This window comes from Vulpes vulpes, chromosome 1, assembly GCF_048418805.1.
Source record: "Vulpes vulpes isolate BD-2025 chromosome 1, VulVul3, whole genome shotgun sequence".
NCBI classification, from domain to species: Eukaryota; Metazoa; Chordata; class Mammalia; order Carnivora; family Canidae; genus Vulpes; species Vulpes vulpes.
This window is the reverse complement of record NC_132780.1, coordinates 192062999-192134782: the sequence shown is the minus strand read 5'-3', so window position 1 is coordinate 192134782 and position 71784 is coordinate 192062999. Positions and strand designations below refer to the sequence as shown.

The 71784-nt window shown below is 45.5% G+C and overlaps 1 protein-coding gene across 2 annotated transcripts; it reads right to left on the bottom strand.

The window, feature by feature from the left end:
• Positions 1-23690: 23690 nt before the first annotated feature.
• On the bottom strand, positions 23691-45878 carry PRDM1 (PR/SET domain 1). 2 transcript variants are annotated; one of them, XM_072738151.1, is made up of 7 exons: positions 45632-45878; positions 43158-43397; positions 36429-36548; positions 32825-33077; positions 26546-27678; positions 25038-25166; positions 23691-24661 (listed from the first exon to the last, which is right to left on the bottom strand). In XM_072738151.1, the coding sequence occupies exons 2-7, from the start codon at positions 43338-43340 to the stop codon at positions 24092-24094; spliced, it is 2388 nt and encodes a 795-aa protein (XP_072594252.1). In that variant the 5' UTR covers positions 43341-43397; positions 45632-45878; the 3' UTR covers positions 23691-24091. The 2 variants fall into 2 exon arrangements, with proteins under 2 accessions (XP_072594252.1, XP_072594247.1); XM_072738146.1 differs by lacking the exon at positions 45632-45878 and adding an exon at positions 43739-43867.
• Positions 45879-71784: the final 25906 nt, after the last annotated feature.

Below are 71784 nucleotides of genomic sequence, written 5' to 3'. Positions count from 1 at the left end.
ACCTCTATAAATGCGTCTATGCAACCCATTTCTCTCTCTCTCTCTTTTTTTTTTAAGATTTTATTTATTTATTCATGAGAAAGAGAGAGAGGCAGAGACACAGGCAGAGGGAGAAGCAGGCCCCATTCAGGGAGCCCGACGTGGGACTCGATCCCGGGTCTCCAGGGTCACGCCCTGGGCCGAAAGCAGCACTAAACCACTGAGCCACCAGGCTGCCCACAACCCATTTAGAAGTAGCTCCAGGAGCGACATCTCTTCCAACGCAGAGGTGACTGAGGACCTGCCTCTGCGGCTCACGACTCTGCCACAGTCCCTGGGAGGTCAGGAGGGGGTTCCTGCTGGGGCTTTGCTCCCGGGGGAGCCCCTCACCGTCGCTGTCCTTCATCCCTCGGCCACACCTGAAGGTCACCGCCTTGAACCTCGGAGGCCTCCACGTGGCCCCCTGGCTCAGATACTTGCAGTGAGTTTCTACCGGCCGAAGGATAAATCCCAGACTCCATAGGGCTCCAGGCCCTCATCACTCCGATCCCCGGTTCCTTCCCTCCCTCTCTTGTTTCTCCCCCAACCTCTCCACTTGATGGCTCATTCATTCATCCCGCAGACGTAGATGGAAGGATCTATGAGGATGTGTCTTGCACTTGACCAGGCTTTGGAGACATAAACAGATGCCATTCCTCCCCGCCCTGGAGTCTACGGTCTGGTGAGGAAATAATTATACAAATAATGGTTTTCTCGGAAACAGCTATCAAGAAGGGGGCTAGAGAAGCATGACTTAGCTCTCCTTAAATGCTGCTCTCTGCCTTGGGTGGGGTGGGGGGGAAGGTTCCTGATGAGAGTCAGGTCTTTACCTCCCCGAGAGGACCTACCATGTTGCTCAGCATGTGGTGGGCCCTCAGTGAATTCTAGGCAGAGGTCATTGGTGACAAAACTTCAAAAGCGAATGGGTGATCCCAAGCCACATAGTCAGGGGCTTTCTATGTCTGTGCTCAGTGGTTCAGGACGCAGAAGTTCCCAGCAGGGGCAGAGTCAGGGTGCAGGTGGAGGCCTACCCCCGCCAGGCTTTGTGCAAGGCCTTCACGGCAGGAGGCTTCCTGTGAATTCCACCCAAGACTGTAGAGACCAGTTTTTCTCAGTAGAGTTCTTTGGGGAGTAGCGCATTTAAAAAGATATTTGGGATCTTCTAGCAAGACCCTCCTTCCAGAGGGAGGGCCCTGAGAGGGAAATGATGGCTCCTCTCCTTTGAGGGACTCGGACGCCACCCAGTTGGTGACCTGACGCTGAGCATATCGCCAGGGGAGTGTGGAGGGTGATGCCCACCTGTCAAAGTCATGGTGTCCCGCCCTCCGTTGTCAACTGGGGAGCGACGTGACACCTTCGCCCATCGAGACACAGCATCACATCATGCAAATCCACGAGGAGTTTCTGTGGAACCAGAAGAAGGCGTGAGTTCCTGGCTTGCTGCTGAGAGGCATTTCATGAGTTAAAGTGAACACGAGCTTATGAAATCACAACTTGCGTTTTCCTCTTCATACTGTACTCACCAGGTGGGGCAGCAGGTTTTAAAGAGAGGCCCTCAGGCTACTTTCTGGTCAGAATCATCTGGGGCTTGCTGTGCCTCACCCCAAAATCTTCCAAACCAGGTCTGGGGTGAAACCCAAAGCCTGCAAGCTGCCTAAGGGCCCCAGGGCACTCTTGCAAACTCCACGAAAGCTGAGAACCGCTGCTGAGCATGCGCAGCCCCAATCTTCCCTCACTGTGGACCCTGCCTTCCGGTCTGCCCTGGAGATGGTGTTTTGCTTTCTCTGTTCCCCAGAGCTTCTGGTCTGCTACCTAACACCCCCACCCTGCTGTCACCCCGAACTTTCCAGTGTTGTTAGAGTTGTAACTCTGGTGGGGTTGGCCTCTGCTGTGGCCCTGGAGAGAGGGGGCAAAGGTGCCATGATGACAGACGTGGGTTCCACCGTATCGGGATGCTTGGGTTCCAAACACAAAACTCCCATTGTCCTTGTATTTTCTAAATAGAAAACAATGCATTTTTATCGTAGAAAAGGTGAACCTCAAAGACCCCAAAAAAGAATAAGGAAGAAAACAAACTCACACTGTAGACATCATAATTAGAATATGAATAAACCCCCCTAGCATCTTTTTTCCTTTTCATGTATTTGGGACCATCATGTTCTATCTTCCAGTTCAAACTACAAGATGATCTCAGCTCTTTTAACATTAAAATGACCAGATGTGGGGCCCCCATCCTGCCTATGAGTCTTGTGATCGTTTTAAGAACCAAAGAGTTTCCTTGGTCCGGGTGCTATTGCTCTGGCCTGGTCTCAGTTCCTTGATGAGCTGCTGTGGGGATGCGTTGTTGCTGCCTGCAGTCAGTCTCCTTGATTTCAGAAGGTGGCCTCTAGTCCCCTCCTGGAACGAGAGCTTAGACGTGGCCTCTGAGGCCGGAGGATTCCGTAACAACGCTAGGAAGCCAGTCAGGCCTACATCAGTTCACTGGAGATGTTCTTACAATATTGAACCTTTCCTCTTTGGCAGTTCTGACAAGGCGTCCACTCCCTGTTACAGGAATGTCCTAAAACATATGGACAGAGGCCACCTTTGTCAAGCACCCCCACCCCGGCCCCGCTCAAAAGGCCTACCAACCCCTTCAGACAGAATGTAAGTGGAAACCACTCCTGAAATGATTCTTCCTAAGGTGACCATCCAGTAGATAGCTGCTCAAAATAGAGGCGACTGGAACCTTCTGAGTGTCATCTGACCTTAAGATGTATTTAAACATGATGTGGATTCAAACTATATATATTTTTTATAAAGATTTATTTATTTATTTATTTTTATGATAGACACAGAGAGAAAGAGAGAGGCAGAGACACAGGGGGAGGGAGAAGCAGGCTCCATGCAGGGAGCCCAATGAGAGACTCGATCCCGGGACTCCAGGATCACGCCCTGGGCCAAAGGCAGGCTCCAAACCGCTGAGCCACCCAGGGATCCCCTCAAACTATATTTTTAATGATAAAAGGGCTTTATACTTTATCCTTTCTAGCACTACCAAATCTTGATGATTATTAATAAAAATGTTTGAATTAAAAAAAATTTTTTTTTCCAAGGCAGCCTCTTAAATACTGCTGGGCTGATCCTGGAGAGCACTGCAAATCTGGCTCTTACCTCACATGATTTTATTCCCTTTTTCCATTTCAGGCCTGTCTATCCCTAGGCTACAGGGATATTGACTGTCCTTCCCAAGTCTTTTCTGTTAAAAAACAACAACAACAACAACTTCATAAAAACCAACCTACCCTAACAAAACCAACCATCAACAAGATTTTAGGACTTTGCCAGCAGGTGGGCACTTTTAAAGAGAATGAGACCGAGACACAGAGAGACAGAGACAGAGAGTATAATGGTTAGCACCAAGAATGAATCACTAATGATGGAGTTCATCATCTGTGGGGTGAAGAGCCTTTGACATCCTTCCAATCACACTTTGGGTTGTTTGGATGCCTGGTTGCTTTGCTCTGCTAGACTAGCCCCAAATATTGCTGCCTGCTAGAAGATTAAAATAGGAGTTTCGTGTAGGCACACTAATGCATACTGTTCAAGACTGACAAAGTATTGATAACAGTTGAAGCTAGATGATGGGATCATGGAAGCTCATTCTACCATTGTCTCTACTTTTGTGGATGCTTGGAAATTTCCATAATAGAAAGGTTAAACATGCTCTTTAACCAAAAGCTGCTTCGGTGGTTTCGTTGGGCTTTTCGCTTTGTGCAGATCGGAAGATTATGAATAAAAAGATTTGAAAAAAGAGTGAAATATATCATTTCATTTAGTCAATTCATAACTGCCAAACTCACTTTGAACATGAGGAATTCAGTTAAATCATATTGCACAAAAATATGCCACAAAGCCAGTTCCTTTCTCTTTAGTAAAATAATATTTTTATAATCCAGGAAGTAAAGTACCACTACGCCAAAAGGGAGGGATCTATGTACACAGTACAGGCTCTCCAAAAGAGATTACCAGACTTTTTGTGCCTGAAAAAGAACTACAGTCCTAGGCTGACTCCAACTCTTGACACAGTCATTCTTGAAACCTGTACTAGCAGAAAGGCGGGGTCTTCTGAAATAATCATACATCCTGTATGAAGAGACTCATGAAGTTAAGGCTAATTATTGTTTCATAATCTGAGAGAACTTGTCACTGGACGATATAAAATTATGGTCATCAGAAACTAGTTTAATAGTGACAGTGCGGATTATCTCGGGGATAACTTGCATTGTAAATATACGAAGTAAAACTTGACCATCCGGAAGTCTTAGAGCATGAGTCATTTTTTTTTTTCTTTTTTCTTTTTTTTTTTTTTTTTGCTATTTCGGTGATACTGATATCCTTCAGGTAAAAAAACTTCAACCATTATGTATAGGAGTTCTTTGGGAAAGTTGTGAAACTCTTCATCACGTTACAGTTGATCGTGTGTCAGTGACTTATGGGTATCACCAACATCCCTACACAATCACTGCATTTCTCAATGTCACAGAGGCTGTGGATGGGCTCTGGTGTCCCACACTAAATGACCTTATATTTATGCCTTCATAAAGCTCTTCAGTTTGTTCAGGTATCAGCTCCCTCTTCTATCCACTCCAGGATGTGGGTTTCCAGTATCTTTCCTTCTAGCCTCTGCCTTTTCATTTATTGTTTCTAGTCATCTATGGACTAGAAAGATCTCTGCCCCTTTTAGAATTGTGTAGACATTAGGAGTAAATAGAATCTCAATGACTCTGAAGGAGAGCCTTGCCCAACAAGCCAGGTACTCGGTTTTAGCCCCGGATTTCTAAGAAACCCTTTCTGGTGGATCAGAGGCCAGTATACTGAATGGATAGGACCTTCCTATCGGAGTAACTTATATGGGTTTGGTAAGTATAACACTTCTTGTCATGTTTTAGGCTCTAGGCTGCTTTTTCTCATTTATTAACATTTTAGTTTAATAACTCTGCCACAGTAGACAATGCCCCGACTCAAAAATGTCAACTTATTGAAGGGAGTTAACATCCAGAGATCCAAATTACATCAAATGAATTATTTTTGCATCTAAGGATGTGTGTGTGTGAGTGTGTGTGTGTGTTTTAATCGCCCGAGAGGTGATTAGGCAGGGTACAGGCTGTTAGAGGCAGGGCAGCACAGTATTAAGAGCCAGAACACCTCAGTGGCAAAGTGGGGACAAGCACACAGCTGTTGGGTGCCACGTGAGTTGGAATAACTAAAGCATTTGGTGAACACTAACTCTTATTTTTAGGCAGGGAGAAGAATGAACCAAGACTGAAAATAGGTTCTGGATCAGAACGAGAGTAAATTTGCCCCCTTTTTCCTCCTCAGGGAAGAAAAAAAGAGAGAAAAGAAGAGAGTGACAATGGAGAAGAAGGCAAGGAGCCATGGAGGCACTTCGTGACTCTTCGCGTCTACTTGGGAAATGACCATTGCCTGAACAGAAGCGTAATGGAAATGCTGACTCGTGGATCCATCAACATCTGGCAAACAATCTGTAGAAATGATAAAGGGAGAGTTAGAGAATGGTGAAAATACTCATGGGAAAGAACCAAGGAGGCAGATACCTCAAAGGACCTGTGTGGCAGTGAGGGCTCACTGCTCCTCCTGGGATCCTTTCCTGGTGTCTGGGGAGACAAGGAGTCAGACATGAAAGTAACCAGGGTCAGGCCAGGGACAAGGGCTGGGAAGCAGTGAGCTTGGCAGACTTTTTCTTTAACTTTATGATCTCATGAAATGCAAACTCATCTGCAAGGAAGTGCAGTCTTGAGTTGTTAATTAAACACCGATTCAGTAAATGAAAGGACAAAGCCCAGAGATGTGGCATAATTAATTTAGTGGTGCTCTTTTCCCCCATCTGGGACTTGAGTCATTTCCAAGGACAGACAGCAAACCCCTTGAGCTGTGGCTGGAAATGAAGAAGGACTGGCTTAGGTGCTAACGCTTTTTTATTTATCAAGATGTGAGACGCCGGACATGGGGGAGAACTTCCAGACCTTTCAGTGGAAGCCAAACGATTGTCAAGGGAAGTCAAGAAAAAAGAGGACCCCTGCCTTCTAAACAGGCATGGAGGCCTTCTCCTTGCTTCTCCATTTCCGGGCTGTCATAACATGAAAAAACAAGACGGTTGGTGGTTTTCGTTGTAAACATTCAGCTCCAAACAAATACCTCGATTCATTAGGCAGTCAGATGAGGAAGATGATCCATTTTGACTCATGCTGCCTAGGTGGCGGAAGTCCCACTGCAAACAACAGAGGAATCAGATGAGACTAAACTAACTCAGGTGTCTGTGGAAATGGGTGGGAAGAGACGGTGACTCACGGCCAGGATGAAGATAAGCTGGTTCTTGTCCTCATAAATTCCCAGTCCAGAGTCCATTTTCTGAAGTCATTCTAAAAGATGAAATTTATTTTTAGTAAATAGAAAGTAAAAGGCATCAGAGTTCCACAGGTGAGACTGTCAGTAGGGTTCAGGGTGATGAGCTCAGGCATGATGGGCATTCACCACCCCACCCAGTTGGCTCTGACCCCTGATCCCACTGATTATGGGGACATGAATAGCAAACAGAGAAATGAGGAGGACATTTGGCCCTTACTACACTATTTAAAGCTACTACAATTATGGAGGGTTTTTTTTTTTCCCTAGAGACAAAGGGGACAAAGTCCAGTTTCCTTTATGCTTTCTTTAGGCCTATGGTATATGGTTTCCAGGTCTGAGACTGTAGGAGGTTTTATATAATCCATCACTGACAAAAACGGAAAGAGTACACACTTTGGGGTGGAGATTTTCAATGCTGAAATTTCTAGGTTGGACTTGATTCAGGGTCGGGGGGCTTGAGTTCTAGAAGAGCACCCATCCCAGCTTTTTGCTAGGAGGTCTGTGTGATCACTCACTTCTTTCCAGCAGGAAAAGGGAATCTCCTCGTCTCCCTATTCCCACCCCCAAAACCTGTCTCAGTAGCCTGGACTTAGGGAACCCCTGAGCCTCACATGTTGAGTTCGCCCTCAGTTTTTGATTAGGTTTGGGGGAATAGCTGCCATGGCCCTAGCATTGCCCCTACTGAAAACCCAAGAGGACTGAGACTACATGAAGGGTCATAAAAAGAGGATTGGACTCAGAGTTAGAAGACCAAGGGGTCCAGCTTTGCATCTGATGCCTCATGTGTCTATGGATGAGTCACTCTTTTCTGTGGCCTCCCTGAGGGAGTTGGGGATAATTGCCACAGTCCCTTCCCACTCTGAGATTCTACTAGTCTATGAAGTGCTGTCATCGATGGTAGCAAAGCTCTGACAAGTTGCTGTACCCTCTGGGAATGTCCTAGAAAGAACCAAGAAGACATGACCCTCCATATGACAAAAGCCAGGGCTGCCAGTTCTCAATGTGACCTCATGTGTTCAGGTGACAGAGGACTCCCACGAGTGTCACTGAGCCAGCAGAAGATTTAGGGAAGGAACGGCTCATGGCACTTCCAGCCTGCTCTCCTGTGTTCCCCAAATCTCCTCCTTCTCACGCTTTTTGGAATAACCGTGGGGAAACGGTGACCTATAACCCCAAGTCCGATGTACTGTTAGGTTATAGGACCCTCAGTCTTCAGTCCTGTTCTACATGTCAGCAGCCTCAGATTGGAACTGATCTGAAGAGGACAGAGCCGTAGAACTTCCAGTAGAGCTATTTTCCAACCACTTGCAGAGAACTTACTCCATTTTCAGACTTCCATGAGAAAAGTTCTCTATTTGCACCTTATTCAATGACCACTTGCCCTCACTGTTGAGATTGGGCACATTTTATTTTATTTTATTTTATTTTATTCTATTCTATTAATATTTATGTATTTATTCATGAGAGACACTGAGAGAGAAGCAGAGACACAGGCAGAGGGAGAAGCAGGCTCCATGCAGGGGGCCCGATGTGGGACTCAATCCCAGGACCCCAGGCTCACACCCTGAGCCAAAGGCAGACACTCAACTGCTGAGCTACCCAGGCATCCCTGGGCACAGTTTAAATATTAGTTTTTATTTAAAAATGTAATAATATGTATAACTGGTACAAGATTCAAAAGAGACAAGAAGATATTCAAGTATCCTCCTACCCCATTCCTTAGCCTCCCATCTCTTCCTGAGAGGCTTTGTATTTCCAGATTCTTATGTATATGTTCAAAGATAGTCCATGCGTATGTGAGACTTTGCATACATAGTCCTATTTTTTTTTTAATTTTCACTAATGGTATATAGTACACACTGCTACACACTTGCTTTTTTCCCTTAAAGTCATAGTTTAGATGCTTCCGTTTTAGCACATGTCGAGCCACCTCATTCTTTTTAATAGCTACATATTCCACTGTAGAGATGATCATCATTTGTTTAATCAGTCTTCATTAATGGATATTTAGACATTTTTCAAAATACTGTTATAACAATGCTGCAGCAAATATTTGTGTGCATGCATATTGTCCAATATTATCACATATTGCCTTCTGCTGTTCGTTTTATTTTCACATGTAAATATTTACCTTTTCAATTAGATTTAAATTCCTAGAGAACAGGAGCAGACATTGCGTTGTCCTGTAACTCCAAGAACACAAAGCGTAGCATTATGCACATAGTTCAGGTTTCCTAAATACTGGATGAACGAATTAAAGCTCCTTAGCTGTGCCAATAATACTTCAGGAGAGAAGCAAATGGTAATTCAAAGGTTAAACGACTTGCCTACAATCACAGAAAGTAGTCATAGGAAACACCAATAAAATAAAATAGATAAAAATAATATTTTAGGTATTTAGAATATATTCCAAAAGTAAATATCTTTTCCAAATTTGTATGTACTCTTGGAAGAGGTAATTCCATTGGCTAACTGCAAGGTGAGTAAATAACTCCTCTGGAAAAACTGGTCATCTTGGGAGGCAGGCATCTCCAACTATCAGAATTCCACTTGGTTAAGTGTTGCCTCCAGTTCACCAAACGGTGTCCCAGTGACCTGGAAAAGTCAAGCATCACCCATGGTGCCTGACTGGTCAGTAGGGAGACATTTCCTCACATGAGGAAATCTAGTTCAGCCCAGAAGAAGATAAAAAAGGATAAGGAAGAGGAAAAGGAGAAACATTCAGGGGGAGGAAAAATGTTCTCTGACCATATGACAGCTCTGGAATAAATCAGGAAAAAGAGGGAACGAGTAGATGACTTTGTGCTGCATCAGCTGTCATCAGTGATACATGAAGAGAACGCTCCTTTGTTAGCAAACAAGGAGGGCGGGTTTATCATGATGTTTAATGAACACTCATTATAACCTGGTAGTATGAAATGTGTGGTCTGATTGGTTGATCTCAAAACAATTATGTCGACATCTCATAACTTAAAGATTATACAGCTTTGTAATTTCACAATTTACTGCCCCCCCCAAAAAACAAAAAGTTTTCCATGAAGGTGACTGTTGTATTAATCTTTATTTTATTTTATTTATTTATTATTATTTTTAATCTTTTTGTTAAAAGATTATTTAAAGATGTTTAGAGATTATTTATTTATTTATTTGAGAGGGAGAGAGAGAGCATGCGCACACAGGAATGCGCGCCGTGGGCACCGGTGATGGAGGGGCAGAGAGAGAGGAAAAAGCAGACTCCCCGCTGGCGTGGAGCCCCAGGTGGGGCTTGATTTGCCAACCCAGAGATCATGACCTGAGCCAAAACCAAGAGTCGCACCCTTAACCAACTGAGCCACCCAGGCGTCCCTGTTGTATTCAAATGTATGAACATTTTCTGGGTTCTAAGACCCCTAACTACCCAGAGAGACTCAAGTGTTGACATCAGTGCTTTGAGACAGGAAGTTTCCTTTGCCATCAAAATAGCAAGAGTGTCGGGAGTGCTTACTTCTTTGACTTTTCTCTTTTTTTTTCTCCTTAGTAGCCTGAAAGGATGAATTCCTTGGGTCTAGGAAGAATATCCAGATTCGCCCTCATTCCTACTCCCAACTAATAAAAGCCTTGTCATTGGGTTTATGGGTTGGAAGACAACAAGCAAATGACGTGACACCAGAGGCTAGGGGAAATGGATGCCGCATGGCACTGAAATGCAAGAATCATTTGAGGAGCATTAATTATCCAAGGTGGCAGATGGTGAAGGGATGGAGGCTGACACTCCTAAGCTTGAGTAAAGTGTCCTGGAATCTGAATGGTTATAATGGTCTACATTTCAAGTTCCTGCCTCACCCCAAAGTGCTGGCAGCTCGCTCATCACAAGGCCCACCTGGGCACCTGGAGCCCTGACCCACAGGGCAGAAAGCCACGTGCCGAGTCATCAATAAATACTTCCAAAGCTCTGGGCTAAGAGCTACAGGGCAACACCACCCTGTTTTTCTTGGCCACCTTGACTCTAAGCAGAGTGGCTAGAAGGGAGCACCACCCTCTGAGGTTTCAACAAGACCTTTAATGTTAATACAGCTTTATTAAAATAAGCAACGTGCTTTTGTATTCATTGATTTGTAGAAATGGATTTAGAGGGCATCTGGCTTAACTACTGCACTTTACAAACATGAAAACAGACCTAGAGAGGTTACACCTCTTGCTGAAGTCACCCAGCTGGCCAAACCAGGAACCAGCCCAAGTCCCTTGATGACCTGTCCCCCATCTACCCGCCCCTGGCGGAGTGCTCTTTCCATTTCATGACGCCAGCCACCCTCCTCTCCCCACTCATTGTTGTTATGGTTTATGGGAGTAAATTCTTCTGAAATAAAATAATGTTCTGATATGATTTTATGAATCCTTATAAGGTGCTTGGGGGGTTGAAGATAAAACCCAGGTTATCTCAGCATAGGGTGTTTTATCGTTGCTGTTGTTGTTTTTTAAGATTTACTTATTTATTTTATAGAGAGAGATTGAGAGAGAGAGACACAGAGAGAGAGAGAGAAAACGAGCACACAAGCAGGGGAGGGGCAAAGGGCGAGGGAGAGAATCTAAAGCAGGCTCCGACTCACTGCGGAACCTGATGCAGGGCTCCATCTCACCACCATGAGATCATGACTGGAGCCGAAATCAAGAGTTGGCCACTTTAACCGACTGAGCCACCCAGGTGCCCCAGAATGGTGTTTTATATAATGTTATAAAAACAACAACAAAAACAAAAAACAGTGACTTAGAGCTCTTTCCCTTTATGATCTTATTGAGAAACTCGCATTTCTGAAGATCTGGATGGAAATGATACTTTAGTCCTATTTCAAGGATCTGACCACTGACTCCTAAATTAGTACTGATTTATAACAAATACTTAAATTTTTTCCTTTTCCTGCAGGCATAGCCAGACTTAGCAATGAGCTTTGTTGATACTGTTTTATCATTGCCCCATGGGGGCTAGTACAAATATGACAGTGGAACATGGGATTTTCTATTGGACATCCAAACCCAAATTTAGCCAAAATTGTACACTCTGCTTACTTGGAAACCTTTTTGAGCCAAAGGTGAATTAAATGCAGAAGATGCCCAAAATATCTATAAAATTAAATGCTAAAAAAAATAAAATAAAAACTAGGAATTATTGTTTCTAATTCAATTTGATCCCTCTTAGCAGATAATAATAGAAGTTATTTATTTAAGACAGGTCAGTAACAACAATCAAATCCTCTCTCTCTCTCTCTCTCTCTCTCTCTCTCTCTCTCTCTCTCTGGAAGCAAGTAACTCTTTAAGATAGAGTCTCGGTCGTATTCATGACCTGAACCTCACCTTTAGCTTGGCCCAATATGTGAGCTATAGAAGGCAGGCCACAAATGTCCTAAGAATAAATAAATGAGTGAATGTGTGAGTAAGATTGCTGGATTTATCTTTTATTGTTAGGATGAAAATCCCACAATTTGAGACCAAAAAAAAAAAAAAAAAAAAAAAAAAAAACAACCCCACAAAACTCAGGATTGGTATGTTGGATCACCTAAGCTGATGAATGGATTTAAAAATAAGAGGAACAGCAGGGAAGATTTTCTAAGCATTTTTTTCTTGGAAGGAAATGGGTCGGAAGTACAGGAGGCTGAATTACATCTACGGAGCCCTCACCAAGCCCCCTAATTCTGTAGCCAGAACATGATAAAGTGGAATTTCCAGAACATCTTGAAAACTGTGTCTTGTGGACTGCAGCTGCTCATGCTGAGGTGCAGAGGGAAGTGATCCGCCGTGGTTGAAGAAGGTTCGGGTCATAGTTATCAGTTGAGTGGCATTAAGCGAGTTACTTACCAATAGAAGCTGTTTTGGAAGACTGTGCACTGAGCGAAAGTGTTTTCCCGTGTCATCTAGTTTATTTGATCTCTCTGGGCCTCTGCTTTCTTGCATGTGAGAGGCAGACAGCAGATCCAGCCTCAAAGGGTATTTGTGAGGGTAAAATGAGAAAATGACCCCAGCAGGGCATCCTAACCCAGACAGTATAGACCGAAGACAAGACATCGTTTTCATCATTATGATTGTCTGACAAGAAGCACCAAAGTCAGTATTTAGGCTACATTTTTACTTTCTGTTTCTTCTGCTGGAACAATGCCATTTAAAATGAACACTGTAGAAAAAAGATAGACATGACTCATGAATCATATGTTCTTTGGAACCTTAATCTGTTGCTTTCTTCATTTATCTCACGAAGGAAATGAACCAAAGAAGGAAAAAGTCAAGGTAAGAGTGAGAGGAGACAAAATGTTACTCTAAGAACTGACCAGCTAATTTCTAGAAAGCTTCTTATCAGCAAATAGCATGGTCAAATTGCTCAGTGTGTTTTAAAGCGTCTGACTACGGGCGTATGATTTGTAATCTTTCCCTGTATTTTCTTCCCCCGAATGTCTGTGCGCTCAAGAATCTCAGAGTAAGACGTGCATCGTAAAAGCCTGGAAGCTTTGTTCTGGGCGGGAGAAAATGGGTCTATTGAAAAACAAACCAACCTCATTCTGGGCCTTGAAGCTTGACAGTGTCATTTATGGAGTGACACAGTCACGCTGTAAATGACCAGAGACATTCCAGAGTTCATGGCTCTTGTGTAACAACAACACTTCAAGGGTGGCTGCGGGGCGGGAGGCACAACAGGCGGGGCTCAGGAGCCACTCCCCCTGGAATGTGGCCTCCTTGCTCAAAGGCCGGCCTTCCTCCTCATCCCCACCACCAAGCACTGGGGGCAGGAACTGGCCAGACTGGAGGGACGACTCTATTTTCAGGGAATGACAAATTGGTTGTGCTGATTGGGTGAGAGTCCTTACAGGCCTCCCGCTCCATTTCCAAGGACAACTCGCAGGGAGGATTTGACTGGAAGTAAACTCACATGAGCAAGCGTCTCAGAGCCATGAGAACCCAAACAACCTGCTGCCAAAGATGACTGCAGGTTGCAAGCTCCATTAGAACACTGGAGGCGAGGGGCCTTCTCCTCCTCGTGTTCCTACAGCCACCACATGGCTGGAGAGGACATTCCATTCCACTGAGAGAGACAGAAGGAGACAAGATGGCGGCTCTAAATTACATGTGCAATAGCCCAGGAGGCTTGTAAACATTTGAGGAGTTGATTGTTATTTTCATTCCTGACTGGTTTGTGGTGCAAATAACAACTCCATAAACTGTGGAAGGCCCGGCCCCGAGCGCTGAGGACGTGCATTCGTGAATGTGATCCACCATAGCGAGGGATGAATATTGGTGGCAGACTGACCCAAGAAGAGTATTCATGATTTAGTAGCATGATCAAGAAATGTCACCACTGCTGTCACCTGAGGGGGAGCAGGAAAAGGGAGAGTCGTTCAGAGGGCACAGTTTCACCTTTGCAAGATGAGGAAGTTCCAGGGATTGGCGGCACAACAATGGGCATGTATAGTCACTGCTACCCAACCGTACACTTAAAAATGGTTAATATGACAAATTTTATGTTATTTTTTTTCTTACCACAATTAAAAAGGAAAAGGAAAGAAATGTCACCACAGAGACCTCCCTAAAACAGCTCAAACCAAATACAGAGCTGTGTCCTAACCTCTCCCTCTCTCCTTCCCGTCCATCAGGACAAGTCCTGAGGAGGCAGGTACACGCTCGGCTCAGGCTACGCAGAGGTCACTGTGGCCACTCTTCGGGCTTCCCAAAGCCACAAAGTTCTTGAAGTGAATACTCTTTCCTGTGTCTAACGATCTCTTCCTCCATCACCCCAAGATGATCAGGGGCATGAAAGATATGCTTTACTGCCCTAAGGGTTGGAGAACCCGGCCGGGGTGGGTACCCTGTGGAGGCCAGAGAGGAAACCTTAATGATCTCTCCTCTGCTCCCCTCTCCCCACCACCCTCCTGCCTGGCCCCCAACACCTTCTACCCCCACATGCACCATCAAAAGGGACTTTCCCTCTTTAACCACCAGGGTCTCCAGTGGTGAGCAAGGAAGATGACAAAAGACGTGATGTGGTTTCTACTCAGTTAGAAGCACAGGAAAAACTTTCAAACACCCCTTAGAAGGGAGAAAAACCCAAGTACGGAAGGAAGTCTATGTACCTTCAGCCTAGACTTTACCCTGCTGTTGCTTCTTCTTTCTGATTTTTAGAAATAGATGCCTCTCTTTTGGAGCAGCCACACCACACGCCCAGTAGCCGTCCGCAGGACCCCCAGAGGGCTGGGGCTGTGGGTTTCTCCCCACAAACGCCCATCTCCCCTCTACCCCTCTCAGACTCTCATCTCTCTGATGTGAACAAGGTTGGGGCCTGAATTTGAGAGATGCATCTCTCGTTAGTCAGTGATACAGCTAGTTTTAAAAGATTCCTTCCTTCCTTCCTCTTCGTTCTCTTTTTTTTTTTTTTTTAATTTTTTATTTTTCAGGCAATCCTCTTAAGAGCATATAATTCCTCAGGCTCTAGATGAACCATGATATATTATGCCCTAACACTGAAGCTGGACGGGGGTGGGGGGTGTGTGTGGCTGCAACAGCTGCAACCCATCTAAGACGGCTGAACGGTTTGCTTCAGATAATGCAATTTTCAGCCTGGACTCCACGTGCAGGTCAAAGTAAGAGAAGACAAGAACTACCAATTTGAAGCGATGTGACGATAAATCTTGCAGGGTTTCTGCTGGGTGCACAAGCTGTACAGCAGGTGGGCGTATGCAGCTCTCCAGAGAGATCCTAGAGGAGTTGGGCCTCTTGGGAGGACATTGCCTGGGAACAAAAAGGTGGAACAGGCTGCTCTCTCCCAACTTTCCTCTCTGCCTTCGGGGAGGTTGGTTAACTAGGCTTGGCGATGTTTATTTATTTATTTATTTTGGTATATATATATTTTTTTATTGGAGTTCGATTTGCCAACATACAGTATAACACCCAGTGCTCATCCCGTCAAGTATTGGGCGATGTGTAAAACACACAGAACATAGCTCCGTAAACTTAGAAGCAACAAAGTTGGGTTGTTTTTTTGTTTTGTTTTTGTTTTTTTGCTTGATTTTAATGGGCACCTGAAGGCGAAAATATGCTCATTTGTACGTTTCCTCTCTTGTAGAAAACACATTCTCCATGTTTGGACATGGCATGAGCTTAAAGCTACTTTCTCCCAAACAGCCCCTGAGGTTTTTGCAAACTGTCCGATGCCTTCTATTGGAGGATTACGGTGCCCAGCTGCAGTTGCCGGGTCTCTCGGAGGCATGCTCTGATAGACTGTGGTTTACCCTGTGCCTCAGTGTCCTCCTTGGAACACTGGCGACCAGACCCCGATGCAGAAGGGCTAAAGCCTGGTGCCCACCCTTCTGGTAACACACAAGCAAGGAAATGCCAACTCAGTCTGGCACTTGGCAGGGGACAAGGCCACCCCCAGGGAGATGAGAAGCATTCAGTGAGGGGGCATCTGGAAGTAGCTGGGCTGCGGAGACTCAATGGTCGTGTGGAGCCCCAAGTGGGATGGATGTGGAGTAACAGTGGGCCATCGTAGGCACAGTGTTCTCAAACCTTCCATCTTCTTTCTTGCCTAAAATGTCTGCAGAACTCATTAAAAGTCAAGCTCTGAACTAAGCAGAAGACCGTAATTTACCCCAAAGGCTCTGCTGTTGGGCCATCTTGTGGGCCCTGCCCCGCCTGCTGGTAGGGGCCCTGACCAATCTGCTAATGTAGGAAGCAGCGTCAGGAGCTGGGATTTGCTTTCCAGGCCCAGCAGGACCTCGTCAGGTGGCCTGGGCATCTCTCCTGCCCTTCCACGCTTCGATGTGCCCATTTTCCAGGATGGAGGTACTCAAAGGCCAACAACCCTACCTACCTCCTTCGTGAAAGAACTCAACGAGGCGACAAGCTTCAAGCTCCGCCAGCACGGGGCCAGTTACCTGTTGTAGCAACAGCAAGAGCGAACCAAGATCTGCGTGGGCCTTTGAGGAAAACCTCGGCCCCATCGGCCAGATGTGCAGAACTGCTGTCTTACCCTGGTTATTAAGAACGAAACAGATTCATTAAAACTGGACCTCGTTCTTTGATTGTGCGGCCAGCTGTGTGCATGGGCTAGCTGCTCCCCGGGTCAGTTGGGTCAAATGCTCCCCTGGGCTGGCTTCCCTCGGTCCCCAGAACACTGGCAGGCCACCTGCCTCCCTGGAGTCCACCAGAGCTGGGGCGTGTGCTCGGGTGGGGCAGGTGCACCCCCACCCCACCCCGTGCAGCATGTCCACGCAAATTATCTTGGAATCTGTGACCGTCCTCCGTTCCCCTCCCCCTTTCCATTGGAGCAGATGATCAAAAGCTGGCTGGAGGCAGGTGGCTCCGATACACAGGTGTGTTCCACACTCGGGGTGACAAGCAGGCTTCACCAACTGGACCAGCCACTCCTCACGCTGCTTGATCCGCCTTCTGGCGGCTGCCCCGCCACTGGGCCTCTTGGGCCCTCTGCCCTGAGCCTCGGAGGCCAGGCTGGCACTGGGAGGACTGGTTCCCTTCCTCAGGCTCCCAGTGTGACCCCCAAGGATGCAGGGGGAGGAGGCAGGGCTGCCACGAGCTGCACAGCCAGCTGTTGGCAGTCGGGGAACCCGGAAACCTGGCGGAGAAGAGTGTTCTGTGGGCTTCTGACACCCAAGACGCTGACTTGGGGGGGCCACCCTGGGTGTCCCTGTGGGAATGTGCCACCAGGAATGACAGGGGTGCCAAAACCCAAGTCACGTTCTGATTTTGCAGAAAAGGGCAGAGAGGCAGGTGAAGGCCCCAGGCCTGGGGGAGACCTGCCCTCTGAGGGCAGCCCCCCCAACCCCCCTCCTGGGCTGGCCTGTGTCCTAGAGGTCCTGTGGAGGATGCAGCCCGCCCCGGAGCACCAGCAGGTTGGAGGGGTGACCAAGTCGCGTTTTCTGTGTTCAGGGCGGTAAGCGGCCCACAGACCCCGCGAGGGAGGGTAATCACAACGAAACTGCCACTCAAGTAGAAAGCGGGGGCGCCCACAGGAGCTGCCCTGCACCAACTGCTGCTCCCGCCGCTCAGGGCGGCCACGGCCTGCCTTCCACGAGCTCGTGATTCAGTAATAACTGGAAGCCCAAGTGCTTTTTCACTCAGTCCTTTTTAACGGTTTATTCATAAGGCAATTTTTCACTTTTCACTTATTTTCAGCCCCTTTCACATCTATCGACTCACGGTTTCTGTCTTGGGTTTAACCTTTCCCTCTCTCCTCCTCCTTCTCTCTGCTTCATTTTTTTTTTCTTCATTCCCTTTTTTAAACCCCGAACCGTTACAACAGTCTCGAGGCCTCGATGGCTCTGCTAACCAGAAGGTTTCCTTTTCAACGTCTTCCTGGGCTCACTTTATGGGGCTCTCGTATCCTCTTTTCAAGCTACCGGTGTGTGTGTCCGCCTCTCCTCCTCGTGGCAGCAAACATCCATCTTTCCCAGTCTTCTTAGGCATCTGCCTTTGGTTTAAAAAAAAAAAAAAGAAAGAAAGAAAAAGAAAAGAAAAAAGAAAAGACAGAGAAGACGAAAACGAAGACACAAAACCCCTTCAACTCAACATCCTAGAATTCATGGTACTTCACTCTAGCAGAGGTTTGCTGTAAGAACAACCCATTATTTCCATTAAAAGAATCTTGATTCCTTTCAGATGAGCATATTAATTCCTGGGGAAAGTTCATGGTTCTCACAAATTAGCAGGACCTTTGCGAGCCCAGTCTTTTTGCCAGAAGAAGCCACAACAGTGGTTTCCATACAAGCCTGCCCCTCATTTCCATTTTCTCTGACATCTGCTCTCTAAATTACAAATATCTGCCTATAGCAACAATCAGAGTTCCAAGGAAAACAAACCGAAAGGAAATAGAAGAAAACGATGGAATCTTACCGTACAGAGAGATATAGTATTTCCAAAAGAGGGGAAAGATGACCTGGGACCTTACTCCTTCCTTTTGTGGGTCAGGGAACTGAGGCCCAGAAAAGCCAGGACTCTGTTGAGAGCACACAGTTAACCAAGGGCTGACTCTGGGGCTGGAGCTCAGCGTCTCTGGCCCTACTTTGGTTCACCAGAGTGGGTGCTCCTAATCTCAGTTTTGGGGGTGTTTTAAAATTCCACCTTGGGGAGCCACGGAAGGAGGAGTTAAGCCATCCTGTTAATGATTCTTAGCCGGTTGGTCTCACAGCAAGTCCCTAGCAGGTTACTTATACTAACCTGGGGGGAAAGGAGGGTGGCCCCACCTCCTTTGCCTGCTGGGTGAAAAATAATACCCCAGGGAAGCCTAGGTGTGCTGCTGGGGGCAGTGGGGAAGGGTTGGTCTTCCCAGACTGCACTGCAAGGCTGCTGGCCTGGAGGTTGCTTTGCAGAGTACCAGGTGCCTGTTGAGGGAGGTTCCATGTCTTGTTTCCCTCTCCTTTCCCTGACAAGGGACAAGAACTCAACTGTGGAATGTATTTTCAAGTATTTTCCAGGATAGACAGCACGCTTCCTTTCACGGTATCATGGACTTGTCCTCCGAATTAGACAAGCTCTCTGGATCTGCCTTCGGGGAGGCCTCGAGAACATGAAGGCAACTCAAGTCCTCTCCCAAAACCTTGTACCCATCTTGTCCCCAGTTGTGGAATCATTTCTAAGCTCAGTAGAAATCTCTGAATTATAGACCCAGGAAGGGCTTGCCGGAGCACCTTGCACACCCTGCACTTTCAAATGAGCTGACGTCCCTCTAGGTCCTCCCTAAGAAGGTTCTACTCCCTGCCTCCCATGGAAAGGCACCTTTGTGATGCCAGCCCTAATGGCAAGGGTTTGTCTCTGTGATTAAAACCCAAGTCCCCTCTGCCATGGTTTCGTGGCAGTTCCTTAGCTCTGCTCCTCACCTGCGACGGACAACTGCTGGTTGCTCTCATCCACAGGTGAGTTCTTCCCATACCTCAAGATGGGACGGTTTGCCACAATTCCACGAAAACAACCATCTTTAGTTAATACGCTGAAGAATCCCTGATCAGAATTACCCACCGGCCCTTGTGTGTCACGTCCTCTTAGTGGGGGCAAGAAAAAAAACCCCACAAGGTGACTATATTCACATTTATACTAAATAAAAGCTTCCCCCTTAAATTCAGAGAAAGGGAGATGTACACGTGGCCGACTCTGGTCCATTGCTTGTCAGACCTGGAAGGAAGAGCAAACTAGGAGAGAGGGCTGGTTAGTTTACAGTATTTTGTGAAACTGGTCATGGAGAGTATTTGCATAAATCAGGTTAAAAATAACTTTTTGGAATCTTGCTGTGTATTTTTTTTCCTGCCTAAATGCCTAAATTACATAATTAAGGCTGTATTGAGATTAAAATCACTTCTCATTTAAGGAGCAGCTGTCAGCAGCGCTTTGAGCAAATGGACTGAGGGGTTCTGAGGACTTGAAGTTTAGAAAAGGAAGTGACGGGAGGATTATCTGTGAGTTTCCTGCAGCTGCCCTACACCCAGGAGTGGACCCCAGAGAGGTAGCCAGTGCTCAGAAAGATCTGATTTCTTCTGGCTGGAAGTTGATAATGAATTGGACGCGTCCTGGACAAGGTCCTCACGGTCTCCTAAAGGAAGGGGAAGTGTCTTCGGATTGGTTCAAGGATCACATTCTGTGTGACTTCTCTCCTGTTCATTCTTTTTTTTTTTTTTTTTAAGCTGCCACTGTCTGTGGTACACCGTTCCTTTCTAGACCAGCTTGTCCTTGAGGCCTGGTTTTACATCAGGAACCCTCAACCATGTGCCTCTAATTACTTTCATTTCTCTGCTCTGGCCTTGGCTCATTATCTTCTTTGAGAGAAGGACACACACACACACACACACACACACACACACACACGGGGGAATGAGCTCACTTACACACACTTAGGGGTCCTAGATAGATTTCCTGTCCCTCAAGGGAAAAAGTAATCTAGAAATGTGCCCATACACTCCCAGGGAACCATATATTCTGTATATCCCCTTATGGTGGTGAATTCAATGTATGATTTCAGAACAGAGCTTTTATTTTAAGGCCAAGACTCAGAAAAAGAGGACTTCTTCAGTCTTGCCTTGCCCTGAAAACAGCTGCACGAAGCCTTGATCCAACTGTGTGGATGTCAGCTGGGTGGACTTGAGCTCCTAGTGAATGTTATCTTTTCATGTAATGTTTCATTAAACAGCTAAGTCCACACGAGTTCCCAAGATATATAACCCTCAGGAAAAAAAAAAAAAAGGCATGCTTTGCCAAGTAAAGAACTATGATTTATTGTGGTAACTGTTACACTCTGAATCTTATTGGGCTTTGTTTTGAAAAATTATTACCACAATGGTTCTGTAGAATTTAGTAGTGCAACCAGCACCATTTGGCACGTTTATGACAATAGGGTTCTGGTTTTCTTAACTCCACAGTTACATGTTGGCAGCATTTCAAATTCTTGGCACAGATGTTTAAGTGAATATAAAGAAGAAACATGGAAGAAAAAAAAAACATCGGGCAGTTTCCAGTATCCAAATGTAAGAAGGAGCAGTGTTCCTAACATGCGGTTAGCATGGACAGGGAACCTTGAACTTGGTAATAGGGGACACGGCAGGCACGGACACTCTTTGCATGGGCCATTTAGATTTTTTTTTTTTCATTGAGGACTGTAGCAGTTTTCTAAGAGCATCGCCTATTCACATCTGCCAAATGAGACTCATGTATTTGTGTCTGGAGACAGGTTAGTTCCTGGGGCCTCAATGGATACGCGAATAGACCCTTTCCCCCCACCTGACAGTTGGGACTGCATGGCCATACCACCATGTCTTTGGGTTTCATCCTAACAGTGCCCAGATTCTGGTGAAACAGCAGCTTTCTTAAAATTCGCTTTAAATGAGCAACTGGTGGATCTACTTTCTGAGCTAAAATGTGAAGGGAAAGAAATACCATGGGATGTAAGGCAGGAAGACTATGCAGAAGCACAAAAGAATTTATTCCCTCACCCCCCCCCCACCACCAAATAAATAAATAAAATCTTAAAAAAAAATCTTAAACTGTTCACTTATGAGAGAAAACAGGTTGACACTTCGCATCACTCGCAAGCATGGTCCCCCAGGGAGGTGGGAGATGAGGGACTCACTGCTGCTGGAGAGGGTGGTTGGGGCAGAAGAGAGGCAACCTGTGTCGTGTTCAAGCGGTGCCCTTACAGGGCGGTGAAGAGGTCGCGTCACTGGCCCTGCACTGAAGACGCTAGACAAGCATTGGTAAAGCATGAACATTTATATTTAATTTACATTTTGACAATTTGCACATAAATAACAATGTAAACCAGTACGTAAACATAAGATAGTTTGTTGTTCTAGCAAAGTAAAAAGCCAATAACTTTGGTCAGTTTTAACTTTGATTAGAGGAAAAAAAATAAAACCACTGTTGATTGTGGGCTCAACATTCACATGTAAGAGGCCTACGAGGGAAAGTCAAATGGTGAAGAGAATCAAGACGTCTCAAGCCGTGCAGATCTTGGTAAAAATACCCACAAATAAGAAAGCATAAAAGGGGAAAGAAGAGAACAAATGAACAGAACTGAGAGTATTTGGTGTCGATGTCAGTGTGTGATGCTTTGGTTTACCTACAATTAAGGACTGTGTTTGTCAAGCACTGATCCATAAAAAAAAAAAATTGTCAGTTTTGCCACTTGTAGGAACAGATCAGTAAGGCTCTGAGGTTTCCCTGGATTATCCTAAGTTTGTTCTTTGCTGCAGGTTGACATTAGTGGCCATCAGTAGAAGGCTGACTATATAAACCTGGCTGATTAGTGATGCATCAGTTATTTAGGAAGGAAAGAGAGGTAGAGAAAAGTTAACCGTAGTAAAGGGAGTAATGGGACTTTACTTCCGTGACTTGGGTGTGACCACATAATCATAATGTGGCAAAACAAAAAGCAAACCATCTCAGACTGCCCTTACTGGTGAAAGATGATGAATCTCTCTCCCTGGTTGTTATGCAGTCCCCACCTTTGCACCAAGGTTTTGGGGTCTCTTACAATAATAGCAAAGGGGTGCCCAAGCTCACCAATGTGATTGTGAGGTCAAGTGTTAAGCAAAGCCTCAGAAAGGATGGTTTTTTCCTTTTTTGCCCTTAGGAAAAAGTAGGTTCTTTTACATGGTTTGGCTCACAATTTAAGTGGTTATAAATATATTATATATACACATGGTATAGTGGTATAAATAGATTTATAAATATACATCACTCTTCGCTACACCTTGAATGCTGACTTGTCATCTTTGGGCTTAGCAGAGGAAAAGACGGCACACATTCTATCTTTCGGGAGCACACTTGGTTTCTCCTCTAGAGTAGCAAATCATTAGATAAGACATCACTTCCTGCACTACTGGACACACTCAATGAGGTAATTGTTGTTGAACAGCTTTGCAATGCCCTTTCATCTTTAATTAAATTAACCATAAAATGTAAAAACACAAATACTGAGGAAAATCTGGGTTTTACAGAAAAAAAAATACAATTGATGTGTTGGGGATGGGAATGTGCATTGCCTGCTTTTACCCTAAGACAACAAGAATACCCGTTTCTCGTGTTTTTTTTTTTTTTGTTTTTGTTTTTGTTTTGTTTTTAAAGTGTGGCCTGAGCCTATCTACCTCAAATCCTTCCTGGTAGAGCACCATGTTTGTGCAATTTTGACATAACAACAACAAAAAATCCCAATAACAAAACAACACCCAGACTCAAGCCCCCAAACCTCACATATACAAAACCACCTGTGCTTTGGGAACATTTTGCGGTGGTTTTAAACATGGCATTTTTGTCTTATTCACATTGTCAGATAATACATTGGGATGGAAAGGTCACGTGACCACGCCGAATGGTCACATGATTTGGGATGGGGTGACCCTGCTTTTTTGGAGAGGAAGACGGGTTGGCGAAGCCTTCCTGTCTCCTTTCTGATAAATCCTTGGCAAGGGGGAAAAGACTCGGAACTATCTACAGAAACACACAAGATTCCCTTTCTTAATTCCTCTACTGAAGTTATTATTGGGTAACTGCACACATTCCCCCCATTACACAATGCTGTTCAAATGACAGATCTTATGAGTTAACACATCAACTGTCTAACTTTGGCAATACCAAACCTCATTTTCAAACCATTATTACAGAGGGAGGTCAACCGAAGTAATGTATTTGTTTACTAAATTGTAGGTACTTAAACAGATGTGCAGAAATTATCTACAAAGAATGGCCACAAGACAAAACTATAACATTTATAACTCAAATTACAAGGAATTTTTCCAGTCATTGTAAACTTTTTTAATTATTGCTTTTTGAACGATAAATTGTATAATAAATTACGAAGGATTATCATTGAAAAAATAATTATGGCTAGGCAATAGTCTTAGCAATGGGAAGGCTATGCAAACATATCCACACAAATATTCAAAATACACAGGTTCAAATATATAGATGGGGGTGTAAATAAGTATATATAATATGTATATATATTGTCTTTTTCTCATTTATGCCCTGAGATTTCAGTAACTTTGGAGTTCCTTCTTTAATTCCAGAGAGGTGAGGGGAAACCATCTGCTGTCAGGAGAGCTTTGCAGAACTGGAATTATGTACAAGCATTTGCTACAGGCACCCTGACTTGCCAAGTCATAAGTTAAGAAACAAAACAAGACAAAACACTTTTTGTTTTCTGAAAATCTTAAGGATCCATTGGTTCAACTGTTTCCTGTTTGACCTTTACAGGCCCCAGAGGTAGTGGGTTGCTGTGAGCCAACTTCATGAGGGATGGGTCTGATGACTCATAAAGGCTACACCCTGAGAGGAGTCCATTCCCCATGTTTCTTTGCAAAGACACTTTCAGGCCAGTTTCTTCTTTCTCTTTTCTGACCACAGCCAGAATTTCCTTCTCCACCACAGAGGTCACATCGATGTCCTCCATGTCCTCCAGCCGGTCGGCATTGTCACTGATGTCAAACTTCTCGATTTCTTCGTTGATCCGGGTCAGATCCTCCAAGGGCATCCCCGTGGCTGGGGCCACAGGACAGTTCCCCTTCAGGTGGACCTTGAGGCTGCAGAGATGGATGTAGCTCTTGTGGCAATGGGCACACTTGTGGGGTCGCTCCCGGGTGTGTAGGCGCTTGTGGAGTTTCAGGTGCACAAACTGGGTGAACTTGGCAGGGCACACCTTGCACTGGTAAGGTTTCTCTCCAGAGTGGAGTCGCAGGTGGGTCTTGAGATTGCTGGTGCTGCTAAATCGCTTGTGGCAAACCTACAGTGTGGGGAAGAGGGCAGAGACGGGAAGACCAGAAGATTAAGAGTTAGGTGCCAGTGGGAAGGGCGAGCTTACATACCAACGCCCAGCAACCTGCGGGGCGAGCAGCCTCCCTGTGGCACCCATGGTGTGGCATTAGGCAAACAGGGAGCTGTGGGCACGCTGCGCCCGAGGAGGCGGCTACTTCCTCTGCCATCTTCCACCCACTGGAAGCTGGCTGGGTCACCGCCTCTGCGCATCGCAGATACGGGGGTGCCAGGCCCGTGGCCAGCTGGGCTCCTGCGCTGGTTCACCCACGGGCGATCGGACCCGCGGGGCCCGCTCCCCAGACATTTTCTACAAAGGGTGAAATTTGACGGCGAACCCTGCCCACCTGGCATTCATGTGGCTTCTCTCCCGTGTGTACCAGGTAGTGTTTCTGCAGGTGGGCGAGCTGAGTGAAGCCCTTGTTGCAAGTCTGGCATTTGAAAGGCCGCTCTCCGCTGTGCACTCTGAGGTGGACCTGGAAGGAAGGCTCATGTCAGGCCTGCGCCGGGGCTGGGGAGCCCTGGCATCCCGCTCAAAGGCCTGGGCACCGATGGCCCGGGCACCTTAACACAGCACCCCGCCCCCAGACAAAGCTCAGAAGGAACGAATAGAGTCCCCGTGCGTTTCTGGATACTTTGCTTTGTATGAGCGAAAGGAGCACAAGCCACAGGCCAGCGGCACTTTCCACTTGCTTTTCTAGCCCAAACCCCCATTTGCGGCATCCAGAGGATGGTTTGGCGGGGAAGTCACTGGCCCCAAGTGGCACAGGAGGAAATGGCACAAAAGCACAGCGGCTTAGGGCCTGCCTGGGAGAGGGAGCCCAGGGCGTGACCCTGGGGTCACGGGATCGAGTCCTGCATCGGGCTCCCTGCAGGAGCCTGCTTCTCCATGTCCCTGCCTCTCTCTCTCTCTCTCTCTCTCTCTCTCTGTGTCTCATGAATGAATGAATGAATAAATAAATGAACAAACAAGATATTTAAAAAACAAAGCAAACTGACACCTCTCCCATTTCCCCTCTCTGTCTCATGAATAAATAAATAAATAAAACCTTAAAAAAATAAAAAAGCAAAGTGACACCTCCCCCACCCCCCCTTTCTCGGTCTCATGAATAAATAAATAAAATGCTAAAAAAAATTTTAAAAAGCAATGTGACACCTCCCCCCTCTCTGTGTCTCATGAATAAACAAATAAATAAAATGCTAAAAAAATAAAAAAGCAAAGTGACACCTCCCCCATTCCCCCTCTTTGTCTCATGAATAAATAAATAAATAAATAAATAAAATGTCAAAAAAATAAAAAAGCAAAGTGACACCTCCCCATCCCCTCTCTCTGGGTCTCATGAATAAATAAATAAAATCTTTAAAAAATTTTAAAAAAGCAGTGACACCTCCCCCATTCCCCCGTCTCATGAATAAATAAGTAGTAAATAAAATCTTAAAAAAATTAAAAAAAAGCAAAGGGACACCTCCCCCATGCCCCTCTCTCTGTCTCATGAATGAATAAATAAATAAATAAAAGCTTTAAAAAATATTAAAAAAGCAAAGGGACACCTCCCCCATGCCCCCGCCTCTCCCCCCCACCCACGGACTGGTCCCGGCCGGGGCTCCCACGGTCGCAGAGGCGCCCAGGCCCGGCGCGGAGCCAGCGGCACACGGGCACACGGGCGCGCATGCGCGGACCCAGCCCACACGGGCGCGCATGCGCAGACCCAGCGCCACCGCAGTGCCGGAGCCAGCCCACACGGGCGCGCATGCGCGGACCCAGCGCCGCCGCAGGTGCCCCGCAGGTGCCCCGCAGGTGCCCCGCAGGTGCCCCGCAGGTGCCCCGCAGGTGCGTGGGCCGCCGGGGCCCTACCTTGAGGTTGGAGAGCTGCCCGAACGTCTTGGCGCACACGTTGCACTCGTACTTGATCTTGCCGTTCTGCTTCTTGAGGGGGTAGGGCAGGGTCTTGTAGCCGGTCATGTTTCTTTTGCTTTTCATGAGATTCACGGCCTCGTCGCCGCCCGGGGCCGCCAGCGCCGCTGAGGTAGCGTGGGGCTGCACCACGTGCTCCGCCGAGGCGGCCGTGCCGGCGGTGGGCGAGCCGCTGGCGGGGCTGCTGGCCCGGTCCTTCATGCTGGCGGCCGCGGCGGGCAGGGAGAAGGCACTGTGCGGCGCGGGGACGAGCACCTGGCGCGCGTGGTCGGGCTGCAGCGGCCTGCGCGCCGCGTCCGAGGGCAGCGAGCCGGGCAGCGAGGCGGGGCCGAGCAGGGGGTGCGGGAGGCCGCCGCCGCCGCCGCCGCCGCCGCCGCCGCCCAGGAGGCCGCCGTACACCGGGTACAGCCGCGGGAAGAGGCTCAGGCCGCCCACGCCGCCCACGCCGCCCAGGCCGGGGCAGCCGACGCCGTAGGGGGGCAGGAGCAACTTGGGGTAGTGGGCGTTGTAGGAGGGGATGAAGGCGGGCGGCAGGTGCGGGCCCGGCGCGTACCCGGGGTAGGCGCCCAGGCCCTCGGGCCCGTAGGGGGCGTTCAAGTAGGCGTACGAGTCCCGGTGGTCGCGGAGGTCGCGGAGGTCGCGGAGGTCCCGGAGGTCGGGCGCGCAGGGCGCCAGGGGCGACACGGTGTCGCCGGGGCTGCTGTGCGGGCTGCAGCTCTGCAGGCTCGGGTCGGGGCTGCTTCTCGCCGAGGGGCTCGGGGTGGTGGAGGACGGGAGGGGCGAGCGGGTGATGTAGGGGGGCCTCTCCATCCCGTAGGCTTTCAGAAAGTCCTCGGGCAGAGGGACCCGGCTCGGGTAGACGGCCCGGGGGTAGAAGGGCATCTCGGGGCTGCCGTCGGCGTCCTTCTCGGCGGCGAGGGGTGAAATGTTGGAGCGGCAGCAGTCCTTCCCTTTGGGGGGGTGGGAGTCCAGCTTCAGGATCTCCCTGACGCTGTACTCTCTCTTTGGGGCGTTCTTGGGGCACAGGTCGTTCTTCTCGGCGCTGGGCTGCTTCGGATGGCTCTGGGTTTGTGCTGCAACAAAAGAAAGGACGGTTACTCCAAGGCTCCAGAGAGCTCAAGTCAAACTGCCAGAGCTGTCCTGTCTCCGGCCGCAAGCGACAGCCACCTGCCGTCTCCACGCCCTGTCCCTCTAGAGGGCTCGGGGCCCACTCGCTCCATTTCCTTCTGGGCCAAACGGGGACAGCGGCAACATCTCCAGCAAAGAGGTTTCTACCGGTAAAAAGCGATGTATGATGGAAAAGTGCTGTTCAAGCTAGAACAGGGGGAGCCTCCATTGAAACGGGGTGGAAAAATCCTGGGGTGGGGGTGTCAGAGGTTAATAAAAGTCATTCTGATGTTCGCAGTACACCGAAAGGAAATCAGCACACCCTGCGAACGAGATGTGAAAGATTAAGACTCATTTCAAGTAACGAGCAGTCATCAGTTTTCGCCTCCATTCTTGTTTAATATGAATTTGATAAAACCCTCTTCAAACTGCCTGTGCCAGATAGACTAGCGATGTGGATGCCACCCCTTCCCATGGGGTTGCTGACAACACAAGAATGGCACCGAGGCTCTCTGTTCTGGTCTGACCAGGCTCCCAGCAACGCTGTCCCCTGGAATCACAAGGCGTGACATACTCATCTCTGCCAAACCACAACAGGCACTTCCCGAGCCAGTCCAATTACTTAGAGCACCAAAGAAAACAGGCAGCTAAGATGAAAGCATTTATTCTATATTATTACTCGGTAAATGCACTACTTAGGAACAGCAGCAGTTGAGGACAGTTCCAGACTCTCCAGGCCATCACCAGCCCTGCCCCTCCAAGCACACAGAGCAAACGATGCCTTTGGGGAAAGACCAATCAGAGCAGAGAACGCCAAAAACTCCCCGCTCAGACTTCCCTGGAAATCAAAAGTAAAACAGATGCTGCTTCGCTGGAGCTCTGGTTATCAGAGGGCAATCACTCCCAACGGAACGGCCGCCCCATGAGGAGGAGGAGGTTGGAGGCATGAGCCATCCATGTGTGCGGATGCCTTGGGAGGCAGGGGAGAGCTCTTGGCCTCGGCATCGGAAGGGGACAGGTCTGGGGGACCATGCTGAAGCCTCTGTAAAAGCATCATTCGTTAGGTCACCCCCCCCCACACACACGCAAAAAGAAAGCTTCCGTTTGATTTCACTGAGAAAGCACTCCAGGCTTGATATCTGATAGGTCTAGAAATGAACTCTGTGGAACTCCAGATTCTGAACTCTTCAAATCCATTCTCTGGGCTGACAGGCTTGAGGGATTCGATTCCAGTTTGAGAGGCTCTCGGAGAATGTTATCTCCTGCTAGCTGTTATCAGTTCCCCCCCCCGGGTGAGCCAGCAGCCCCAGAATAAACACAGCCAAGACACTATCAGGGAAGATGCTGATGGGGGCCGTGATGGAAGGCTTGTCGAGGGAGAGGGATTTCTGAAGCCACTAAACCAAAATAAATAACCCCTTATCGGGCCAATATCAGTCTTTCAGTGAGGCCCAGCAGGCAGGAAGTTCAAATTGTCACTTTTGTTTTTTAAAGCTGAAACGGTAAAGGAAGAGAGACAACTAAGTCGGGAAACTGATAGGCGAGGCATCTCACAGCCACAGGAAGGAATTCTATGGAGGTGAAAAAGAACAATCCGGAGGCACCCATTTGGGCGCACATTAGGAAAAAAAAAAAAAAAAAAAAAGATGGTCCCGTCATAAAATGAACATCAGAAAGAAACTTCACCATTTTCATGCGGCAAATTCTCCCTCAGACTCATCAATTTTTCCAGCGGCCTCAAAACTCTCTTGGTTCTAAAATTCAACAGAGCAAAGCCATAAGCAAGAAATGCACGTGCATCAGTAGCACCGTCCCTCCTATTTAGTCAGGTGTTCTCACCAGGCACACCTTAATAATTCGGTTATTAAAACAACGCTAATGATTGGGCCAGCAAACAGGAAAGTCAGAATCTATAATTTTCCATGCAAAATACTTAGCACACAGGGCCCAGCATATCGCAAATACACAATGAATGCTCGGTATGTCTTACGCCTCCACAGAAATAAATGTCTCCCTCCCTCCAAAACGATGTCCAGAGGGAAACGTTAGCCCCCTAACATGTTCTAAGGTGGAAGTCGTGGAGTCTGTGTGAAGGTACATTTTAAAAAATCATCCTTCAGCAGCTGAGTAATCAGTAGAGCTGGTGTCATTTCTGACTCTCCCACTCAGCAGCAGCTTGAGTTAACATGAAGAAGAAAATCAAGATCTGTTTTTGTTCTTAAATCTTAAATGGCTGTAGGCGGACGGAGTCATTTCAAGAGTGAACTGCTTCTGAAGGCTCTGAATGGCTTAATTATGCCGACTCACATTTTCGATCTATAATAAGAACCCCCAAGACTACAAGAAAGAACCTAGAAGTTCTGCAGTAGGCAAAACAAAGTCTGTTTTCAACTGAAACTGAGAAAGCAGATTAACATTTAGAAGTCTATAATTTGGTCAACTGTTTTCTAGATGGGTTGGTTAGATACATAGGGAAAAAAATACCAAAAAACTTGGGAGGGATAAGAGTTAAATTTAATAGTTTCTACTCCTTTTGTTTTTTTTTTTTTTTAAACCCGCCAACTTGTGATTTCTGGCTACTTTTTTTTTTTTTTTAACCTCTCAGTCTAATTCGAATCTCTTCTCAAAATTCTACCAATTGAACCATCACTGCCACTTAAAGTCCTCACGGAGATTCTGGCACAGACCTCTGTTGTGCTTGAAGCATGGAAACCCAACACAACTGATTTGAAGACACAATCTACCTATTAGGCCTGATGAAAGAGTGGAAATTTTCCTGATCAGAGGCTCAATCATCGGTTACCACACCTAAGACAACTGGTTTCACAATCGGCAGCAGGAGTCTTGGCTTAATGTGACTGGTTATTGTTCACTCTCTTGCTTTATCATGAATGCTGGACAAGGAAAGGATACCTGATAAACCAGCATTTAGGAAAAAATTCTGCATAAACAAAAAAGGGACGTTTGTGGGAACTAAAGTGTCATTTCACAGTATCCATGGACTCTGCTCTGAACAAAGAATAAGCACTTGAATCTTAAATACTGTGCAAAACCTTTCTTCGGGGGAATAAAAATGCAGGGCCTTTGAAACTACACCGGGTGAAGGATGTATGTGAAAAAGCTTCTTCGGGATTGGTGCAAAGTCACTGGGGAGATGGGGGGGGGGGTCATTTCAAATGGAGTTACTGTTTGGAAAACAAAACAAAACACCACCTAGGCCTGTCTCTGAATCCCCAAATGATTAAGTTCAAGAAGTGTAAGGAGACCCTCAAGAAGGGACTTGCCATGCTGAGAAAGTCAGGAGGAAGCACATCTTCCTGTGAGAGGCTCTGCTGAAACAGAAGCTGCCTTTTACCATTGGGCCCTGTGAGGTGGGCCTGGCATGTACAGATGCCGAAACAGCTGAATGGTTCCTGGGGTTCCTGGGATGCTCAGTGCAAACAACAGACTCTTGGGAGCTCAGAAGAGACATGAGGGAAAAAGACTGACACCTCTGGTCAGGACCTGATTCACCCCTCATGCTCCTGTTGGAAGCTGGCCTGTTTCCAGTTATTTCAAGACCTCTTCCTGAAGCTCAAAGGCGAACCCAAAGTGTGTGTGTGTGTGTGTGTGTGTGTGTGTGTGAAAGAGAGAGAGAGAGAGAGAGAGAGAGAGAGAGAGAGCCATGAATGCAAACTTAAAAGGTGATCCTGTGAAGGAGATTCATAAGCTTTTCAGAAAACTGCAAATAAATACAGTACTGAGATCATAGGGAGGGAGATCAGATAAACTAGACAGCGTGGGGTGAGCACCAGCTAGCTCCAGAGTTGGCTTATCCTGACCAGGGCAGGTAATGAGTTTGTTAACTGGCCCTAAAGTTGAAGTCAAAATTCTAACTAATGTTAAAATGAACATTCATGCCAAATGTTTCAAAGGTGGAAATGTGAACTAAAACAATCGGGCCTTCAGGTAAAGCAAATCAGAGTGCAGCATCAGGAATTGGTGAACCTGAGTAAAGGGTCCTGGGAATTCTTTGTACTATTTTCGCAGCTCTTCCTTAAGTTTGAAATCGTATCAAAACAAACAAAAAAGTTACAAAAACTTAGATGTCAAAACATTTAACCCAAGAGGATCTAATTTTTAAAAAACTTCCTTAAAACATACCAGTCTCACCAAGAACACACAACATAATTACAACAGATTGTGGAGTTTTATGGTAATTCTTAAATTGCTCCTAGAGGTCACTTGAGAATGACTAAAATGAGGTATCCCTTTGTAGAAGGGTAGTGACAGTAACTTTAAGCAAATAAAAAAGTAAAAGCTTATAAACCTAAGGAACTGAGAATTTGTTAAAGTGAGAGGTGGCTACCATAATACTGATCAGGAGATTAGATAATTAGGTTATTCACATGAAGAAGGAAGCTAAGATATAAAAAATCTTTGAGCTATCCATTTAGAATTTTTTTTTGAAAGACATTTATTTATTCCTGAGAGACCCAGAGAGAGCAAGGCAGAGCCGCAGGCAAGAGGGAGAAGCAGGCTCCTCGAAGGGAGCCCGATGAGGGACTCGATCCCGGGACTCCGGGATCACACCCTGAGCTGAAGGTAGATGCTCAACCGCTGAGCCACCCAAGCGTCCCTCCATTTAAAATAATATTTTAAAAATTATAGCTGTGAGTCTTTCTAGAAACAATCCGATGGGTTCTACATCAGCCCATACACTGATAGCCAAATGTTCATCTCGACGACATTCCAACACACGTCGTAAGCACGGACAAATCACCACAAACGAGGGCTATACCTTGCATACTAGGCATGTCAGGACCAATCCCCTTTATACTCCGACCTGCCCCCTTTTGGAAAGATTAGAATTAGACATCTATTTCTTCCTGTAACTCTCGGAATTAAACACTCAAGATAGCTTTTACCACGTTACATGATCAGGTTTCATACTGGGGAACAGGGACTACAAAAAAATTTTTTTTCCCTTTTCCTAGTCCCTTGTTTAAGCCACCTACTTGGCTTAACAAACGAAGCCATATAATTAAACAACATGTCATTAGCTCATAGGGGCAGAACTGACATTACTGGCATTTTTAATTTTTTGTTGTTGTTGTTCTGTAATCCACTTACTGAGACTCATCATTGTCAGCTCTCCGGGATAAGGGTAGTGAAGCCTCTCTGCAAAGTCCCGACAATACCACACAAGAAGCTCCTGGTTGGCAGGGATGGGCTTAATGGTGTAGAAGTAGATGTTCATCCCGTTCTGACACGCAGCCAGGTTTTGCTCCCGGGCAGAGTGCGCCGGATTCACATAGCGCATCCAGTTGCTTTTCTCCTCATTAAAGCCATCGATGAAGTGGAGAAGCTCCCCTCTGGAATAGATCTGCCCAAATGAAAAGACAGACGTGTGAAAACCAAAGGCAGCCCCAAAGCCGTGGAAAGCTTCCCCCGGCACCCGTAAGAATGAACCCGGATTTCTCCTTCCCCTGCTGCCCACTTGGGAGAAAGGATGCAATCGGTGTAGCCAGAGCGGTCTTGAATCAGCAGAAATAAGGACGGAAACAGGTAAGGCGCGCTTTTGTCAGTTACCTTTTCCATTTCAGTTTTATCATCTTTTCGTGTTTGGGGAAAAATGACAGAAGAACGAAACACGACATTTCATTTAAGGAGCTGCCCCGGCCGGCTCAAACCACCAGAGAGTACTACTTTTGCTACCGCCGTGAACGGCAAATGGGCGAAGCGACTGACTTGGGTTCCGATTATGCTGACTTTGAGTGCTTTGAGTCACCGGGTAGAAGACCAAGCCAACCGAATACGTCAAACTGAGTCTCTCAACTTCTTCTCTGGCCTCTGTACTTGCCGTTTCCTACACCCCCGCCCAGGGCTTCAACTATGCAAACATCCTCCACCCCCAAGCCTCCAAGTCCAGAAGTAACACTTGTTCATATGAATACTTGGAACCCTGCCTTTTTGTGGAAACACTGGGTGGGGCAAAGGTGAACTTCACCTGCCATAACAAAGTGAACACCGGGACAGAAGCCAGGATTTGACAGTCTACTGAGAAGTCACTTTTCCTCTTGATAAACACGTTCAGCCTTGCACTTTTCTCTCAAGCCCAAGGAGGGGAGAGGGAGCCCTCTGATCTGAAAGGTGGCTGGCTAAAAAACAGCAGCCTCGGAGCGACGGGCATGTGTTTCTCGAAAAAAAGAACAGGAAGAAACTGTGCTGTCCTTTAAAGGCAAGGCATCATGAGGAATTCAGAGTCGGCCCCACGGTAATACCGCTTCTGGTTAGCAGATGCACCCAGGCTATTTGGTAAAAAGGCAGAGGTAAGAACAGGAAAACTTAAAAACCTACATCCTTGCCGAAGCTCCTTTCTAAGCGAACTCCTTACCCCTCCACATGCCCTTTCCCTCTCGCTCTCCCTCTTTTTTTAAGGTGTACCACGTTTTCTTCAGACCTAAGAAATCTCCTATCTGTGTAGGACCAATACCTGGTTATCTGCAACCCGTAGTCTTCAAGTGGTGGGGCACTGTTCGGAGCAGAAGGTTTGCTCTGACCCGACAGCAGGTTATGGCTTGGTTCCTAGTCCCATACTGACAATGATTAAGTCTACAAATCGCGTCTGTATTTCACTCAAACGTTATCAGAAACAAAAAGGAACTCTGTCCCTTTAACACGGGCAGTAAACACCAGAATCACTTTCTTTTAAGAGTAACTTCCTGTAAATTGTGAAGGGGGAAATACATGTGGCTTCATCAAAGCAGCTTGTGAGAGCTTTTGCGGTGTGTTTTGTTAAGAGAAAATGGAACAAGGCCGGGTGAATTCTGCTATCAAGAGGGGTTTTCAAGTTTGTTTACTGTGATGTGCAAACTTCCAGGAACATGGGGTTCCATCGTTCTGCACTCTTCACCGGGCGGAGACGGCTTTCTAAAGCTACCGGTATGGGATTCCAGTCAGCCTTCCATGGACTACGACTTACTGTATCCTCTGTCCCATGAAGTCATATGTACACACGCACGCGAAAATAAAATAACGCAGACGTCAAACGAACACTGCTCCTTCTCACCTCACTACACTGCCGTATATTATCAGGAAGATTAAAAATGTGCTGACTCACAGTACAGTTACAAGAAATGTCACTGGTTTCTCAACTGGAACATCCCTACTCTTCTTGGACTGTGTAATTTGCATGAAACTTTTTCTTTCCTTACAACAGATGTTCATATTCCTGCCAGCAAACTCAGGACGCCTTTAACAACATGTGGGGACTTTTCTCCTACAATATCCTTTGTATGTGAAAGATTGATCCATATAAATCCTCCCAAGGAAAGCATTTCAGTTACTTAACGATGAATCTTTAGTGACTAGGGAACCCGGGACAGAGACAGGAGGTTCTTAACGTATTTCTTGCCTCTTTAAAAAATGATCACGCCTTAATTCTTATCCTGGATGGTGTTAATTCAGACTTTTGACTCCCAAGAGTCACACACTTCTGTGGCTCACTTCTGAGAAGGCTTTATTGGCAATAAAGGCAAAAATGCACTCACTGACATTTTGCCCATTAGAAGTCACAAAGTAAATATATTTTAGGCATGTGTGATTCTTAAATAAAAATTGTGAGCACACAATTCTTAGTGAACCATTCTTAGTGCTCTGTCTTGTCTGGAAAATGGTAAAATAAATTTCTAAAAACACAAAACTTCCTGGATTAAAAAAAAAATCCTGTTTCTGTGGAACGATCTCTGAATGATCCCCAAACAGAAGTCTTTCAGAGATACTTCCCCAAAAGATATAAGCATCCTGGGTAAATATCGGCCAAAAGAAGTATAATCCAGGTTTGGTTGTTACCATGCAGCTGGTTCTCAAAGGAGTTCAAATAATGCTTCTTGGTCGTCCTGTACGTTTTATGCAAGTTATGTATTAAAAAATTACTTTTAAATTTAGTAAGCGTTATCTTTATTTTCTAATTGAGAAAAAGACAATATCCTAGAGAGACATCTATGGGAAGATGGAAAGCAGTCCAATTTGGTCTCTGTTCCCTGCTAATCCAGGGTTTTCTACTCAAAAACTACACCTGCATCTTTAAGGTCCTTTCTAGTCCCGATATTCCAAAGGAAATTGTTTAGGCCAGACTTTTATGCTCTCACAAGATTGTAAGCATTTCCCGTATGCTACCGGGGTAATCTACATACCCTCAAACCCAATAAGTTTTAGGAGGCAGGCGCAAAAACAGTCCCAGTCATCTCCCTTCCTCTGGTGGCATCTTCCACCCATCCTTCCTTAACGGCATTTATTTAGCCTATTTTCAAGCTAATTCATTTACGATTACTCTTCCATTCAATTAAAGTTAACTCAGCAAGAAATCAAGAAGGGGTGAAATCTAAGGCTTGGTGACTCATTACTACTTCCTTGCAGAGAAATGCAAATGAACCTACCCTTGAAGCAAGCAGCAAACTGTTTCCTTTCATCACAAAGCTCTAATGAATTGCAAAAATTAAGATTCACATATAGTCCATATCTCCATCCCTAATCACCTACAGGCTGCATTTCTAGAGCCAAACAATTAACCAGCTTCAGTCACATTTGCTAACAATTCCCTGTGTCCACAGGGGCCCTGAAGACTTGTGGTTAAGACCCAGTACAGTTTGAAAAAGGAAGTGACCCAGCAATTCTGACTCCATTTTTTTTCCCTTAATTCTTAAGGAGTCTGAAAGAACTTTCCCCTACTTACCCGCCAAAAGTATTTCCTGTTGGCATTCTTGGGAACAGTATCATTGGTGTAGATTTCACCTATTAGGGGTCCAAAACGTGTTCCCTTTGGTATGTATTCTTTACTCACTACTCCAATAACCTAAAGGGAATAACATGAAATAATTACTTCAACTGTAAAATATTAACCAACGTTTTTTTTGCGTCGAATTGTCAAGTGGTAGTACAACCAACAATGACAAAATTATGATACGGAGAGCAGTTATCAATGGTGCCTACATAATTTTAACAACAAGCCTCATCAGAGGGGGGAGCCACCTTCTAAGCTAGCTCCCAGATCATAAGCAAATACCCAACCAAGCATTAAAATAGTCTAAAGGATTATTCTCTGGTGACTTTTTCATTTTTATGATTACTTTTCATACTAGAAGAACAGAGAGGGTAACCAGAGTGTTTGATTGGATTTTAGAATCAGGTACTGCAGAAGTAGACGGTCAAGATTAAACTATTTCAGCCTGCTCCTAGTTTCTTATTTCTCCTTCTCCTTCAAACCATAAACACTGCATGCTTGAGGGGAATAAAATAGTTTTAACCTCAGAAACCAAAATAATGCTCTTCGGTTGCTCCACAAAGGCCTAGGGAACCAGAAGCAAAACACATTATACTTTTTTTTCATTCCAGATGAGGTTTGTGTGTGTGTGTGTGTGTGTGTGTGTTTTCATAACTTGTAAGTTCTCTTTAATAGAAGTAAGATCTTTCAAGTAACTTTGTTCTCCTCTAGTATCTTCTACTCAACAGTGGTCAAAAGTCGTCCTTTGAAATGGAATTTATATTGAGGAGAGCTGTGGGTTCTGAGAGCTGTGGGTTCTAAGAGCTGAGGAAATGACCTTCTCAGACTGGATGTATCACACTAAGGCCTTGCTAAAGAAACATGTTAACTATGCCAGTTCCTCCTTGATCGTAAATTTCTTTAAGGGAGTGAAAAAAATCACCAACCACGAATCAGGAAGCAATTCATCACTATTCAAAAGAACTCCTCTGTAGGTAGTCCTGTGCAACATTCTGCAGTTACAGTTTCGTGCTGGTTTTTATTCAGTCACTTTCCCATTTTTATTATTATTTTTTCTCGTCTAAAACCTCCTACAAATTACTTATTGAATACCTTACTGAAATGGACCAAGAGGGGAGGGAAAAGAATATTTACTTCCAGGTTTTACTAAACCCGGTGGCTCCTGTGTAACCGTATAGGTCCAAATACATGCATTAATCAATACATGCATTCCAACAGTGGAATCTCAGATTTTGGGTGGGAGATACACTGATACCTCGATAAATCTCCTCAAGAGCTTAAACCTGTTTAAATGGATATGGAATAAGCACATCTCCGTGGTTCTAACAGTCCAGTCTTTCTCATTTACATTTCTTATCAGCCAATGATTTTTTTTAAAACAACTTAATATTCAATATACAAGCCAATGGAGCATACCCAGACTGGAAAGACAGAAAAAAAGAAAAAAAAAAAAAAAGAAAGAAAATTTCCTACACCTAACACAAGTTGAAACAAGGTTGTGAGCTACAGTGTTATTTTTGGTACTTTATGAATTTCTGGCAGAGAGCTGAAAAAAGCAGATGTTCATCTCATCCTCCTCCTCTGCCTTCATTTACATTTATGTGCCCTTTCAATACGGTTCATCGTTACTGATATTTGTTGGCAGTAAAACTACTGGGGACAGGAGTACCTCAGAGCAGTCTTGAGATAAAAATACATACGAAAGCTTAAGTAGACTTAACTTATGCAGAGGATCATTATTGATGATACATTAATGAACCTAATTAATTTGAAAAATTCATGGAATTGACTTGTATGACACGCAAAGCATTTGGCATTCACATTCGAGAGATTATTCCATAATATCAAAATGACAAACAGGAAAAACAAATAATGTCATTTGTTGGTGAGCCAATAATTAGCAGTTGATATTTTCAACATATCCACTTTAAAGCAGTAATTTAAAGAAAGGTACTCAACTGGTTCATCAACTTTGTTTTAAATTATAGTCTCTTGCAGACAGTGTCTTAGGAGTCAGAGCTTGATTACCAACAAGTAGCATTACATTGAGGTCAGGTTTTTTTCCTCCTGAATTGCTCTTTTTTTTTTTTTAAAGAAAAAAAACCAATGGGCCTCTTGGTTCTCATCTATCAATCTTACACTAAGAAAACACATCAAGTTTTCTTATGGCCAAAAAGAAATCGACTAGAATCTTATTCCTACAAAAGAATTTGCAGAAGACATATCACCCAGCACCAATTTGAGTACAACTATAAAGTAAGTCGCTGAGGAAGCTGGAAGACAGTACTTGCCATCTCTAACCTTACAAATGCAATTAAGCAAGCAAGACAGGAGAACAATTAAAAAGAGGAGGGTCTGTGGTGGAAGAGAAGTCTATGAGAATCCTTAAGCCCCAAACAAATAAAAGAACCTACACTTATTGTGGTGAGCATTTTGTAATTAAAAAAAAAAAAGCCAAAGAGCCTCAGTATTAGATTATCTTTACAAGTGGGACAGAGCCCTATTATTTTAAGCTCTATTATACACGAGCTATAGGGAACACATAAACTCACACAAGTGGATGAACAGAGACACAAGATAATAGAATTTCAAGGTTGGAAGGAATTGTATAGCTTATACACCATCCCTATCCATTCCCAGCCCAGCACTTTTAATACCTTCATCTCAAATCCATGTCTGAGACATTATTCAAAAAAGGACATACAGGCTGCAATTCTAAGATTACAGTGCTCAGGTAGGTAACTGTGGAGGGGGAATAGGAACCAAGCTTGTTTTTAATGGGAAGTGGAAGACCAAGTCATATTCTCCCCTCTTGCCCCAGAAAGGTCCAGATGTGAATCTTAACCAACAACATTCTATCCCGGGAGAAGCACATGATACAGAGGAACCTGATGTGTGCGTTGGATCTCACAGTGCTAAACAGACTAATTAAGAATGTGTTCACCTAAGCCCAAGAAAAGAAAAACCAAAAAAAAAAAAACCTACTCAGGAACTGACCAGGGTCCTAAAGAATTATTACTAGGGGCAGGCTGCTGTCTGTGTGCCTTCCAGAAGCTTATCTGGGAGAAGACCCTAGCCTCCACCCTTCCTCGCCTCCTCTCTTGCTGCCCCTTGATCAAGCTCTTCCCTGCGACGCATGATGCTGGGAGCCAGCGCTTCCACTGCTTGGGCAGATCTGTCTCTACTCAGTGGCCTCAGTTAGAGAACACACCCTGATGTCTGAAGTTTCCAGACCAAGAAAAAAAAAAGGGCTTGTTTTTCACTGTACAAAACGAAGATTTCACAACTTAGGATGGGGGTTGCTGAAAGTCTGATATCAAGGAGAATATGAACTTGGTTTTTTGGGTTTTTTTTTTTTTGAAGCAATTCCTCCTTTAGGGAATGGACAAATGCACACACACACACAGCAGTGGGCTTTAAGCAGGAACATTACTAGGGTTTAAATGTGGTATGAGCATCCTCACCCCAAATTACATGAAGATGCGATTTTAATTACTAACTATCTCTTCCCCTCCCCGAATCCACCCCCCCCCATAAGAATGACTTATTCAATTAAAATTCTATTTTGAATACAAGGACATTTGCATTGAGATGACTAGAACTCTGTAGTGGACGAAGACTTCAGCTTGTAATTCACTTCATTTTTTAAAAAAAGGAAGTGGGGTGGGATGGATGGAGATGTTTTTGGAAGATTCCCTCCTTAGTTAGTTTTATATTAAAGGAAACATGGTAATGCCTTGGTACATTGTCTCACAAATAAAAAGCAGTAGAAAGAAGAGGGAATTGCAGGTTACAGAGAGATACTTTTTACAGATGGCTTGAGTTAATAATGGACTTCAATCAAAATAGACATTCGGTGAGTCCCCATCACCGGTCTGATGTTTATCACCACATGACTGGGAGGTCAGACTCAGAGCCACTGTGCCTCTTGAACATAAGCAAACTCGATACAGGCTACTGCTTCTAAAATATAACTGTTGAAATTGATCTGTCTGTATTCATGTATTCACAGAAGATTATTTCAGGAGGACAAGGGGAAAATCCCCCTAAAAGAATAACCCATCAGTTAAAAAAAAAGTCTTAAAAGTTTTGAATAGTATGTCTATATTTGGTCTGAGTTCTGGAAATAGGAAGTAAGAACAGGCTCATTAAAGGTACAGAATGATTCTAAACCAAATCTAAAACTGAGGGTCAAGATCAGAAATTTGGTTCGTATGTTTTGTTTTTAAAACCAAAAGAAAAAAAAAAGGTGCTGACACATAGCACAAATTCATAATGAAAAATGGTCTTGTTAAAAAAAAAAAATCCCCAAGTATGTCAGCACAACAGCACACAGTGTAACATCTTCTGTTACTTAAATGAAAACATATAAAGAAGGGCAAGATAAATCAGGGAGATAAAAACCCCACGTAGAAAGGCACCCCCCCCCCTTCTATGGCTGGCGGGACTGAAAGAACTAACTGAATAATGTCAGTGTAAACATTTCATCCATTCTGAAGGTTTCCGTCCGTCGGAGAACTGGCTCGCAGGTATCACACCCTCAGTGGCTCAATGCCACGTGCCTCTCTCACTGCCCTAAGGGAGCTGTCCTTTCCCAAAGTGCAGAAAGGAAGGAGAAAGAAGAGTAGGTACAAATTCCAGAGTTAAGTGTGAGACAGTATAAGATTTGAGTTGGCTTCCTGGTTACTTTGATGATTAGGAACTGGAGCTGTATTATTTTCAAGTGTTTCAGTTAAATACAATATGGGACAATAGTACAGGAGGACCCTGATCTCTTATTAGGTTAGTGTTGGAGGATCCTTTTTAGGGATACAGACACTGTGTGAACATACCGAAATAGGAAGTTAGAAGTTCAGAGGAAAAAAAAAAAACAACAAACCAAACCAGCTTAATAAAGGATCAGTCTGAAAGATGTAAAGACGATAAATAAAACCACAGTGACACCAAGAGGGGCCAGTGCAGCATAATCAAGCACTGGCTGGGGAAGTCAGAACTTTGCTCCTAGTCGCGGCTGGGGCTGCTCACTAACACATCTCGGGCAAGGAGCTATCGTTCTGAGCCTTGCACTAATGATCTGAGGGCATTCCTTTATTTAACTATGATTTTTAAGTAGAATGATGGAAATCGAAAAACAAGCCAAGAGCTGAACGGAGGAGAAGAACGTTATAGAATTAAAAGGCAAAGATGACCCACAGAACAGAGGTCTTGACTTCAGTGCACTGGGCAGGACAGGGCAACACGGCATAAACTGAACCCTGGGAACAGACCAATATTTGGTCAAATGAGATATGGGAAAAAAACACACTACACCTTTTAAAGCCACAGCTTAACTAGCCAAACAAATCCCACATTGATTCCACGGGCCACATATTATGAGGCTTTCTATTGAAAGGAGGGTTATTCTCAGAAAGAGGTATAATTAAGGCCGACCTCTGGGGTTAAGTTTTGGTAACGTTCACGTACAACTCCAATTTAAATATTGCTTTTTATAAAATCTGCCTCTATTTCTTCCACCAAGGGGGAGGGGGAAAAATTAAGCTTTAATGAAACTCAAAGCAGAGTTGCTTCTAGCTAATTTTAGACAGCTGTGTCTCCCCCTCACCAAAAACCCTGAACTCAGACACACAAACAGGAAAGAGATCAAGTATTTCCCCAACAGGCTCCCCCGACTCCTCTAAATACCGTTCCTTGGGGAAGGAGGAAAAGTGATCTGATAGGGCTCCAGGGAACAGTCCCAGGATCGAGTGGTGGATTTCCACAGCGAGGAATCCCTTCTTTCTGGAGGCAGCCACAGAAATGACAGTGACCCTCCGGTAGTTGTTGTGGTGGGAAGTCTGGTGGGGGGGCGGGGGGGGGTGGTCGATCCCCTCAAGCTCAGCTGTAGTCTAGTGAGGACTGACTGCAGTGGCTCAATTCTCACCAGAGGTGGTTCTGCGAGTTATTTCACAGCTACACATCACGCCTCGCTATAATCGTTATATAAAAGGGTAAACACAAATCCTTTGCTCCTTCCAAGTTTGGGTTTCCAGCCCCTTTGAAACAACAAAGAGTGTACCCACTTCAGAGGCCAATAAGGAATCGGCCTGCCAGCCCAGCCCGAGCAAAGGAGCTGCCGCAGATAAACAGTGGTTAGCTCTGAAGTCATCCGGACAGAGGACACTTTTACACCAACCCCTTCTCGGTTTTTACCATCACTTCAGTTCATAAACACGTCAAGGTTTTGAGCATAATTTTAGAAACCCAGCTCATAAAGCCGGCTCATTAAAAAGAATAAAGCCACCTAATGACCAAAAGGAGACAAAAGAAACACGAACCAGTTTTTTTTTTTTTTCCTAAGAAAGTTTTTTTTTTCCCCCTCCCAAGATATGGTACCACTGGAGGACGAGGGGCAGCGAGTCCAGGGTGGCCAGTGGCTTTTGCTCGAAGGCCGCTGACCGTGTCCCGGCCGCCTCGTGCTGCAGTGGGGCCCTGCCAAGATGTGTCAACTTGCCAGCAAGACTGAAGCGTGTCCTAATTAGGATGGGACAGTGGGGGGGCTGGAGGAACCCAGAAGGCCGAGCAGGAGCGCATTAAGTCATCAGTTATTTACTGCTCCTCCGCAGACCCTGGGGGGGGTGGTGGCAAGCAGTAGGCAGAGCTGCGTCAGGTGCCAGTCTGCTTGGGCAGAGAGCAGGCGCTTACCTCTTTGCTGCTCGGGCCATATTTGAAGAGCAGGTTCCTGGGGAGGGAGGCCTCTGCCTGCAGCGAGGCCGCTCCGTCGGCGCCGCAATCCCAGGGGTGGTCGTTCACTATGTAGGTACACTTCTCTTCGAACTCGGCCTCTGTCCACAGAGTCATGTCTGCGTCCTCCATGTCCATTTTCATGGTCCCGTCGCTCAACCGGGGAGACCTCACAGCACTGGAGCTACACTTCGGGGCAGCCTGCAAGAGAGAGACAGAAAGGGGGGGTGGGGGGGAGAGGCCTTTAATCCCCATTGTCCCGTGGCTCTGGCCGTCGGAGAGGCTATGACTAATACAGTAGGGGCTGAGGCCTTTAAAAGCAGATGCAGGGCGCTTGGTACAGTTGAGTAAGAGCCCGAAAGCCGCGTAAAGAAGACTTGGCTTGAGGGAGCAGGGTTTTAAAATGCTACTCTGACTTGGTTCTCGAAAAAGAAAGACAGACAGACAAGACTGTGTGGCAAAGTCATGGGGGGGGAGGCACACACACATACACACAAAAGCAAGCAAAGCAAAGCAAAGCAAAGCAAAGCAAAAAGCAGCACCTCGGAGCAATCCCTGGCTTTGCCTCCCACAGCAGGAGGAGGCCGGGTGCTGCGGCCTAGGCCCAGGGCTCCCAGGGCTCCCGGGGTCACGGCCGCCAGACCCTCATTGCTGTGGAAAAGCTGCCTCAGAAGAGTGTCACAAACAAGGAGAGGAAGAGGAAGGAGCTCTGTCTGCCTCTGAATGAAGCTAAAAATGGAAAGCGCGTGTGGGGCAGGAGCGGAACCCGGCCAGCCTTTCCCAAATGGGGAAGACTGAACTTTCCCACCAGCTCCCAACGCAAAACAACTTTCAAAACAACTCGCCGCCCCCCCCCCCCCCCTCCGCGGCGCGCTCCCTTTCATCCTCTCGCAGGGAAGGCTGCAGAGGGTTGCATCCTGCCAGCATCACCCAGCGAGCTGCAGCCTTTCAGAGATGGTTCGGGAGCACAGGAAAAAGAGCAAAGGGAAGAAAAAGAAAAGAAAAAGGGAAAAAAAAAAAAAAAAGGAGGGTGAAGGTTGAAAGGGGGGGGCTCCTTGGCAGTTTCCTTGGACCGGTGGTGAGCATCTCACCCCAAATTGCAAAAGCACAAACAAAGCCTCGAACTCGTCCATGGCATTGCCCCGCAGAGAATTCCTTGAGGAGCCCTCAGCTACAAATAGCACTTTCCATTTAAATCTGAAAGTGTACGAATTCCCAGAAGTCGCGGATGGGCTTCGGCTTTACTGTAACTAAAGTTGCAGCGAACACCGAGGGCTCACGGGACGCGCTGCGCGGCCACTCGTGCACTGATAAGGATCTTCCCGCAAGTGCCCCGCACCCCCTCCAGGCCCTCGCAGGCGGGAGCAGGGCTTTCCGGGGAAGGGGGTGGTGGTGGTTGGGGGGGGGGGTGGAAGGTGAACGACTCCTGCCTCGGTTTCCCATCCGATGTTCGCGGGAAAAAAAAAAAAGGAACACGGGCCTCGTTTCCACGTTAGAGCGCCTCCGAAGGTAGGCACCCCGGTCGGTGGACGGAAGGCTCCTTCCCGTCCTCTCTGCCTTCCCCTAAATAGGATGCTCTTCCAGAAAGGAGGCGGAGGCCAGGCACGCTTTTAAAACACACTTGCCTGTTTTCTTTTTCTTTTCTTTTCTTTTTTTTTTTTTTCACTAAGTTCCAACGCGAACCCGTCGCGATGCCAAATCAACGTTAAGATAAAGCGAATTTTTTAAAGGAAAAAAAAGGGGGTTGGAAAAAAAAAGCGAAATTCGAACACCCGGCCGACCCGGAGGAGGAGCAGGAGCGGGAGCAGGGGCAGGGGCAGGGGCAGGAGCAGGAGCGGGAGCAGGGGCAGGAGCAGCAGTAGGAGCAGGAGCAGGGGCAGGGGCAGGAGTAGGAGCGGGAGCAGGAGCAGGGGCAGGAGTAGGAGCGGGAGCAGGAGCAGGGGCAGGGGCAGGGGCAGGAGCAGGGGCAGGAGCAGCAGTAGGAGCAGGAGCAGGAGCAGGGGCAGGGGCAGGGGTAGGAGCAGGAGCGGGAGCAGGGGCAGGAGCAGCAGTAGGAGCAGCAGTAGGAGCAGGGGCAGGGGCAGGGGCAGGAGCGGGAGCAGCAGCAGGAGCAGGAGCAGGGGCAGGGGCAGGAGCGGGAGCAGCAGCAGGAGCAGGAGCAGGGGCAGGGGCAGGAGCGGGAGCAGCAGCAGGAGCAGGGGCAGGGGCAGGGGCAGGAGCGGGAGCAGCAGCAGGAGCAGGAGCGGGCTGGGCAGGGGGAAATGTTCGACCAAGCGACCCTCAAGCCGCCTCGAGCGGAAAGGGTTAAGGATTCCCAGGGGTGCGGTGGGCGGAGGGGAGAGAAGTGGGCTGCGAGTTTGACAGCTGCGGCCCCGCGTCCCCGCCCGCGCAGCCGCCCCGCCGAGCCGGGCGGGAGGGCGAGCCGCGCCGCTTACCGAGGGCGTCCCCGCGCGCTGCTCGGAGCAGAGGTCCGGCCTCGGAGGCCCGCGCCGCCGCCCGCCGCGCGCTGCGCATCCCCGTCGGCGCCCCCGCGCGGGCTGCGGGCGGACGCGCTGCGCTCCCCGCGGGGCCTCGGCCGCCCGACCTCGGCGGCGCACAGGTGCGGCGCCCGCTCGGCCTCCGCGCTGCTCTGGAGGGCCGAGTGCCGCCGCGGCGCTTTCGGTCTGTGTTAACCAGCCCCGCGGCTCGCTCCCCTCCCCGCTGCAGATTTCCCATTCGTCTGATTCACTCCCACCAGCGGCGGGAGGGGGGCGTGGCCACACCTGAACGCGCCCGGGCCGCGCCGCCCGCTCCCGGCCCAGGGCTTTCCCCCGCGCGCCCGCCCCGGCCGCCTCCCCCCGCGCGCGCGGGTCCCCGCGTGGCCCTGGAACGTCCCGACTCGCTCCGAGGCGCTTGGCCCCCACGCGGGCTCGGGCTGCGGCGGATTCCCGCCCCCTCCCTGCCCGGGCGCTCCACGGGCGCTCCACGGGCCCCCCCCCGCCCTGTGCATTCCTTAACACGAGGGAGACCTCAAAGTGACCTGAATTTTTTTTTTTTTTTAATGGGTGGCGGTGGGGTGGGGGGAGCTGCAGCTCACCTCCGCACGGGGAGGGACACACAAGACGGACCCCAAGAGAGCGTGCGGAATTGTGTTTGCACTCCTCGTAGTAAAAGTGGAGCGGTCTCCAGTCCAGCTGGAGCCCCCGCCCCCATCCATCCCCCCCATGCATCCCCCCATCCATCCATCCCCCCCCCCCCCCCCCCAAATAGTCCTCCAGAACCGAAATACATTCAGATCTGGCTGGGCAGAACTAACTTGCCTCTTCCGACCGCTTAGTGATCAATAGGGACCTAGGGACAAGTTGTGATCCTACAGATTAAAAAAGTCTTGGCCTTTGCTGTGTGTGTGTGTGTGTGTGTCCCCCCACCCCCACCCCCCGCCCCAAATCCGCAGCCAGACTTCCGCGGAGGAGCGTGTGAGCAAAGCGCAGAGCATTAATCGGTTCCCGGTTCCAGGGAATGTTGAACTGATCACTGCAAGCGGAGGGCAGACGGAGGCGGTAATTAGTGGGGCTCGCGCTACGCCCTGTCCGGCTTTTCCTCCAGCCCCACTCAGCCCCTCTGCTGAAGGAAGGACATCCTGTGATGATGGCATACAATGTCCTGTTTGTTTATTATTAAGAGCGTGGACCTTGCATTCCTGCTTCTCATTACAAAACAAACCAGATGCTTTACTTCCTTCAATGGTCTTGTGCCTTCAGCAAGGAATCCTCTAATTCAGAGAAACAATGATGCAAAGAGTCCATTTATAGCAGGCACCCCATCACAATCGCTTGTTTGGATCACTGAAACACAAAGTCTCCCACTTTTCCTGCTTGCCTCACCTTGGTGGTTGTTTTTGAAATCGCCTCTCCTTCCACCTTCGGCTGCAAGGTCTTTTCTAACATTTTTGAATACACGTGTGCATCCACACCCACGTCCCAACACACACCCACCCACCCACATACACACACCCAGCCCCGACCTGATGATACTAACTTAGTCATACAATGAAGTGGACATTTGAGTATTTGTTTACAGGAGGAAACAAAACAAAGCAAAAACAAGAGCCCGACTGGATCATAAAAATATGTCTGTTTATCTTTCACGTTTTCCCCCCTCTCTTTTAGGAAATTTTTTTTTTTTTTTTTTTTTTTTTTAGAATTTTGCGGGTGGGTGGCTGGGAGGCTGGGGGTGGGGGGTGGTGGGGGTGGGAGGCAAAGATTATTGGCCAGGAAATGGTTTTTGCGTCTCAAGTCCTCTCCACAATCTCTGTAGTACAGAACAATTAGGTTCCCACTAGGGGACATAAGTAACACACACTCCCCGCTTGGCTGCCTGGCGGCTGCTGTTCCACGTTGTGCCAGAGGGGACGCTAGCACCAAGAGGAAACAGGACCTTCCACCCCGCAGATGTGCTCAGGGTATATAAAACTGAATGAACAATTCCTAAGAGTTCTCAGAAAGCTCCAAGATGATAATTAAACAAGAGAAATCCAGCCTTCTCGAGAGGGTTTATTAACTGATGCTGAGTCAGCGCCACAATGGACAGAAAAACAATGTAGTCATACTGCAGGCTGGCCTGCTCTTCCAGCAGTCTCGCCTGCAGATGTTAGAGAGTATTTCACTTCCCTTTTAGAATCAAGCTCTGTTCTTGGGCCACACCGTGCAAGGGCTGGTGAGTCAACCACGGTGGAGCAAGGGAATGGGCCAAAACGTTGGATACTTGAGGTGGGAAGAGACTATTTTGAGCCAAACGTTTACTTTAATGACTGGAAGATGCCAGTGAATCAACTCGCTGTTAATTAATATCAGCCTGCACTCACCTTCAGAGGTGGTGAAATGGGCTTGAGTCTAGGGGAGGACGCAAACTTCAAATACCAGTGTGGGGCTTAGCCAGGCAACCCTAAAATTAGTTCCAGGTGTTCCAGCTGAGCTGGAGAAGGCCACGAGTGGAACTTTAAGGAAAGTCCATTTTAACAACTCCAGTGTTAAACCAGAAAATCCTTCAAATGTTTGCTTCTTGTCTAAAGTAGTACCCCAATGTCCACACCAGGGGTGGTAGTCAAGGATAGGCAATCGTGTAATGAAAAACCAAAGATGCAAAAAAAAAGGAAAAAGAAAAAGAAGGAGGAAGGAATAAAGGAAGCCTGCCCTCATCAGAACAAGCATGCTCCTATAGTCGTATTTAGGTATGGTCCCGCACGAAAAAAGTTCAGTGGGGAGAAGACGGGGGCGACCCTCTGAGCTTCATTCACCCCTTCTGGAAGTCCAAGTACCACGTCTGGAACTCTGACCAAAGCAGGCAGATGTTGGTATCGGTACAGCTGTGCACCCAGAACCATCTAAGGCCACCACGGTCCGGAATCTTAAGCCTTAAAATGTTTGTTTCTCAGTAACCACTTAATGCCTTTTGGGTCACTATATATTATTTCCCTCCCTGTTAGAACACCGAAACCAAACAAGACAAGCCCAGTTACTTTTATTCATCGGTGCTTGTTGTGAGGCAGATTTCTCTCGTGAAGAGTGTGCACAGTGGTGACCAATCATAAATGATCCACATAGCTCTGCTCTCAGAAACCCCCGTCTATGACGCCCTTTGATGGTCTCATCCCAACGGCTCTGGGCAAGCCCATGCTCCTCAGCCTAAGCTAGTGGGCCTGGCCTGGTCCTGGGGGTGCGGGGGTGGTGGTTAGGAATTGCAATGTAGGTGGGCCAGATGACTGTGTGGGGAAGAAGACAGAATGAAGGGAAACCGGGTACCAAATCTGGAGATCTGACTCCACTTTTGGCAAGGGGGGGGGGGCGGGAGAGGTCTTCCTAAAGAAAGTAAAAAAATGGGATGAAATGTGCCCAAGAAGAAACGTGTTTTCATTTTCTAATTCAACTCCTGCTATACCCAAACAAGGTCAATGACAGACTAACCACATCAAGAGAACACCCCCCCACCCTCTTCTCCCCACTCCCTACCCACCCACCCACCCTCACCCCCCACACCCATTTCCCACTTCCTGCAAGTTAGGCATCTTCACGCTGGTAAACATTTGGGGACCAACTGCAAGCCGGAGCTCTGAAAGAGGGGCGCCACGGCTTTGAAGCCCTCCCACATGTCTCAAAGCCATGCTGAGAACTAGAGGGACACTTGGTTTTTAAGCTTTAACAGCCTTTCCAACTCAATTCACTGGGCTCGGCTTTCTGGCTGCCTTCCTTTTTGAAAGCCGGACAAGAAGAACAAGTATGTGTGTGAGTGAGAGAGAATGTATGTATGACACATGCTATGCTACAATGCGGCGTGTGTGTCACTGGTATGACATGTGTATGATATGTTTCAATGATGTGTTGCATCAATTTAAAAATAGCACCAGCCTTCCTTCCTATGACGCGGCTCACCGCCCCGACACTTTGGACAAACATACCCGGGGCCTAAACTTTGGGATGGTGATCCCAGGAGGCTGTGGAGGTTTAGAAATGAGGTCAGTGTTTTGACTTCCTAAATCAAGGGAGACAAAAATTAAGTGAATTGAAGAACCAAAGTCGAGCTCCCTGCCCTCGCCAGAAACAAAAGTCTGGTAAGTGCCATCTAGAGGACCTTATAAAACCCACACGATGTCTGAGGTCTCAGTATTTACAGAACCACCTGTGCATCATCATCACACCTAGGTGTCTCCGTAGCGCTTCTTTCAGACGGACAGGTGCGTTCTTATCACATCATTCACATCTTTTAAAATTATTCATCGAGTTTGACACCCAGCAGCTTAGGAAATAGGCAATTATAACCTTTTCCGTAGGGTGTGTGGAAACCAGCGTAGGTTTCTCCTGTTTGTTTTTATTCCTAATTACGTCTTTATTTTAGGGCATAGGGATTTACGTTTCCAAAGAAGGCTGCAAGGGAGGTCACCGAAAAAGGAAGATGCGCCCAGAATCCAGAAAACATGTCAACATCTTATACTTGGCGGGGAAAAGGAATTAAACGAAACTAACAGAGGGCAAAATATGAACAGAGGAGAAAGCAACGGGGAAGGTGTACACTGTGAAGCTCAGCTTTCTCCCGCCTCTGCTCTTTGTTTAGGGAAACACAAGAGTAGCTTCCACCCAAGAGAAGGAAGACCACAGGCAAGTGTTTGCCTGTCTCACTGACAGTGGGTGGAGAGGCCACTGGAGAGGGGAGGACCCTGGGTGGAAATAAAAAGAAAAGTTGCAGAGGGGAATGGTTTTCTAGAGGAAGAGGCAGGAGGAGGGCCGGAGCGCCAGCATGGGCAGGGCAGTGCCCCACGATCCATAGGGGCCTGCAGGTGCTTCCCTGGGGCCACACCATGTTAAATGCGGGGTCAAGGAAGAACGATTTCTTATTAAAAATGAGCCTCACGATTTCTTCTCATCCTTCCTAAGTAAAGATTCGAGATTGGAGAGGGCCTTGGTTTTTATGTTCCAGGATGAGTTGTGAGAGAAGGCAGAGAATTATCCAGGTTGACAGTGAAATCATTTGAACTCCCAACCAAAGAAAGAAGTGGGGGGGGGGGGGGAGTAGGACCCTTGTAATTACTTAAAGGATGCCCTGCCCACCCCCTCCAGTTCTGCTCCAAAGGGAATTTAGTACACGGCCTGAGATGAGGACCACAGATCCAGCCAATACCTCATTTCCTGCTGAGGAAACCAAGGGCCCAGAGGTCAAGAAGCAGAAAGGTCGCCCCTCCTAGCCCTCCTTTGGATATTCGGATCTTTCGTCCAACTGTGATGGATGCCAGCCCAGAGAACACGGTCTGCTCAGAGGGCAGGACTGCTTGGCTCTCTAGATTTCCAGCCAGGAGGCCAGAGCTCTAGAGTGAGTCCTCAACTACTACTGAGCGCCTACCGGGCCTAAGGTACAGGTGGCCAGGAAGGTAGGGGCTGGGGTGGGAGGGAGGGATGCACCTTCCGGAGAACCTGTCCGGTGTTTAACTGGTGGTGACATTAATATGTTTCACTCGTGGTGACACTGATAAAATGAAACCAACCTCATTCAGTGCATGGGTCTGGAGGGTGTTGACTCGAGATCCCATAAATGCCTTTTCCTCCATCTTTACTTGGCACTTTATCTTTGGGAAAACTCTCTGAGGTTGACTGGGAATAAGCCAGGAAACCTCTTCCGACCAGAAGATAGCATGGAGATTCTAAAGCCAGGGGCCCTGGTTTATCGGGTCTCATCTGTGGCCTATTGTTTCCCCCTGCAAGCACACACAGGAAGCTGGAGCGGAGGGGTTTAAGGTTCAATAGGTATCTTCCCCCTGAAGGTGTGCCCCTGGGGACAGAAGGGCAACACTGCATTACCCTAGAATAGGACCAATCACAGAGAAAGCAACAGCTCGGGTGTTTTTCAGGCTGGCTTCCCTACAGTTCCTTTTAAAAGAACAGGCACTGTCTTTAGGAGAGATAATCCCACAATGGAGGTCCATTAAAAGTATTAGGATGTAGACTGCCACCATGATCCTCGGGAGGAGAGCTCTGTCCTGACAATAGACAATTAAAGCTGATAAATCCAAGCTACTTGTTGCTGTTCTAATTCCTCCTAATTGTATGCTACTTGTCCCTGGCTCCTGCATTCAGGGATGAAGCTACTCTAATCTCCAAAATACCTGACCTACTTCCTACAGGATCTTTTCAGCACTCTTTTCTTCCCATCTGGACCCTTTTTCCTCCTCTACTTCCCTTCCCCCCCTCTTCCTTACAGCCTGGGGGGAGGAGAAGGAAGGGTGTTGGCGGGGAGGGGGAGTGGAACAGAAGGCTGGATCCGAGGCATTAAGTCCGGGGCCTCAGACACTGTACTAATCGGTAACAGCTAATCATGCTCACGGGCACACCACGGCCTAAACTGCAGTTTGCATTAAGCTCAACAAGTGGCGAGGGGCACACTTAGGATCCAACTGTTAGATCACCGCTAGCTGCCAAATCTGCGTGTGCTTATGCGTGAGGAGTGCATGCCTCAGTGATTCTATTTGTAGCTGTCTCACTAATTATGCTGCCACCACCAGCTACTCCGAGCAAGGCATTCATTCTCCCAAAGCATATAATTCCACCTCAACAACAGAGCTCTAAATGCCAGTTTGGTGCCTGCCTGCATGCGTGTGCTCTCCCCGCAGAATCTTTCCAGAATCTACAAAAGGAGTCAAATTGTCCTTGCCATTCAGCTTGGGCCTCCAGGGTATATGCTTTTTTGTTGTTGTTTTTTTTTTTTTAAATCTTTATAGAGCCACCTCTCCAAACCCTTCCCCAGGGCTCAGTCGCCTAAAGGGTGTAGAGCAAATCTATCCCCAAAACCGAGATAGCTTTAGAATTAACAGTAATTCCAACAACCGACAATGAGTAACGTGTTGTTGGTTGTTTGGAAAAGGAATCCTTGTATTTCAAATATACGTACTGAAACATGTATGGAGGAAACTAGATGCTCTCTGGGATTTGCTTCGGAACCATGAGGGGTGAAACTGGGGTAGAGATGAAAACCCAGTTCTCGGGGACGCCTGGGTGGTTCAGTGGTTGGGCATCTGCCTTCGGCTCAGGACGTGATCCCAGGGTCCTGGGATCGAGTCCTGCGTCGGGCTCCCCTCTGCCTGTGTCTCTGACTCTCTGTCTCTGTCTCTCATGAATAAATAAATAAAATCTTAAAAAAAAAGAAAAAGAAAACCCAGTTCTTGAGCTGGTAATTGTCAAACTGGGTCATCAGGGTGCATTATCCCAATGTCTTTAGTATTAAGTTTTGTATATGTGTGTGATAAAAAGGTTAAAAAATAAACCTTCAGGGATGCCTGGGTGGCTCAGCGGTTTAGCACCTGCCTTGGGCCCAGGGCGTGATCCTGGAGACCCAGGATCGAGTCCCACATTGGGCTCCCTGCATGAAGCCTGCTTCTCCCTCTGCCTGTGTCTCTGCTCTCTCTCTCTCTCTCTTTCTCTCTGTCTCTCATGAACAAATAAATAAAATCTTTTAAAAAATAAAAAATAAGTAAACTTTTAGGTACTGCCTGGCCCACTCAAGTTTCTCATGCAGTTTCGCTCCAGTTTACCACCTTTCATTAGTGTGACTAATGTTAAATTGAGTAATTTAAATAATGTTAAATTCGCTAGTGTGAAGGGTGTTAAATCGAGAGGCACTGGCATATAATGCAGAAGGCACCTGGCTCCTGTCCTGTCCCTGGCAATAGAAAGAAGCAGTCTCTGGCATCACAATCATTTTGGGGGACCTGTCTTTTGAGCGGGGCAGAGACAGGGTGTTTCCAGTACCCTGTAGCATTGGTGGTATGACAATAACCACCAAATAGGTTGGATTTTGCGTGTCTCCTAACATTGAAAACCGTGTGTCTTTTGATGCAATTGTGCAGTGACCATACCAGGAAATGACTAAGAGTCCATCTTGGGCTGAAAACATATGTGTTCCAGGAGGCCCAACTCTTCACAGACGTCTGACTCGGTCCCTGAAAAAAGCCCCCTCTGCTAGACAGGAGTAGGAAGGGAATATTGCAGAGAACTCACTTTCTTCTCCGCAGTAGTCAGAGCAAGCAGCTGGCCGCACCCAGCAGGGCTGCTCAACTGATAAACTGTGTCAAACTCAAACCATTTGTCAGCTCGGAAGAGAGGGGAAAAGGCTGGAAGATGGACTCAGGAAGTCGATTTATCTGGCACACTACATTAACTAGTATAAATACCAGTGGAAAGAAGTAAACACATTTACCCAGCAAGAAAGGACCAATCACAGGTTCCTCAACTGCTTAACTCCATGCTCAAAACCCAAAGCTTTTCACTCATCAGGCCAAGTGACACCAATTCATCTTGGTGCTCTACCCAGGATTTACTTAAATCAAAAGTTTTAGTTCTCCACTGACTTCTATTTCATTCACAACTAGTCGACACGGACATAAAAAGTTTTCAAGAGATGACTGTTCTTCTGTTTCTTAGGAGGGAAGGTTTTCCAAAATGCCACTGGGGATGAAAACACAGTGTGAGAAATTATTCTTCAAATTGTTAGGCATACTAAGCTTATAGATTCACTCATATGATTTTGTACCTTCTTTGAATCATTTTTTTAAAGATTTTATTTATTTATTCGTGAGAGACATGGAGAGAGGCAGAGAACAAGGCAGAGGGAGAAGCAGGCTCCATGCAGGGAGCCCGATGTGGGACTCGATCCCAGGACCCTGGGATCATGACCTGAGCCAAAGGCAGACGCTCAACCACTGAGCCACCCAGGCGCCTCTGAAACATTTTTAATTTCAGAAATCCCAACCAGCCAAGACCAGCATGATGGTCGATATACAATATTGGGTTATTGAAGGTACATGCTTTGCTAGGAGATGCTGGAAGATGGTCTCGGTGCTAGGCAGTGGCCGTGGGCACCTGGCTTCCAGTCCATGCGGTGTCTCTAGGCTCTATTTCCTGGTCTGTGCCCCCTTTCCCTCACACTCTACTAATGAACCCACGCACCCAATGAGGATCTGTCTCTACAGTCTGCTACTTAGTGGCCTCTGAACAATCCCAGGCATCTTTGAAAACCCAGCACTCAGCGCAGTGCCTGGCTTGTATTAGATGGTTGGTTAATGTGCCATGAACGAACAGGTTAAAAATGGGTCTTAGGTCCAAACTGTGAATGAGGCATTACGTCGACTCTGGAGATATTTTCTCTTTTCCCAGAGAAAGTGCATATTGCTGCTCAACCTTTGCTCATAGAACTTAAAAAAAAAAAAAATGTTCCCAGGTAGAAGCCACAGTCATAAAAGTGTGCATATTTATGTGGGAAGAGAGGAATCTACCTCTAACCATGGCACTTGAAAATAAGTTCACCCACTAAAAACAAACATAACAGTTTTCCAAGCATAGTGACTTACAGAATTCTTGTGGAGTCTGCTCTTCTCCACTCTCACACATGCGCTCATCCCGGTACGGGACCACTTCCTACAATTTTCCCCTGTCGGTCTTTGGGCCTTCCATTCCACCCCACAGTAATTAAATTTAACAAGAGCAATTAACAAAACAAACTTCATGCTGCTTAGTGGGCTGATAATTCTGATTGCAAAATTGTTTTAGGATGTGCAAAGCAGTTGAAAACAAAGATAAATAAGTTATGCAACCATTTGCATACCATCCACTTGTGTATAGGAGACACAATTCCACGTCTTAAATAATGCAGTCTAAAGTTATCATTACGCTTCAGCTAAATTTCACTAAGCAGTATGCCTTCTTCCTTTTAATATTAATTCAGATCTAATGAACCTAAATTGGATTATTTTTCCAGTGTTAGCGTTTTAAATGATTCAGAGACAAATGCCTCATTTCTTTCCTACTAATATATAAATAGAGCTTCAGTGGTTTTCAAATGGAAAATTGATGTAAACGTACTATCAGCCAATTTCCTGATTGTCTTCTACAAAAACACCACGACTCAAGTCTACTTAGACATAGTCACTATCACTGTAGATTATTTTTTCTGTACACCAAAAAAATGTAGCACAATTCCAAGGTTTTGTTTATTCTTCAGTACTAGTGCCACATAAAATTTCAAGCATATGTTTGGAGTTTCATATACTTTGATTTTACCTGTAGTGATTATTATGACAGTCTTATACCAACTCCCTCGACTTGGGGAGTAAGAACATGATGATGAAGGAAAAAGAAGTTTCCTGCAACTATACCGGGAAAGGGAAAGCCTACATTCAATGAAAGACCTATGATCTCCTTTCTACTTCTACAAGTTCTGATGAGCATCTGACAGTAGTCAGATCCTCAGTGTGTTAGAACTGGGTTAATCCCACATGGAAATAAACACTTCTAAGGATGAGAAAAGAGACTTATCAGAGCCAAGGACACGTAATGGTTAATATAAAGCTGTATATAAGCTTGCCACTATTGTTTGGTATTAGGTCTTTATTCTGAATAACATAGATCGCTGGAAATAAAAATCCACTTATCTCAAAATGTATGGAGCTGGTGAAGAGCCAGGGTGAAAACCATGGCTAGAATATTACTTTAGCTTCGAGAAGTCTAATCTGGTCTAGGAAATGAGAAGGGTTTTTTGTTTTTGTTTTTGTGTGTGTGTGTGTGTGTGTTTGGAAATAAAAATTTTTAAAAATTGTTTGCTTTAGAAAAGAAGCCACTGAAGGATTCCTTTAAATAATTGGCTTTAAAAAATATGGCTCGGTAAAGCCATAAAGTTTTGGTTTTGGAGAAAATTTCTATGTTGATAGCTATACTAAGAGCTATTGATGATACAAACCAAGTTCTGTTCTTTTTTTTTTTTTTTAAAAGCAAAGTTCCTGTGCTCATGGGATTTTTGTTTTATTTATTTATTTTTATTTTTATTTATTTATGATAGGCACACAGTGAGAGAGAGAGAGAGGCAGAGACATAGGCAGAGGGAGAAGCAGGCTCCATGCACCGGGAGCCCGATGTGGGATTCGATCCCGAGTCTCCAGGATCGCGCCCTGGGCCAAAGGCAGGCGCCAAACCGCTGCGCCACCCAGGGATCCCCCAAGTTCTGTTCTGGTCAAAATTAGCTTGTTACGGTCAAAATTACCTCCCGCCCCAATTTGGTCAATAGTACAGTTGCTGCTTTCTTATTCAATGCAACTGAGACCAAATTTAACAAATGATACACACAGTTAAATAAGACTTATAAAAATGGTAAATACTAATCCTAAACATTGTATTTGAAATTTATAACATATCAATGCATGTCAACTTCTCTGTCTTTGATGCAGGGCCATGGCCTCTGAGAATGAACATCTTCCTTCTTCCATCTCCAGGGTCTTTTCTGCATAGGCCTTCTCATAATATATTCACTGCCAGTTCAAGTAACCAGTGTGCAAAATTCTTCTAGATTTAAATCCCACCCTTCCAATATTTCATCATTGTTTAACCCACATCTATTTCAATTATTGGGAATTTTTCAAGTAGTATTTATCATCTTTCCAAAGAATTCTGCTTGTTTTAAGTATTCTTAATACTTATGTTTCATTGGTTTATATAATATTTAATTAAATTACATAATTACAACTAGCATCATCAAGTTTGGGAACAAACAGCTCTTGCTATACAAATCAGAAAATACAGAGGAGTGGGATGCCTGGGTGGCTCAGCGGTTGAGCATCTGCCTTTGGCTCAGGGTGTGATCCCAGAGTCCTGGGATCAAGTCCCACATCGGGCTCCCTGCATGGAGCCTGCTTCTCCCTCTGCCTGTGTCTCTGTCTCTCTCTGTGTCTCTCATGAATAAATAAATAAAATCTTAAAAAAAAAGAGAAACTACAGAGCAGAAATGTTCAGAAATAGTAGAAAGAAGCCAGCTAGAGAGACATGGGGATAAAAAGTACGTGTGTTACGCAGAAGACAAGGAGACTATAAAAACATATAGCAAGTTGGTTTAAGGAGGTTGATTAAGCATTTCTAGGTGGTCAGCCAATAACTAAATTCTTCTAAATCCCCCTACTTGGGTTAATAAATTGCTTTGAAGCAGCTGATAATGTAAGAACCAAGGAGCTGTAATTTTAAAATATTATTATTTTTTTTGTCCACATTTCTTCTGAACTATGAAAAATATCTTTTAATAACTAGTAAACTTGAAAGACTGACTCCATAAAATAAACATTCTGATCTAAAAGGTAAAAGGACATAATAAAAAACTTTAAGATCTATAATTAAGAGGGTATCATATGTATTTTATTATACATATCTTATGTACTTTTTCATATGTAGAGTTATCTGAGACACGTTTATTAAATTTAACACCAAAGAGGGCACCTGGGGGGCTCAGTTGGTTACGCAGCTGCCTTCAGCTCAGGTCATGATCCTGGGGTCCTGAGATGGAGCCCCACAATGGGCCCCTGCTCAGTGGGGAATCTGCATCTCCCTCTCCCTCTGCTCCTCTCCCTGCTTGTGTACTCTCTCTCTCACTCTCTCAAATAAGTAAATAAAATCTTTAAAAAAATAAATTTAATAACAAATAGTTACTTAAGGAGCTCAAATCAGAAGTAAGATGTCTCTTAAGGTTTTACCTGGGAATTGAATCAATAGTAGTGCCAATCAAGGAAATACTCAGCTGGTAGTTAGAAGTCCTAAAAAATCTACGTTTAAAAATAAATTACTGTTTATTTTAATCCACAAGCAATCAGCGTTCATGATAAAATTTCTATAAATAAAGAAATGAATATTTCTTAAACTATCATAGCAGCTTTATTGCATTTGTTTTTAGATGCCCAGGAGATTATCTGATGTGTCTTGTTCATAAATCCTCAACAGAAGGCTTTCTACCTGAGATGATTTAAATCGGTTTATTTTTCCTTGCTACCAAGTGAACCTCAAGAAAACAATCATTGTTAACCTTTTAAGGGGTTTCTTAAGTATCAGTTTTGAGATGGAATCGTATTATAAACAGTCTTATAACCCACTTTTCCCACTTACTCCTGTGAACATCTCTCCGTGTCTGCATCATTTTTGATTGCCACAGAGTATTCCAAGGTGCATATATCATACCATGTTTCATTTAAACAATGATCAAACACACATTATTACCATATTTTTAAACTATTACGCAAAATGTTGTGAGCAGCCAGCAATTTGAGACTGAAATTCAGAAACATCAGTCCGTAGAAAGTTAAACAATCCCTAGAAATCTTATCTAATTGCTTAATTTCATAAGGGAAGAAACTGAGTCCTAGACGAAAAGAGTAATTTTCTTTTGGTCACCTAGTTACTAGTTTAGGCCCAGGATACCTTATCTGTAATCCCCAAATCCATAAAGCTCTGAAAAGTAAAAGTTATTTCACTTTTTATTCCCACTACCATGCGTCAACTCTCAGCACTAAGATACTACAACGGCCTTCTAATGGCTCTCTCTGTCTCCAGTTCTACTCCTTTGCACTGTTCATCAATACCACTGCCACGAGATTTATAACTCTGGGTCGTGGCCTTCCCACAGTCCTTGCCTCCCCCGCAAAACCTTGCATGGCTCCCATCGCTGCCGACCAGAGACTCTCTGACGTCTTTGCCTCGATCAGTGTGATTCTGTTCTGTTTTCTGCTGCAGAAGTGCTAATGCCTGAGTTAGAACACCTCACTGAGTGTGTATGCATCAACATTACCTCTCTAAAATTTGAAAAATTCTGAATTCCAAGTCACATCAGTCCCTGAAGAATGTAGACAAGGGAGTGTGGTGTGCATCAGGCTCAGTCCTAGAGCCAGGGCTCCTTCCTCAGATGGCCACTGGACCCTCGGTCATGTGCACTTGACGGGTTATGGCCCGAACAAATACATTCGTTGAAGTCAGTTCATTAAGTTTTAATACTTTCTCTTCTTACACGAACTTAAAAATGACAAATAGTTTTTAAACCATAATGATACTAAGCCACCTATTATCTAGGCCACACAAGAAGTGAAAATAATAGTTCCTTATCCCTGTTCAACTGACCAAAAGACAAGGACAATAGCACAGCTTAATTATCGTTGAGGCTGAAGAAATGTCATGATATGCTAGGATAGTTCATGGCCCTTAACACACGCAGTCAAAAGAAAATGAGGAGACGTGGTGGGTTCAGAATGGATACGTGCACACAGGCACACAAATTCATTTATCACTGAGATTTTAGATGTCTAACTCCTCTTGGCTGGCTCTTGGTGAGGAGAACAGCCAGCAGGCAGTTCTCATCCTCTCTACCACACACTTTAGCATTGCTACTTCCCCCTCCCCAGCCCACCAGAGTCAAATCTGTACACGAAACAGGCCACGTCTTCCGGGGAAGCTCAAAGGCCTGTTGGCATAAGGTTCCCTTCAAAGCATCCCCTGGAAGTCTGTGTGGGTTGGGGAGTATTGAAACCATCCCTCTTCCAGGGAAGGGCTAAACCCACCCCACCACGTTTCTGTTCTCATTTACCCAGGGCTCACGACATAAGTGGTTAGAAGGTTGTCCTGGAGCTTCCCCCCACCGCCCCCCCAGAGAGTACCACAGACACAGGAGAAGCCACACACACACATCTGGACAGGGGCTCCCAAATGGGACACATTGCAATCTGGTTATCTGGTCTTGACTTTTAGGAGAGCTGAGTTAGAGAGAAAAGACTGACCGTGTGACTAATAGTAAACAAGAAGAGGGAAGCTCTCCTTGTTGTCTCCCTCTCCCTCTCCTTCCTCCTTCTCTTCCTCCCTGCACTGAACCAACACTCAAATTCCCTACACAGGAGAGGAGAGTTGTGTTTGGGGAATGTGAAATCCCTTAATTGCAGATGAGATGTACCGAATTGTGCGCATGCTTCAGCGCAGAGAGGACATAGAGGCTCACAACTCCCAGAACTGCCTCGTTTATAATCTGAAATCCCGTATGTTACTCCCCAAAATATCCCTGCAGAGTAACTTGCAGATTAGTTGCAGCTACTGTTGAGAACGTGAGTTTACTCCTCACTTGTCTCCTCTCTTCCTGTCCCCAAAGAAGTAGCTAAGAAGTATGAAGGAGGGAGAGCTTCCCCTCGTAGTAGGTAAAGATCAGTGGCTAGGATTTAGTGTGCACACAACGCAAAAGCCCAGGCAGGGGCATTGGCAAATGGAACATGCCCCCCAAAAGCCTTCAGTGGTCCCCCAACACTTCTATATACTAGAATGGCTGGAGGAGTTTAAAAGTATTTTGATGCCCAGGTAGCAACTAATACCAATTAAAGCAGAATGCTGGTGTGCGAGCTGACAATGCTAATTCCAACTGTACTGCCAAGTTTGGAACCGGCTGCTTTCCTTAATCAGATGTCCATCTTTTAGATTATATCTACACTTACAATATTATCTTCCCCAATCCTCCCCCTGGCAAAGAAAGTGTACTGTGGTTGTGGAACATTCAGAGGAACAACATCTGAATGTATGATCACTGAGTAATAGACAATCCGCCTCTAGGGTTAACCAAGAACTGGAGCAATGAGGCTAAGGACATGAGTTCTGTATTCACAGAGGTCACTGAGGCTGGCTTTTGGGTCTATGACCACAGATTGAGTCCCTAATTCCAGTTGTGGATGAGTATGGTGACTGGGAAGAGACATTACCACCAAGAGTGTTGATGGGTAAGCACTAAAGCAATACGCGATACTAGAGAATCAATTTAGAATTCTACATTCTACGGAAAGTGGGTCAGTACTCTCATCTTTGTGCTTTAATTTTTTTTTTGGCTCGTTATATTATTGCTCTTATCAGACTGGATTCTGATCATTTTCTGCAGCAGAACATGAATGAATGGTCATATCAAGATGCATTCTTAATGTAGAATTATAAATCATGATTTATTATCACTATAAATCATGATTATCTAAAGAAACGGTCTGGAGATTGAAGAAGAAAAATTTGAAAATAGCAAAAGCAGAACGCCTGGGTGGCTCAGCAGTTGAGCGTCTGCCTTTGGCTCAAGGGGTGACCCGAGATTCCCAGGATTGAGTCACACGTCGGGCTTCCTGCATGGAGCCTGCTTCTCTCTCTGCCTATGTCTCTGCCTCTCTCTCTCTGTGTCTCTTATGATTAAATAAATAAATAAATAAATAAATAAATAAATAATAAATATTTTAAAAAAAGAAAGAAAATAGCAAAAGCTATTCTTTGGGGTATCACATGGTGCTTACTTAGTACACAGCCAGGTCCCAAATATATTTATGAAGTGAACAAATGATAGAAGCACTATGCCGTGGGGCAAATTTTTCAAACATTAGTAATGCCACCAATATTTACGTAGAAGAAAATATTAAAATATGGAAACTCTTGACTTTTTAAGTTAAATGTCCAGATATTTACTATGTTGCTAGAACTTTTCTGGGAAGACAATTAGCAATATGTACCAAGAGAGTTAAAGATTCATAACCTCTGATCAGAGTATTATGCTGTGGGAACATATTGACAAGAAAATCATTCGAGCAATGCTACATAAACATACGAATTGCAGGATTACATACAATTTAGGACAAAATAAAAATAGTCTGAATATTCAAGTTGACAAAATTGCTGAATCGATTATTATTATATGGCCACATGATAGGAGTATTTAGGGGCCATTACAAGTTTTTAAATGAGCGTGATAGGAGAGAATGCCCATGATATACCCCTGGATGAAAAGAGCAGGATGAAAAACTGCTATGACATGAGTCCATTGTGTTCTTTAGTAGTTTCTACAAGTACTAAAAATGCCCTGTCCCTTGTGTAAAAGAAAAACTCTAAAACAATCAGAAGGGGATATCTGAATGTTGATTCCCAATTCTATTCCTCTAATTAGTCTTAATGAAGTCAACAGTTTTGTCATAAATTACAATGAACCATAATCCTCATCTGACACACGCCCGCTGGTCCATATGTTGGGCCTCTTAGTCAGCCAAATGTGACAGCCTTTGAAAACTGATTTAGCTAAAGAAAAACATGCCACAGACACAAAATGACAGGCACCCAGGAAATCTGAAAAGATAATCATTAAAAGCAAACTGAGGGGAGGGGAGATGGAAGCATTGCATTAAATCTGTGTTCCCATTTTTCTCCTTCCTTCAAGCGGAAGTTAATCCAATCACAGCCCATAAATAGCTTAGAGAAAATTTTAAGGTGAAAAAAACATACACAGGCCTTGGGAAGCCAATTCCTTATTTCCCATTCTCCTCACTGAGAGGCAACCCCTTCCACTGAAGTCAGGCAACCCGTTAAGAGTGCAGCGCACAAGAGTGCATTTTTTTATCCAGCAGAAATATTTAGCTTGGCTGTCTGCCAGGGAATGCTGGAAGAACGGACTGAATTAGGGGATTTACCTTCCACGTGTTTGGCACGCGTCATCTAGAGGATCTGAGAAGCTCATCTCTCTTTCTCCAGGGTACCCGAGCAGTGGAGAGGGCTGCCAGACGAAGGAAGACTAATGTCACTGCGTACATGGTAAGGCACACGTGATCTGAATTTACAAATTGGGCATGTCACTCAGGTTCCAGTTTGCTTTCTTTCCATGACTGACACAGTTAGAAAAGGACATGCTAGCCAGCTAGCACTCTCAGAAGAAAAGCCCTGTAATCTTTTCCCTAAATTCTGAAGATGCTTCTCTTCCCGCCCCCCCCCAACACCACTTGCGAGTTGCATAAGCCTATATGCAATAACCTTGATTAAAAAGCAGCTCTGCATCGTCAGGCAGTTTTAGCATTTTCATTTATGTGTTATGAGGAGCTGTTACTTTATTTTAAACATGCACTATTGAAAGTTTTATAGAATCAAGTCACTCAAGCGTTCTTTCTTTCTTTTTTATTTTTTTTAAAGATATTATTATTCACGAGAGACACACAGAGAGAGGCAGAGGCATAGGCAGAGGGAGACGGGGGCTCCCCAGTGGGATCCCAGGACCCCAGGATCTGAGCCGAAGGCAGACGCTCAGCCACTGAGCCTCCCAGGTGCCCCTGTTTTAAGTTTTTTCATTGGTTGGACCCTATGCTAAGCTACTAACCACCTAGTAGACTCTAGATGCTGGAAGAGCACCTACAGATCTTCTCCTCCCTTTTATGGGGGAGGCTAAGTGACCCATCAAAGGCGGCTGCTGGTGGATGCAGAACTGGGGCCAGATCCGAAGTCCTTACCCCATGTGCCTGTGTGATTTCTGCAACCCCAGCCACCATCCCATCAGACACAAGGATCATTGAGTGATGAGAAGTCACTTGCTGTTGAGGAAGGCACAGTCTATGCGGACGTAACAATGGCCAAAGTGGGCACATACTGCAGCCTCAAATAGAGAAAGTTCATCAAGAACAAATTCCTAAAGAAATTGCCTATTTTCACCAGAAAATAAATCAGTGAGGATAATGTTAATTTCTTTATGTGGGAAAAAAATTGCCTCTTTGCAGGTGGTGACGTGAGGCTATCATCGTATCTAGCTAGAGTTGGAAAGGTTACTTCAAGACTGCACTATGTTTCCAGGCCAGGCTATCCATCTCTTGGCCCAAACTCCCAGCTCAGCATTCAGTAATATGACTATGGATGGGAGAGAAAAAAAAAAAAATCGGTCATCCTTTAAAGAAGTGCATGAGTTGAAGTGGGAGAGGATTGTATAAATGTAAACTTAAATGACTTTGCAGTTGGGGGCTCCTGGGTGGCACAGTCAGTTAAGCATCTGGTTCTTGATTTCGGCCCAGGTCATGGTCTCAGGGTCGTGAGATTGGGGCTCCACACTGGGCATGGAGCCTGCTTAAGATTCTCCCTTCCCCTCTCCTGCTGCCTCCTGTCCCCCCTCCACCATCATTTATTCAACCCCCTCCCCACCCACCTCCCCTATGATAGCCATCAGTTTGTTCTCTACGGCTAAGAGAAATTTGCCACTTTAACCATTTTTAATATACAGTCCAGTGACATTAATTACATCCACACTGTTGTACAACCATCACCAGTACCTACTTCCACAATGTTTTCATCACTTGAAGCAGAAACTCTGTACCTTTGAAACAATAACTTCCCTTTTCCCTCCTCCTCCCTCCCCCAGCCTCTATCCTACTTTCTGTCTATGAGTTTTCCCATTCTGGGTTCCTATATGAGTGGATAACACAGAATTTATCCTTCTAGGTCTGGCTTATTCCACTTACTGTAATGTTTTCAGGGTTCATCCACATGAAACATGTGTCAAACTTCACTCTTTTCGTGGTGACAATTCCATTGTACAGATAGACTACATTTTGTTTAACTCCTCTGCCATAGCCATCTACCCATAAACTATTTGTATATGCCATTTTGTTTATTCATCTGTTGATGGACTCCAGTGGGATCTACCTTTTGACAATTGTGAATAATGCTGCTCTGAACGTTGGCATACGAGGGTCTGTTTTGAGTCCCTGTTTGCAATTCTTGTGGGTATAAAGCTACGAACCGACTTGCTGGGGTATATGGCGATTCTCTGTCTAGCTTTTTGAGGAAGAAAACGCGTATACATTTTAACAAAGAAATTATACTTTGTAGGAGTTTATTCTAGGAAGAGAATTGTGGATGCCCCCAGAGGGCTATCTATTAGGTTATTGATCACAAGCACTGTTCCTAATATTGAAAAATTGGAAACAAACCAAAATGATTAATGATATAGAACATGTTAAATGTATTATTTATACAAACAAGTGGTATGAGGTTGTTTGGGTTAGTGGTTAAGAGAATTGGCTCCGAGGTCATCCTGTCTCTACTATTTACATGCTGTCTGACTTTAGGCAACTTAATTACCTTCTCTACTGCTCAAATTCTTCATTGGCAAAATGGAGATCATAGTGGCACTAAATTCACTGGGAGATTATAAGACTAAATCAGTTAATGCACACGAAACATCAGGAAAGGGCTTGGCACGTAGAACTTGCATTAAAAATGTCCAATGCATGTGGTTAGAATACTTTACAATAAGTATGTCCTTATTTTATAATAAATAACAGTGTAACAGAAGGCATGTAAAAAATGGAGAAAATATTTGGATTTATAGGTGACATTACTATAATGATTTTTGGTGAAAATGTGTGCTTGTGTATCTCCAGAAAAAAAAAAGATTGGAAATATATACACAAAATATTAATGATCATTTGGAACTAGGTGATAGAAATACTATGCATTTTTTTCTTCTCTGCATTTTTCAAATGTTTAGGAATGAATATTACTTTTTTTTGAATATTACTTTTATAATCAGAAAAGAAATTTAAACTTAGCAGAGGAGCAGAAAAATGGTATTTTTTGAATTCCTATCACATTTTCCATTTGGATTCCTAAAATTAGAGCAATTTTGTTGTTACATCATCAGAAATGCTGGATTCCAAAATGCAACCTGCTTAGCGGGACAATGATGAAGCAGAAAATTCTGCTTCACGGAACTGCCTACTTGGTTAAAATTTCATTTAAAAATCTTTATTGGGGATCCCTGGGTGGCTCAGCATTTTGGCACCTGCCTTCAGCCCAGGGCATGATCCTGGAGACCCGGGATGGAGTCCCACGTCGGGCTCCCTGCATGGGGCCTGCTTCTCCTCCCTCTGCCTATGTCTCTGCCTCTCTCTCAATCTGTGTCTCTCATGAATAAATAAAAAATAATATCTTTTTTTAAAAATTAAAAAATAAAAATCTTTATTAAAATCTTGTAATCATCTTTGATGGTAAAGTTCTACGATGGACTTGACTTAAGCCCTGCTCCCAGCTCCCTCCTGCCTTCTATATTATCAGCTAGCTCCTGTCCACCAGTGTGATGAATTAAATGTATGACAGATATGACAGGTGAGGAGTGCATGGAGGGGCTTAACCAGCAGGGATAAGATAAAGCCCCCATTAAAGAACAAAGCCCCCACCAAAGCTTGCCCATTAATGACCATGAACAGAATCTCTTCATTTGTCCCACTTGGAAGGAGCAAGTGAAAATCACAGACAATGTGCAGTTACACAGGGTGGCTGTTTCTCCATGGGCCTCTCAACTAACTAATGGAAAATCCTTGATTTTCTGCTAAACATGTCTGAAAGACAGCCTCAGCTTTCCATGGGCCTGAGCGAGGCTGCCTTTCGATGCTATAGTAATACAACAGACTTAAATTTACAGCTGGACTAAGTGGAATTACTGTATATAAACCATAATATCTATCCGCAGGGATCCAGCTAAGCCCCAGAGAGACAAGTCCAGCAGGGCAAATCCAAGGAATTTTGGAAGTCAATCCATTAGGATTACCAAGCGGTCCCCTGATTTTGGAAGTCATAGGCTCAATCTATGGAAGCAATGGAGTCTCAATCTTCTTTTATCCTAACCTCTTATCTGTAGGTCTATTGACCCGGTTTTTATTTAAAATAAACTGCTAAACTACAGATGACATTATAATTACATTCTACAATATTGACACGGCATTACTGTGCTGGCAGCCTAATCACATATGAACTTATGTACAGTAATTAAAAACATACTTTTGAAAACTATTTGCAGAGCAGAAGTGTAGCCCTCTTTGTTTTTTTTTTTTTTAAGGTTTTATTTATTCATGAGAGACACAGATAGAGAGAGGCAGAGACACAGGCAGAGGGAGAAGGAGGGTCCATGCAGGGAGCCCCATGTGGGACTCGATCCCGGGTCTCCAGGATCACACACTGAATCAGAGGCAGAAGCTCAACCGCTGAGCCACCCGGGCGTCCCTAGTGTAGACCTCTTAATACATAATCACAACAACCTGAACATTCCTCACGACACATGATGCTAACAATGCACAGGAGAAAAACTGAACTGTTCGTTATGATCCCCACCCCTCACCCCAAGACTTCGAGCCACCTTTCTTTTCAGCATAACAACACAAGGCTTTGTCAAAGGAGCAAAATTAAGAGAGGACGATCTCTGAACACGTCCTGTCTTCCAGGGTCTAGCTCTTGTAAATTGATTTGTGTGGGGGCAGCTCTATACACTGTAGATACTCAAAAAACTACTTTTTGAATAAATAACACAAAAGTTTAACAACAACAACAACAACAACAAAAACCTCTAAAGGTATAGACCTCCTCCTGGTGCCCTGGAGGAAGAGTAAATTTGATGGGCGTCCTTGGCCATTCCTGCAGTCTGTGCAAATTCGGTCACATTAACAGCAGGTGTGGCTGGTGGAGGTCCTGCTGAAGATGAGCTTTTAAAAAATTGGGAGTGTCTTCTCTCTTCTACAGGTGAGGAAACAGCAATTTCGTTAAGCAACTGCTCCAAGTTTGAAGAGCAATTCAGGGACTGGGTTGACAACCTACCCAAACGTGGGAGGCCCCGAAGGCTCCTTCCCTCTGCTGTCCCCCTCACCCCACCCCAGTGGAAAGTCTCCTGATCAATGCAAGCTTTTATTTCGCATCTGTGAGAACTCTGGCTAAGAGAGCATTCTTTCCTTCTCACTAAGGAGAACCAGCTCTGGGAACATCTGAAACAGCGCGACCCAACTAATGCAGACACTGCCAGCAAAGCCGGACAGAGGGTTTTCCTGCGTCCAGAGGTTAGGATACGCTGGCGCCGCCTGCGTGCACTCAGATGACAAGCACTCACTCTTGCACTGCTTTTCTTTCTCCAGTTTCACACAGGAGTCCAATTACTCAGATGTTCCTCCAAACATCAGATTCCAAAAAAAAAATTAAAAAACAAAACAAAACAAAAACCCCCATCAGATTCAAATCATTTGGCAAGTACTCTTCAAGTCTCTGGACTTGGACCCATCGCAAAACCATCCACCTGTATTTCCACAGCTAGTGGAGCATCTCCCCACCAACCGGTGGTGATCACAGCGATCACTGTCGGAGCTCTGTGAACAGGCCTGGGTTTTGTCTGTCTGCAGCTCAACACCCGAGAGGACACTGTGCAGAGCAGCCAGAGACACTGAGGCAAGCCTCCTTCGGGCCTTATCTGCATGACAATACTTAACTTTCACCACCTGGGCTGGCCGTGCAGAAGACAGAGTCGCACTCAATTACCATCTCTTTCTCCTAGACAACTCCTGCTTAATCCGACCTCCAGCTGATGTTAACTGCTGGAAAACACGATGCTATTTTTAGGCAGTGATTTCTCCCTTTCGTCGGTGGGAAATGTACTTCCTCTTGCAGTTGAGTCCATCTCAGATGCTTGCATTTGGGGTAACATTTTAATACGAGGGCATTAGGACACTTTGCAAAGTGAGTTCGGAGACAGTTTTAAATTCAAAGCTCCCAAATAAAATAATAAAATAAAATAATAAAATAAAATAAAATAAAATAAAATAAAATAAAATAAAATAAAATAAAATAAAATAAAATAAAATAAATTCAAAGCTCCCTCTACTCGGTGCTCTGTGAAAATGCTAAAGCCCCACCAGCCGCACTCTTGACACAATGACAGAAGATAATTCACTTTAAATAAGACTAGCACACAAGAGGGAAATGAACCAAAATAACGGAAAAGCTTTTTGCTACATTTCTGCTCCCTACTCTCCTTTTCTCAGCTTATCCTCACTCCATCTTTTGACTCGCAGAGTAACAAATGATTTGATCAACAACTTCAGCAGGTAGAAAGCATGAAACGGAATTTCCAGAATTGACTGATTGATACATATTTCTGGGTTGATCATAATGCCTTTCTTTTGTATTTTTTCCAAGTTTTAGAAATTATCTTTCAAGGAACCAGGATTTGCTACATTGATTCCTTATCTTTATTACTTGAAGTCATGTCTTAGAGAAAAAAAAGTATCACACAGAGCAGCTAATCACACCTGATTCCTAAAAATGTATAGAAAACTCATGCCATGGGGATCCCTGAGTGGGTCAGCGGTTGAGCAACTGCCTTGGGCCCAGGGTGTGATCCTGGAGATCCGGGATCGAGTCCCACATCGGGCTCCCTGCATGGAGCCTGCTTCTCCCTCTGCCTGTGTCTCTGCCTCTCTCTCTCTCTCTCTCTCTCTCTCTGTGTCCCTCATGAATAAATAAACAAAATCTTGAAAGAAAGAAAGAAAGAAAGAAAGAAAGAAAGAAAGAAGAAAGAAAACTCATGCCTGACGTGTTAGTAATTCATGTCCTTGCTTTAAAATGTGTCCGTTCATTTCCTGTGTGAAGGGTGGGAGACAGGGAGACAGAGAATATAGATTAAGATCAAGAAAATTCTACCAACTTTAGATCATACTAGTTGGTGTCAAGATTACCTGCTCTGTAGCCAAAATGTGAAAATATACTGGGAGTGCAAAACACTTATACAAGGCAGCTTTTGATAATCCAAGCACATTATTTCCCCCATGGCAATTTTTTGCCATTTGAAGAATGATCTGGAAAGGAGGTGTTGAGTTGGTTTACACTGACCTCAGCCTGACCTGAAGGTAGAGGTTTTAAGAGCTGGGCAATGGCCACAGTCAGAAATCTCCAAGAAAACATCACGAAGAAAAGACTGCATTTGTGGGGACCCAAGAGTCACCCCGCCATTCCTTCTGCAGATGGAGGGCATCCTCTTCACCCTTTAGGGGGAAGGGAATCCATCCATCTTCATTAGGCTCTTTGGGGGGGGGGGGTGGAAGGAAAGGGGCCTGCCATTTCCTTTGGCTCTTAAAAACAGAAGCCAGCAGTGATTATTCATTTCAACCCCAGTGCCCCCCACCAAACCAAACCCTCCTAGGGCAACTAGGGAGGAGTCCTGGCTCAACACATTAGCAGCCCTCCTATTAACCAGTTGTTGTGAGGTGAGCAGCAGCAAGCCACAATTAAGTCAAAACCTGCAATTTTAAGAAGTATATGTGGTGGGGGAAGGGAGAGGAAGTGTAAAAGGTTTGAAATCGATTCATAACCTTGTCTTTACAGGAAGCACTCGCAGCAGAACAATTCCATATCAAGGCTGTTTTCCTCTTGGAAATGGCCAGGAGCCGCCAATATTTTTTGTCTACGTTGCACTGCAATTACTCTGGTGAGATTCTCCTTTGCCATACCTCCATCAGCAAGTCTACTGGCAGCCGTATGTGGAGCATTGGACATACATCTTGAGTTGTTTTGCAGCATAAATCCGTGGAAAAGCCAGTTTCAAGGTATGAGTCTTCAAGTCATGTTTTAACCTCATGAAAGAAGGGATGACACAGTTTCCTTCTCTATGAGAAGAAAAATAAATAGGGATCCCTGGGTGGCTCAGCGGTTGAGTGCTGCCTGCAGCCCAGGGTGTGATCCTGGAGACCCGGGATCGAGGCCCACATCGGGCTCCCTGCATGGAGCCTGCTTCTCCCTCTGCCTGTGTCTCTGCCTCTCTCTCTGTGTTTCTCATGAATAAATAAATAAATAAATAAATAAATAAATAAAATCTTAAAAAAGAAAGAAAAATAAATAGATTTCAAATGAACCCTATTAGACAAACGACATAGAAAATGACTCCTGAAAAAAAAAAAAAAAAAAGAAAATGACTCTTGGTAATCAGATCTCACAGAATAAAAAGAAATATGGCACATTCCACTGATGTGTTCCAACATATGGAGCAAAATGTATTTTTAAGATTCTATAGCTAGGGGCAGCCCAGGTGGCTCAGCAGTTTAGTGCCACCTTCAGCCCAGAGCGTGATCCTGGGGACCCAGGATCGAGTCCCACGTCGGGTTCCCTGCATGGAGCCTGCTTCTCCCTCTGCCTGTGTCTCTGCCTCTCTCTCTGTGTCTCTCTGAATAAATAAATAAATAAATAAATAAATAAATAAATAAATAAATCTTAAAAAAAAAAGATTCTATAGCTAGTTTCAAATTTGAAATAATAATAAAAAAATAACTTTACTAACATCCTGAGAGTTATAAAAACAAGGTATGTAGACAATGGACGCTAACTCTGTTTTACTAGATACATCCCACTTGCTCTCCAACACTGAGGAGTGTATTACTTACAACTGTACCAACAGATGGTTTCCCCCGACTCTTGCCTATCCTGGCATTTTTCAGCTATTAACCTTTTTCAATCCAATAAGCAAAGTGGTATGGGATGGTTAGTTTTATATCAGGATAGAAGCTCTCCTGAATATATCTTGCAACTGTGCTAATCTAGAACCTATCTACTTCATTTCCAGGCTTCTTGGACAGGTCTATGCTCTAAGTCCATTCTCTAAAGTAGGAACTGGTCATGGATGGGCCAGGCCTGAATTTGCCTGTTGGATATCATCACGA

Coding starts and splice junctions, on each gene's coding strand:
- PRDM1 (XM_072738151.1), bottom strand. CDS start 43,340: ATGAAAATGGACATGGAGGACGCAGACATGACTCTGTGGACAGAGGCC. Junction 36,549..43,157: donor ATGGCCCGAGCAGCAAAGAG/GTAAGCGCCTGC, acceptor TATTCCCTTTAG/GTTATTGGAGTAGTGAGTAA. Junction 25,167..26,545: donor GGCAGCTCTCCAACCTCAAG/GTAGGGCCCCGG, acceptor CCTTCCTTCCAG/GTCCACCTCAGAGTGCACAG.